We start from the raw sequence: 72,089 nt of genomic DNA, 5'->3' as shown, positions 1-72,089 counted from the left end.
TTTCACCATGTTGGCAGCAACTTTACGAAGAGTAGATGTGTTAATGTTCACAATAGCACTGTGAATGTTCGTTTCCAGGTCTTTTATAGTTCGAGAATTGTTCTTGTATACCTCTTGCTTTATATAGCCCCATAGAAATGAATAGCAGTGATCCCGGGTTATGTAAGTAAAAGTTTTATCATGATAATTTCAAAGTTTCTTTTTCGTTGTTTTCAGGAATTGCATAATGTAGAGAGATCCTTAGCACACCTTTTGAATCACTGAAACTCGCTTGTAGAGGGATAAATTGAGGTCTTTTGAACTTGACTAATGAGAATGCTCCTTTAATCGCGTATATTTGACGATAACCGTTTGGTATCAGATAAAATCTGCTCGCCATGTAATTTTTTAACAAAATGACGAGTGTCTATTTACTTTATTTCATGGTTCTTCCATATTTATTTTCAAATGATCGTCGACAGTTGCCATCTAATAAAGTTGATGCGTTTGTTGCTTTTAGCACATAATCGCTTAGAAAAATAAGCAACAAATGCATCAAATGTGGGAGATGAATTTAGAACACCTAAATGGCGCATGCCTAGAATATCTTGTGCTGTTTGGGTATCTGAAACAGTATGTACTTAAAGGACGTACCTAGAACATGACAGATATATGTCCCAAGTGACAACATAAAAACAAATGACTGTTAGAGTGCAAAACTGAGCCAGGTATATCCTATAAATGCTTGTGGAACATAGGTGCAAATATCAATTAGGTGTAACAAGTACCTAATACTGTAGGTAGCTGAAGTACATACTTAGCACATAAATATCATATATGCCAAGTGTCGGGTACCTAAAACGTAGCTGGGACACCTAAATGGCACATGCCTAACACATCTTGTGCTGTTAGGGTACAGTTCTTTGAAAGCTCTTTGTGCAGAGACTGTAAAGGTTCCATATAGACGATCTTGAAATTTTCACTCAATTATGACACCCAACTCTTTCAAAACTGATTGTATTGTATATGATGACTACCACTCTAGACGATTGCATGACAGCGCACCTTCCACTGGAGAAGACTTCTTTGCTGGTGCACAAAGTATATTTTATTCCACCCTGTTGAAGTGTTTTCCAGAGACCGGAAACTACATGAACGTTACGAAAAAAAAGGCGATGTAAAAAGTCCAAAGGCAAATTAGTGTATTGGCCTTCACTCTTCACTGGAATGTCGGTGAAGGAATTACCACGAATCTCGGTCCTAGCTTTTGTCCATCCCAGGGGTGGTTTCGCTGTGTGACTGAACACCTTGTTGTAATGCAATCGATCGATTGGTGCTCTCTCTATATACTCCATTCAAAGTTATATACTCCATACTATACTATATACTCCACGATGATATCGCTTCCGGTTAACGAAAGAACATGCAACCCTAAAATAAGACATCGTTTATGAAATAACTAAAAATAAGGTATATTTATTTTTTGAAACATTTTACAACATAATCGCGTTCTTTCTAGTTGTCCATTGCAATTTCCTGCAATTATTCACTGCTGCATTGCGTGTAAGTTGTGTTAGCACGCCTTCTGCTAGCCTGCTCACTAAAATGTCAGTTGACAAAGGACAGTTGGACATATTAAAAGGTTGTATTACCTTCAATAGCTTCGGCCCTCATCAGACCTAAATCCAGCTCTGGGTGAAATATATTCCACGCCTCGTCTGTAGTGGTTACAAGCTTCTACCGATCTCTCGTACAATTTTCTGCAGTTGGATTTCAATTCCATGACGAGGCTGGTTTTCAATGCACGAACATTTGTCTCATCTACCACTTAGAGACATAACTTTCTACGAATGGTTTATTAGAACGCACGCAACCGGATGGCGGGAACGCTGTGTCAGTGGATTTTCCATCGTCGTCAATATCTTAATTCCGCGTAATAGCGGTGGTATCATCTTCACTGGAGTCAGTTTAGGATGTGACTTTGTCAATGACGCAGTCTGGAGGCGGTCACTCTGCATTTCGAAGCACTATGGCATTCACAATGGGGTATCCAACAGCAAATCCATGTTCGTGGCACTGTTATTGGAAATGCTGGAACTATTCAAGTGTACATCGGATAGTGCTACACTGTAACCTTCCCAAAATCAATTCACTCTCGGCACCACTAGACTTCGCACAACACAACTACTTTGCTTGCAGACGTATCACACACGACTGCCTACTACTGGTGCAATTTTCAAGCATCTGCTCTGTATTTGTACACACAACTTTGAGAAAATACTTTTTACCGATTAGTTTTAATAACATACATCATTCTTTCTGCTTTTGCCCCTCTTAAGCTCAAAGTATCTTTTATGAACTTTCTTCTCTTTCTTTTTATTTTCTTTTTGCAAAACTTACGTAAAATGATTATCTCGACTGAATTCGTTACTGGATTCCAATCCGCTAACTTCTTCACAAGTGTGATCAATTTAATGTTAGCTACCTCTATCCTATTTCTTGCTATTGGAACAAAGGTAACAGAAGTTTCACCAGTGATACCAATCTAAAAAGTTCAAAAATCACATGTCTAGAGTAAGTACATTCCATTTTCCTTTGGAATTTCCCACGTTATACTACTTACAAGATAATAATAACACAGCCACACACAAAAAATAGACGTTCTGTGCACTGAACTCCACGGCATGAATTCGATGTATTTTGTTACACAGAATTCAAATTTTGAAAGTCCAGGGCGACCGATTGTGTCAACTTTTTTTTGGAGGAGGGGGAGCGAAAAACTTTAGAGATTTTAGATAGAAAGGATACGCGTAAGACAGCCAGGCCGGTAGCCAGCCCAAAAATTTAGGGGAGGGCCCGACTGAAGTTAGGGGGGGGCCGATCCAAGAATATTATAGTTCATCACCATATTATAGTTCATTTGCAAGCCTACCGTGAAAACTTTAGAGGGGGCCAGCAAAAATTTAGGGGGGCCCGGCCCCCTAGAACCCCCTGGATACGGGCCTGAAGACAGCCATACAAAAAAAAGAAGAAGAAGAAGTTCTGTGCAGCGTACCCCAGGGTATGGATTCGATGTATTTTGGTACACCGAATATAAAATTTCGAAACCCCAGAACGATTGACCGTGTCCATTTTGTTTTATGGGCGAAAAACGTATGTGATGTCTTACGTACCAAAATTCGCTGAAATTTTTCGCCAATAAGAAAAAAAAATTGACACGGTCGATCGTCTTGGGGTTTCGAAATTTGAATTCTGCGTACCAAAATACATCGAATCCATACCTTGGAGTCCACTGCACAGAACTTAGTTTTCTTGTATGGCTGTCTTATATGTATTCTCCCTATGCAATATCGCTAGTTTTTTGCCCATAAAAGAAAAATTGACACGGTCGATTGTTTTTGGGTTTCGAAACTTGGATTCTGCGTAAGAAAATACATCAAATCCATATCCTGGGGCTCGGTGCACAGAACTTTTATTTTGTGTGTGTGGCTGTGTAATAATAATAATAATAATAATAATAATAATAATAATAATAATAATAATAATAATAATAATAATAATAATAGTGACAATAATGATAATAAAATGAGAAACGAAATTACTTGATCTTCCACGAACGTAAAATAGTTTGTGTATAAGTATTTCTTAATCGAAAACAAGTATTTTTTGTTGTCAGAAATGCAGTGTGTCCTTCATGCCTTTGTGACACGATAATGAAAAAATTTTCTCCACACATTTTGCACAGGAAAATTTTGGAAGTTGATTGTTTCCCGTTTCATATTTTGCCTTCTTCCATTTGTTTCTCTTCTGATATTTTTCTTCCTTTATTTCATTCGTTTGTTCAGTGTTTTATTTTAGCACAGCTTTTGTTTCTTGGCGATTAATTTTTGACTATCATACATTCCACAAACCTCTCCCACAGTAACATGAACTTTCGAGAAAAAAATGAGAGTAATAGAGTACTAATTTCACGGTCTTTGATCACTCATTATATCTATTTTTCGCTCCTAGAGAATTTGGTTGGCGTGGATTTTACATATAAGAAAAATTCCTTATACATTACCAATTTCCACAAAATTATCTTTATCTTTCTCGGAAAAAATAATAAAATAATTTCGGAAATGTTAAAAAAAAATCCACAAAACGGGATTTTTCCCACGGGCTTGCATCACTCAGTTTCACATTAAGTCGTTAGATGGCAGCAGTCATCCTCCAGTGGTTGACATCTAGCGGATAAAGTTGGAACTTGTAGTGTCTGATACTTTTCACCGTCTACCGGAGATCATTTAAAGTTGTATAAAATAGAAATATACGATATAAGGTTACTGTAATCCTCATATCTTTCTTCATTCTATTTCTTAGCCAATGTTGACTTCCATCTTTTGACCACTTTTTACTTCACGAATTTCATCGAACATTTAGAATGGTTTCCTTCCATTCTTCCATCCACATTCTCATTAAACGCAGTTGGACATACGAACCCATTTTACTTCTAGGTATTTCTTGATTTCTCAAATTTCTTCTAAAACAGAGGTAAAAGTGAGGGGGAACGCGGAAGGACGTCGTCCGCCCAGGTCCATAAAATATTTATGGCGTCCCCCCAATTCCTACAAAATTACAATGGGCAAAGATAGGCAAGGGGGACGGCTTGACATCATTCGTCCCTCTACCTTCTCAGAACCACCTTTACCCCAGTTCTAAAGTACCCTAAAATTCTTTATCCTCCTCCTTTCTTCTTAATTTTTTACATATACAGTACGCTTTCATTCATACTTTCATATGAAGTACTTAACATTGTTAAAAATGTTACGATTGAATTATTAATTTCTTTTGTCTATATTCTGTTTCCATTTCGTGTGTGAAAAACAAGTTTGATAGTTCTCTGTTAACATCTGAACTTTTTTAAACTTTTAGTTCAGCCAGTGTAAGTTTTGTTATTATTTTATGTACTGTGCACCTTATATATTATGCTTATCATTGAAACGCAATATTTTCGGCGGAATAAAAATTAAACATTAGAAAGAAGTATTTCGATTTTTTTTAGGAAACTTCGTAAAATACTATTCATACTGTTTTTTGTATGATGGTTGCATTTAATGTCTATATTTTTCTATCTTCTTAAAACTTAGGGGCCGTCCACATATTACCTAACGCTATTTTGGCCAATTTTTGCCCCCTTCCTCCCCCTTGTCACACTTCGTAACGCAAGGCCGAATCCCTCCTCCTTTGTCACGTAACACTTCTTGATTTTTGTTTCTTAAGCCAGTTTTACTTATTTTGGGAGTTACTTTAATAGTAGAACTTTTTATTACAAAATGCTTGTATTCTGAATATATTTGTAGTGTTTTGTCACCAACAAATCAAAGTATTAAAATATGGAAGTAAGTACCTTAATAATATTTTAACTAGGGATGGGCACTAGTCGAGCTAAAACTCGACTCGACTCGAAACTCAAAGCGAATTCGAGTCGAGTCAAAGGTAATTTTCTCGAGTCGAGTTCCGAGCCGAGTCACTGTTTTGAGGTCGAGTTTCGAGTCGAGTCGAGTTTGAAAAATGGCTCGCTCGTTTAGCTCGTTTTAACTCGTTTTGAAATCATTGCCTGATTAGACTGGAAAGCGAAAGCTATGAGAAATGTAAGCAGTAATGTGGAATATTTTTAGTGTTGCTCACGAGGTGAGACATAGCTCGCATATCGCCTCGTCTCGATTAACAAGACGACAATGGATTTTTATAACAAGACAGCCTCAAATGTCGTGAGCATTAACATAAGTATATACTGTAGTTCTCACCACCAAGGCTGAGACATGCACTGTGAAAGTTTTGAGCCGAAGCAGAAGCCCAATCAACTGAGCGAACAGCTCGAGCCGGCTTGGTTGAGATGAGGCACTGCAATCTTTCGACACCATTCTGCGACATGCTGACGAGACATTACAGTCTCTCCGTAAACCTCTCCCAGCTGACAGTAAATTGCAGCCGCTTTTACATGTTTAGCCCATAGAAGAGTCGCCATTTGCAGGTAGCGGATGGCTGAAACTCTACACAGTTGCCAACTCCATGTATTACAATTACATTATATTACATGTAGAGATGCAAGGGCTCGGAAAAAAACCGGCTTTTTTGGAAAAAAACTCGGTTTTTTCTGCTTTGCTTTTTTGCTTCGGAAATTTTGGGCTTTTTTCAAAATACTGCTTTAAATTGATAAAACAGACTTTGTATCGCTTCTCTATAACACAAAAAATCATTTAATTAGTGGTTGATGCTGATAATAATATAAAACATCGAAAATAAACTATGAATTTCGAAAAAATATTTCAAACAATTTTTCTTCAACATATTTACATTATGAATTCCACAGGATTAACCAATGTATATAATAAGAATTTTTTAACCTCCTATATACAAAAGTAAGCAGAATTGGCAAGAACCGTGGTTGTTTTTGAAAATGCCAGAAACCCGTTTTTTGGGGGATGTTTAAACCAGGCTTTTTTGGTTTAAACCAGGCTTTTTTGACTTAGATTTTTTGCTTTATGTATTTATATTACATATTCACAGAAATAGCCTAAGTTTGTTTCGCCTTGATGTTATTATGCAACAGCGGGGTTATGCCGGAAGAACTCCCATAAGCTTAAAAAGTGCGGTCAGTAAATTTCTTAAGTTGAGAATCTCCCGCCCTAGCCATCGGGAAAATCCCGTCATTACTTGAAATGTAAGACAATAACGGGAAAATCCTGTTATTGCTTTGCATGTAAAATTTAAAGGTCAATGTACCATAATCAGTACGGTAAAACTGAGGTATTAAATTACAAATTTAGTACCGGTACGTAGATATCATTGAAAGTCCAATCCAAGCTAATGTTGGAAGCTACGTAGGCAATCGATAAATTTTGCCAATTTCTATCAATATATTTAAGCAATATTGGCTTCTTTATAAAACAACACGCATTTAGGCATGTAGAAATATACAATTTGGTTTGTTTCGTATATTTAGGCTTAACATCCTTACGAAATACCGAGGTTATCAAGGAGAAGACTTTCGCTTAAACTGACATCCGAACCGCTACTTGGGTTACGCATGAAAGAAGGATTGTGGTTCGACCGAGAATTGAACATGGGACACCTTGATTAAAAGGTGAAAGGGAAATAAAACTATTGCAGGTGGTTTGATATCTGGAAACGTTACCATGAAGTTCACACGATTCGCATTTTTCATTCTTTTTATTTTTGTGGTTTAAACCAGTTATTAAAAAAAAGTTGGTGTAAATCAGCCAACCCTAAAAGTAAACACTTCTTTTTAAAGAATACACAAATAACTAGCAAAATAGTATGTAGTATTTTTACTTCAAAATTTTCCATACCCTCTTTTTGAAACAAAACAAAATTAAAATAAAACATAAGAGAAATACTTAGATTTATATGATACACTTAAAGACTGCACATCTAGAGCTTTTGGTTCTGTATATTCTTGAAATTCTACAGTTAAGTTTTATAGAACCACCATCACAGTTTACCCAATCCTCAAGTTTTCTGAATTTTTAACAAGAGGGATTCAACATATCATTACGGAACTCCCCCCCCCCAAAAAAAAAGACTACGGAATATATTTAAGTTAAGCTAAATACAACTGCACAACAAACATGACTGAGTGATTAGCTTTTGCGCTTCTATCGGGAAGTCCGGGATTCAACCAGCATTCGACCATTCTGACAAAGCTTTTCTTCATTCCATCTGTGAATGTAGAAATAGTGCGTGTACTGTGAGTTGGGCGACTTCCTTTTTTATTGTTTTTAAATCGTTATTATTACTAATTACCAGCAGTGACGGTTTTGCGAAGGTTAGAGGGGCGGTCTTTCGGACCGAAGCCCGTTCCCCAAAGTTACGGAATGTCTGCAACAAACGAAATATCTATTATTTATGCCTTTACTCATAAACTTTAAGCTCCCGTCAAATAAAAATTACGAATGTTTAAAAAAAAACTAAACATTAATAAGAAACCCTTCCCAAAATACTTTTCTAAATCCGAAACTCATTCTCAGTATAAAATGATTTTTAAAGTTGTATCCGGAAGATTATTGCTAAACATATAAACGAAACGAAATATTAGTTATGCCTGTACTCATAAACTTCAAGCACTTCCCAAATAAAATTAGGACTTTTTAGGAAACGAAACAATTAGAGAAAACCCTCCTAAAGTACTTTTCTAAATCCGCTACTGATTATTTGTATAAATTGGTATTCAAGGTTGTGTCCGGAAAATTATTGCTAAATCACTTCACAGCTACAGTATAACAGAAATGTGGAAGTACGGTTTGACGGATATATTGAAAAACGTACGCTTTGACGGATAAATAGAAAAACGGGCAAATTTAACTTTTGCGCTAGAAGCTAGAGTACTAAAAGCTCTTAGAAGTGAAACACGGATGACAAACTAGAGAAGAAAAAAGATGTCGATAACTCAAAAGTTAAAATAAAGTTAAATAGCCTCTAAAATTACCCTCAAATACTACATTCTTCATGTTAGGTTTAATTCGTAAAACATGTGCTCCATCCATCTTGATGGTGAATTTCAGAGCGAAATTACACATTCAGGTCATGGAATTCTTATCTAACTATTAGAGATGCAAGGGCTCGGAAAAAAACCGGCTTTTTTGGAAAAAAACTCGGTTTTTTCTGCTTTGCTTTTTTGCTTGGGAAATTTTGGGCTTTTTTCAAAATTCTGCTTTAAATCGATAAAGCAGACTTTGTTTCGCTTCTCTATAACACAGAAAGTCATTTAATTAGTGGTTGATGCCGATAAGAATATAAAACCTCGAAAGTAAACCATGAATTTCGAAAAGATATTTTAAACAATTTTACTTCAACATTTTTACATTATGAATTCCAAAGGATTAACCAATGTATATAATAAATACATTTTAACCTCCTATATACAAAAGTAAGCAGAGTTGGCAAGAACCATCGTTGTTTCTGAAAATGCCAAAAACCCGTTTTGGGGGGGCAGTTTAAACTAGGCTTTTTTGGGGTTTAAACCAGGTTTTTTTTATTTAGATATTTTGCTTTATGCATTTGTATTACATATTCACAGAAATAAGTTTGTTTCGCCTTGGTGTTATTATTCAACAACGGGGTTATGCTGGAAGAGGTCCCATAAGCTTAAAGAAGTCCGGTCAGTAAATTTCTTAAATTGAGAAACTCCCGCCCTAGCCATCGGGAAAATCCCGTCATTCTTTTAAATGTAAAACAATAACGGGAAAATCCTGTAAAATTTAATTTGCATGTAAAATTTAAAGGTCAACGTATTATAATCAGTACGCTAAAACTGAGTGACACACAATCATAGTCAACGTCTTGCGAATAAAATCAGATAAATAAACACACTGCTGAACAAGACTGCACTTATTTAGTATAAAAACACATTTACACGTGACGTTTCGATCTTCTATCCAAGATCCTCATCAGACGTGAGTGTACGTCTGATGAGGATCTTGGATAGAAGATCGAAACGTCACGTGTAAATGTGTTTTTATATTAAATAAGTGCAGTCTTGTTCAGCAGTGTTTGTTTTTCTAAAACTGAGGTATTAAATTACAAATTTAGTATGTAGGTATCATTGAAAGTCCAATCCAAGCTAATGTTGGAAGCTAAGTAGGCAATCGATAAATTTTACCAATTTTAATCAATATATTTAAGCAACCTTCGCTTCTTTATAAAACAACAGGCATGCAGAAATATATAATTTGGTTTCGTTTTGTATGTTTAGGTTTAACATCCTTACGTAATACCGAGGTTATCAAGGAGAAGACTTTCGCTTAAAGTGACATCCGAAAGAGTACTTGGCTTACACATGAAAGAAGGGTTGTGGTTCGACCGACAATTGAACAAGGGACACCTTGGTTAAAAGGTAAAAAGGAAATAAGACTAATACAGATGGTTTGACATGTGAAACGTCACTATGAAGTTCACACGATTCGCATTTTTGTTCTTTTAATTTTTTTTAGTTTAAACCAGTTATTTAAAAAAAACAGCTGGTGTAAACGAGCCAACCCTAGGAATAAAAACTTCTTTCAAAAGATACACAAATAACTAGCAAAATTGTATGTAGTATTTTTACTTCAAAATATTCCATACCCTCTTTTTGAAACAAAATAAAATTAAAATAAAACAGAGAAATACTTAGATTTGTATGATACAATTAAAGGCTGCACATGGTTCTGTATATTCTTGAAATTCTACAGTCAAGTTTTTTATAACCACCATCAAGGGCGCCCATCAGGGGGGTTAAGGGGGCGCTCGCCCCCCCTAGAGGAAAATGTACTTCAGAATATTGAAAATCCAATAGGATTTTTACATTAGTTACAGCAAAATTTGAAACTATTTTTGAAACGTCGCTTATACTTCCCCTCCTTGGAAACCACAACATGGGCGCCCTTGACCACCATCACGGTTTACCCAGTCCTCAAGTTTTCTGAATTTTTAACAAGAGGGATTCAACATATCATTACGGAACAAAAAAAAAAAAAAAAAAAAGACTACGGAATATATTTAAGTTAAGCTAAATACAACTGCACAACAAACGTGACTGAGTGGTTGGCTTTTGCGCTTCTATCGGGAAGTCCGGGATTCAACCCAGCATTCGACCATTCTGACAAAGCCTTCCTTCATTCCATCTGAGAATGTACAAATAGTGCGTGTACTGGCCGACTAGGAGTGTAGGAGTTGGCCGACTTCCTTTCTTATTGTTTTTAAATCGTTATTATTACTAATTACCAGCAGTGACGGTTTTGCGAAGGTTAGAGGATCGGTCTTTCGGACTGAAGCCTGTTCTCCAAAGTTGTGGAATGTCTAAAACGAACGAAATATCTATTAGTTATGCCTTTACTCATAAACTTTAAGCTCCCGTCAAATAAAAATTACGAATGTTTAGAAAAGCTAAACATTAGTAGTAAGAAAACCCCTCCCAAAACACTTTTTTAAATTCGCCACTGATTCTCAGTATAAAATGATCTTCAAGGTTGTATCCGGAAGATTATTGCTAAACATATAAACGAAACGAAATATTAGTTATGCCTGTACTCATAAACTTCAAGCACCTCCCAAATAAAATTAGGACTTTTTAGAAAATGAAACAATCAGAGAAACCCCTCCCAAAGTACTTTTCTAAATCCGCTATTGATTATTTGTATAAATTGGTATTCAAGGTTGTATCTGGAAAATTATTACTAAATCATTGCACAACTACAGTATAACAGAAATGTGCAAATACGGTTTGACGGACATATTGAAAAACGTATGCTTTGACGGATATATAGAAAAACGTAAGTTTAACTTTCGTGCTAGAAGCTGGAGTACTAAGCTCTTAGAAATGAAACACGGATGACAAACTAAAATGATCTAGAGAAGGAAAAAAAATGTCGATAACTCAAAAGTTAAAATAAAGTTAAATAACCTGTAAAATTGCCCTCAAATACTACATTCTTCATGTTAGCTTTAATTCGTAAAATATGTGCTCCATCCATCTTGATGGTGAATTACAGAGCTAAATATGGCATTCAGGTCGTGGAAATCTTATCTAACTATAGAATATACTATAAGAAAGCTATTTGGATAGAAAAATCATGAAAATGAAAAAAGCCAAAATTTCCAAAATTCTCGGTTTTTTTTCCAAAAAAGCCGGCTTTTTATGTGAAAAAAACCATCGATTCAAAAAAGCCGGCTTTTTTGCATCTCTAATTACATGTATTATATACACTTCTCATTCCTTTATAACAGACGAAACTCCAGAAATGTTGACCTTGTAATCTTTGATTCTGATCCTTCCTCATATATGTGTGTATAGTTTAAATAATTCTTGTGTACGACAATTACAATATTAGATAAATTTTCATCTCTTAGATTGAAGCGATAAATGTTTAATTTTTTACCAATATGACTTCCCTTTGGAGCCGCTATTGATTAACTGAGTCCCTCAATGATCAACGACATCATTGCTTCAGTAAATTTTCTTCTAGTGCGGAAGAGTTTCTTTTCCAGGTTCTGATATGACTACACTGTGTGTTTGTGGGCTTATGTTTTGGATTGTATACATCATCTCTGTGAAAGAAAGCGACAGATATCTCGTTCATGCAGAGGAGCGAAAGACTGGATATTTATGGAACAGTTATTAGAAAGTTTCCGCATGTATACCTGCTCCGTTCTCTCTGTATATATGCATTTTGGAACGGAATGCACACTCTGCCATTTTTAGCGAGGAAGAACTCCGTTATTTTTATGATAAGATGCTTTTAACCTCAATAAACTTGTTGTTTCTTTCCAACTCGCTAGACGATTCTATCATAGTTCAGTCACGTTACACATTTTATCTTTCCTCTTTGTTATTTTATGAAGTGTGAAGTATTTGTTCTGTTTAAAATAAGTACCGTAAACGTACTAATGACTGTCACTCAGAATAAATGCTTTGGATAACACATATCAAAGAAACCTTAATAATAAACACAGTTTGGTATGAGCAGGGTTATAGAAGTAATCCGTGATCCTATTTTACAATTGAAGGTACAGTCATGTTCAAAAAGAAAGCCTGCAAACAGTGGTGGATTTTGAGGGAATTCCTAATAGTACAAATTAATTTTTTATCACTATAAACTAAAGGATTTAGGATTTTTAGATTTCTGGGCTTTCGGCATCTATGGCCATTTAGCCCTTCACGTTTTGAGGGATGACGTCCCTCGGCGAGCACACTATCCGGGGAAAGGGAAGGAAGAAAGGATTGGGAAAGGAAGGAAGCGGCCTGGGATCTATAAGTTAGGTACCACCCCGGCATTTGCCTGGTGTGAATGAGGAAAACCAAGGTAAACCTCATTGGCTGACCTGAAGATGCGTTTTACACTTTTTCGACCGAGTGCCTCCACCGGAAATCCGACCCGGGACCTCTCGCACCACAGGCGAGAGCGATAGCGACTACGCTCGCGGGGCCACTTTAAACTAAGGGAATCAACCATACCTAATAAAGCTGTAACTGTTGTATACATGGGTAAATTTTCTTTCCTTAGTTTGTGGCTATATATATATAAACATATATATAAAGCAATGTTTACCATAGATTAAGAAACTGACCTGTGTTCTTTAATCTGTTATTTCTTATGCAGCTAGTTTCTTAATCTTTGAGAGCTGAGCTTGAGTGTCGGCATTTTCACAACTCTTGCTTTTTTTTTTTTTTTTTTTTTAGCAATTATTGCAACTCAATACTACGAAAATCAGAAAGTAACACTATTATGTTAATCTATTATGTTAATAGTTAACTAAAGAAAACGTGGCGGTCGCGCCATTTTAACCCAGTGCACTGGGATCACCCATGTATTTTTCTGAGAAGGTAATATAAATATCACCCATGCGAGCGCCCAAAGGTTAATCTACAGTTTTTTTTTTTTTTTTTATGTCACCTCCGTCAAGAGCCATTTCCTGAGAATCGATTTCTGTTTAAATATATTCACGGAATGCACTCTTAGACTTATCAATAATGGATTAGTTTTTTTTATTATTATTATTTCTCTTCAAAGATTATTTTTCTTTCTCAAATTCAAAAGGGCAAGCGGGGATATACTCCTCAGACGTCCATCAAATGTACAAAAAATCAATTATAGGCCTATTTGCAATGGAATCTGAGTATTTTTTTTAAAAGACGTTTAAATCATACTTAACGAGAACCTTTAGCCTATTTTGCTAGGCCTCCAAAAAAAATGTGTTTGTAACTTATTTAGGAAGGAATAAGGTGATTTACCTGAATTCATATTACTTACTTTTTGATCTATTATTTAATATTGCAGAGTAGTCCCCGGTCCTATTCCCGGTGAGGACACTCGGTCAAAAAAATGTAAAAGCTTTTTCAGGTCAGCCATCTTTAGTGAGGTTTTCCTGGGTTTTCCTCATTGACATCAGGCAAATGCCGGGATAGTACCTAACATATAGGTCCCAGGAATCTTCCCTATCCTCGAATAGTGTGATCGGCAAGGGTCGTCACCCCTCATGCGTAACGAGCTAATATGGCCATAGCTGCCGAAAGTCCAGAAATCTAATTTCTAAATTCTAAACCCTAGTTAATATTACAAACATAAGATAGAGCTCCTTTACTCTAATGCACATAAAAATATACAGTTATAAATGTATGTTGATTGATTGATCGATTGATAGTTATAGTTTAAATGATTATGTCAACAGCGAGGCTATTTGGCACCGTCACGATTGTAGAATTTAGCGATAAATAATAAGTTCTCTTTTTCAGTTAAAAATAATCTAAATTTTTATTAACTGCACAGTCAACAACTAAGAATTAAGGCCAACTCTGTATATTTCTTTCATATTGAACTTCATGAGATCAATTAAGTTAGCTATATTTTATCAATGACTTTTTAATCTAGCTATATTTTGTCAGTGTCTACTACATTCTACCAAAGACTATTAATTTTAACTATATTCTGTCAATGTCTATTAATTTTAGTTATATTCATATTCTATCAACGTATATTATTTTACCTATATTCTATAGAGATCTAATAAATTTACATATAGTCTATATACTTCTTTTAGTGTCCATCTGTGCGCGTAGTTATCTACGTATGTTTTTCATTCGTAAGTAATTATTTTAAAACAGTAAGTGACATGTCAAGATAAAAACGGAAAGTGAAACGGTAATTTCGGAGAAGGCGAGTAGCTGAAAGAGTGCTATTTTTGAATGTGATTCCGAAATTGACTTAGTTTTCCACTGTGTTCAATGTAGTGTGCTACCTTCAAAGAGAACATTGAAAGCTTTCTCACTTTGTGTCTTTGAAAATCGTTTCTTTCTAATGGTTCAATGAACGCTTTCGTCATTCCCACTCATTAGCCGATGGAATAGAAAGCCTCTATCAGTATCCACAGAGATGTAGAGTGGGAGAAGCAATTAGGAGTAACAGTATAGCACGTGCAGACAACCTTGTGGAACACCAAAGAGTTCTTTCTTGTCCACAAAACGAAATCCACTGATTTTCTGTTCGTTTATTAAATATTCTATCAAAAAGCTAAAGAGGAAAAAGAATAATATTTTAGCTATTTTCATCACTACTACTGGCTACGTATTCTTACTTAGAGATTAAGTTCTAATGTCGAACTTAGGCTAATCAAAAATGTAGTATACAGTTATAAAATAATCTTATTATGTCTAGTGTTTTTCCTTTATCATTTGCAAACTGTTAGAAAACAAGGGGCACGGTGGCTTATTGATACAGTGCTTGCCTCTGGTGTGCGGGGTCCTTGGTTTGATCCCGGCCAAGTAAATTTATGGTGGACAACATCCGGGTTTTCTCGGGGTACTCCCGTTTCCTCCCACTTTCTCATTCCACCAATTCTTCCATCATCATTCACTTGCTTTATGTTTCCCTTTGTCTAACAGGAATAATTGCGGGACGTCAACTCAAAGTTCTTTTTTTTTTTTTTTGTTTGTTTATTAGTAAACATTGATTAATGAGTGAAACCATATATAGCCCAATGATGTTCTTTCTTATGTAATTAACTGTATAACAGCAGTGATATGCTTTCGGAATAAGAATGGTTAAGTACCAACCTCAAGAGCAAAAGTGTGTAGTTGGTCCTTGAGTGAATTATAGAATAATGGTTTGCTTTGCTCAGTAACAATGTGTGCTACATAACGTTACCTCGGTTATTCCCATGTCAATTTGTAATTCTGTAACTCCGAATTTTCATTATTTGCTATTTCTTTTAAAGAAATTATATTTCTATCATTAGTAGAGAGCGAATGTCAGACAAAATACCTATTCTATAATATCACAAATCTGATCAAAAATAACGTTTTAATGTTTATATGAAGGGAGGGGGGTTATGTTTGAATTTAATACAATTTTATTTTAACTATTTCGCCCGTTCCTGCGTGAATAATTACTTTAGTGGCTAATGTTGCCTATTCTATGCACTTTCTTCAAAATATGACTTTATTCAGGAAATATATATAATTTAGTATTTCAAGAAAGGATTCTGCCTCTTCCGAATATTATAGTTTCGTTTATAGTGATAAGCTGTCGTAAAACTTTGGACTGCTATGTGTACTGATAAAGTGCTGTAAAACTTTGGACTGCTGTGTGTACTGATAAGTATATAAAACTTGGGCTGTTATGTGTAGTGATAAAGTGATGTAGAGAATGTATTTATCAAATATACATGGAATACGTGTCAAGCTTCGTTTTTATGTATACACTAAAAGAACATATCAACAAACACCTATGTTTGTATATTCTTTGAACATTATCTATGACTTGAATTCATTTTTTAATTTTGCGAGTATTATCTTCAGTATTTCGAGTTACATTTTAGTGCTTATTTTACTGCCTATTTTTTAAATTTTAAGTGCCTACTTGCCTGTCTATTCTCCAGGTTTCTACTGCCTAAACATCCGGTCTCTAATCATTAGTTTCATAGCTTAAAGTTAGTCGCATTGCAATTGGGCCTCACTCAAGCTAGCGTGGCCTCAAGCTAACTATCCTCAATAACCCTCGTGCTAGCTAATCTCAATCATGCTCAAGATAGCTCAGGCTTTCAAATTCAAGTTCACTATCTTCAATAATGTTCGCACTAGCTCGATCTCGCATTAGCTCGGACTATGGCTCTTGTTTCCTGTCAACTTACAGGGCTTGTGATTAATTAGGTGACTTCATGCTCGATTGACCGAGATCCGGGCCTCCGGGTTTGGATATTCCTGCTACGTACAAATCCTTTATGTCTCCGGAATTAGTAGGAAAGAAATCAAGTAAGTGTGTCCAAAGAAAACTATTTTATACGATGTTGATTATTCTAATTTCAAATTACCTAACTATAAACAACAATTACCCAATATCTGTTCTTCAATATCTTTCCGACAACTTAACTCCTAATAAGATGAAAACTTGGGACAACAAACATTTGAAGTATTTTGGTATTTTTGTATTTTGGTTGCTGTTGCACTCAATATGTTCTTTTTGCCTGTTCAAGTATGTTGGATGCGAAAGAAGCTTGTCTTCCAAACTGTTTTCTCCCTATCCGGCGCTATTTCCTGCGATTCCCTGGCTCTTGTGATTATGCTTATAGGACGCATTACAATCAGTCCTAATATGGGGGATACTGTAGGATGTCACATGCATCCCAGGGTCCAGAGATGTTGCCAAGTAGGAACACAATTTTCGAAGACATCAATGCTTGAATTCAAACTGCTGGAACTGTAGATGTCGGGATAAACTACAACACTTCTTCACCTACCCAACTCCTAGATTTTAACATTATTGAACACCTTTGATCAGTTTTGGAGCTCAGACTCCGGAGCAGATATTCTCTACCATCCTTGATCATGGGGCTGAGTGTTGTATTGCACGAGAAATTATATAGTGTTTCTCAGGATATCATTTATGACTCATATGTCTTCCTTACACGAAGAATCAGAGTTGTTGTTGCAGACGAACAGTGATCCACACCGTATTTACCAGATAAATTGTATTTTCTCCAGATGTTTCCATTATTTTGAGAACCATCTGAATAGTCATTTAAAATGAACTTTAGTGGAAAAGAATTTTTTTTCCTACGGAAAGTAAACGAATTGTGTACTAAAGAAAGCACAAAATAATAAATGAAATTTCATTTCTTGTCCCATTAAAAAATGTATATATAATTATGCTTTGCAACTTATTGTATGAAAACACTGTACAAATCAAGTTTGTTTCAACATTTTTTTTTACATGTCATGTGATGAAAAATACGTAAATCCTTTATGTAGTTTCGCACATTCCATGACGTTTTAAATTCAATCTTAATACTAAAAAGTTCGAGATTTAAGAAACAATTTCACCATGTTACGACTTGGTTGCAGATAGAAGAATAAATGTTACGATCGTGCTTTCCACGAATCGTAACATTCCATTCATTAATTGTTATTAAATGTATGTATTGTTGTTAATCTTTGCTTGTTTACTTTTAAACATTATTCGTTTAAATACGGAATTTATGTACAAGGGTACATGTTTACAATATGTTCGTTTTGTTTAGGCTTATATTGCCATCTCGATTGTGAATAGTAGTGCGTAATAAAAATTCATTTTAATAAGCAAATATTTTGACATAAACACCAGTAATTATTAACAACATTAAAATTTAGGAGGAATATAGCCTTTTCTTTTGTATAAAAACCGAAGTAGAACAATATAGAATTTTGTATAATATGATGACAATTAAATGTGACGGATGTAAACAAACATTACGTATTAGGCCTAAATCCGATATGTTTAATATGTAAAAAAATTTAGTCATGCACGGCAGTAAAGCAGCAAGTCTAAGAAATAACAGGCATAATAAATTTATATTGCATTTTAGATGAATTACGAGAGTAAATTGAATCAGTTTTGTAGTATTTTGAAACTTACCCTTTGGTTTATCGTACATAACTTCAACGAAAACAAGTCATGTTTATAATCAGATAACAGGATGGACTACGTGAGTGGAAAGAATAAATAATTTGACAAAATGAGAATCGTGTAATTAGAAATGAATATAGAGAGGGTAGTTTTCTTTTAATTAGAAAAGAATTTAAGTATTAAAATTAATGGGATTAATGTACTCCAAAATTTGTTTATAGATGTAAACATTAGTCTGCTCCCGAGAGGGCACGATGATTTACGGGCGATTACGATGTGAAGATTTCAAGAAGCTAGGATCTTGCAATTAAGTGTCAACAAAATTAATTAAAATTTTGTAGCAGAAGAAGCTACAATAGAACTATAAAGTGATAAAAAGTAGTTGCAGAAAATATATACTGCATTTTAGACGTACCTAGTAAGGAGAGCACAGGTAATGAGATTGACATTCCAAATAAGTTATTATCTAAATTCGAACATAATAAAGGAGACATTATAATAAATCCTGCTTCACCTGATCGATTATTATTCCCCAAATGAACTTAATTAAATGTTTTTTTTATAAGTGACTGTCAGTATATCCGTTCTGGTTACGTTGAAGTTATAATGTATTATTATGAGTAAGTAATTTGTCTTCGTCCTGTCACACAAACACACGACAAGCTATGAGGGGGACGTGTCCTAACTTGTTTTGCTTCAAATGTTGGATCCATCTTTATTATTGAAATTTATAATTAACCAGACGTGGAATATGACTTCTTTTGGATTATGTAAATATTTGGGTTAAAATGAACTATTTATCCACGCTATTTCGATATGAATTAGCTACTGAAGACTGATACCGTTTAAGCAATTAATAAAAACAATCTTAGGCAGTTGTAATTAGCTGGAAGCTAATAATCATAACACAATCAGTTAAATGAATACGGGAATAAACAAATAAGAATATCTCATTTGCTACCCTGTACTCAATCTGGATGATGCCTATGCTTTGGTCCTTAAATATATGCATAGTTAATTTCCCTATTGTTATCAACACTAATGAATATATCAATTATAGGATTAAGTTAGTTAGATTAGGGTAGGTAACGTTAGATTAGGTTAAGTATTATTATGTTGTTATTGGTCTGTACTATGCTGAATTTTGTGGCTGAGTCCAATACTATAATTATTGGATAAACTTGCATAAGGAAATGAACTATGTAGTATTGATAATAGTGAGATGTAATCCTCATTAAGAAGGGAATATGATTAACCCCGTCGTCAGATAAAGATATGTACTTGGAACAATGACTAGGTCATTGTATAATTCGTAAAAGAATAACAACAATGTTGAATTTACGTTTCAACCCTGTCACTAGGAACTTTGTTAATAATGCTATTACGCACATAGAACACATGTTGTAAGAAAAAAAAAACTTTTCATAAGGGACCAAGCATAGAGTATAATTCATATGCTAGGAATTCAAAGAACACCCAGAGTAAGTAGTGTAGTTACGTATTCCCTATCAATTGTCAACAAATTAATAAGGAGATTAAAAAGAGGATAATAAAACAATATTAGTTTTTTTGTACATAAATTTAAATGTCATGAACTACTTCGTTACAAAATATTGCAAGTTAATTTACAATGATTTACAATATGTATACAGGACATCAAATAAATAGTGAATCTCAATTGTCATGTTATATGATGTTCCAGTTTCAACAATTGTGATTTCAGTAATCCAGTTAACAACAAATAAAATTAATTTTCCAAAAATCAATTTAATTTGTTTATATCATATTCTCTATAATGTTAGAGTCGTCATTGGAAGTGTCACTGCTGCATGTTCCTGGATAATTTAGAATGATACCGTTGCGCTAAGGATTTTTTTTTCAATACATATACTGCTAACATATATACTGCTCTTTATTCAGTAACTAGCATATTTTTATCTTTTAATAATCGATAATGATTTTTTTTCTAACCCAGTGACGAAATCTAGAAATGTACGAGATGCATACATTCAATTAATTATTAAGTGATGTTACAAATTGGCGACCCAGCCAGGATTGATTTAATTTAACTAGAGAAAATTTAAATGTGGAGTGTACACTTCTGGTGAGACTATAGTCGTTAGTAGATGAAGAAGCAAATGACATAAGTGTTTTGTGGACGTTATCCTCTCCCTTTATTGGTTTGTCTGTGGATGTGTGACGGACGAAATTTTTATGAAATATATATGTTTATCGATTTTAGTGCTAGTGATATGGAACCAAAAGTTCATAAATGTTGTGAAAGGAAGAGGATTCCGAACAGTAGCGAATCCGTTGTTTGCGATAAATGTGAGGCAATCTTTCATGTGACATGCATAAAGTTGTCGGAACTAGAAGTTGAGTCAATAAGGCAAAATAATGATAGTTGGGTATGTCAGGAATGTGTACTCGAAATTGATATTGGGGAAAGTTCTAGTGATAGTGTACAAAGTAATGAAGCAGGTTACAAAACTGTTAATGAAACTATTAGTGTCCCAGTTCTTAAGGAAACAGCGGTGAATATTTGTTCAGGAAAAGAAAAATGCGATGCTGGAATCAGTCGACCATCTAGGGAAATAGTTAGAATTCCACCTGAAATTGAAATTGGAGGGGGACCGTTGTTGGAAACTCTTAAATGTTTAATGGAAGGATTCCAGCAGAAATTGTCGAGAGATATTAGTTTGGTGCAGGCTGAAGTAAAAGCGAATATTCGGGAGTTGGACAAATCTATAAAGACGGAAGTAAGAACGGATATCAATTCTATAAAAGCTGATATAAATTCTGTAAAGTCAGATATTTCGAATTTGAATGACAAAGTATCAACCGAGTTGTTAACAGTAAAGTCTGAAATCCAATTGGTTCAGTCACAGTTAACGGAAAATTTAAATGATGTGAAAGCTAAGTGTTTTGAAAATTTTGATATTGTTGTTGAAGATATGGGAAAAATGAAGGAGAATTTGTTAAATATTGAAAAAGAAGTTAATGAGAATATAGTTGCAATATCAGTAAATATGGAAAATAAAGTAGGTGTCTTAGTTAAGGATTTCTCTAAATTAAGTGTAGAAATAAATACTATTAAAGAGAAGTGTGAGATAAATTGTAGTCAAGTAAAAGAGCAATGTAAAAATTTGCAAGAAGCAAATGAAAAGATGTCCGATCAGATAAAAGCTTTAGAATCTGATACGATGAATGCGTTCCAAAAGAGTTTAGAAAAGTGTAGTGAAAAGGAAAAGATGTTGGATAAATTAGTAGATCAAAAGGTACATGAAGTTAATAAGAAATGCGAGAATCTTATTAAAGAAAATATTGGTAAGTTAGGAGAACGAATTGAGAAGCTTTCGTGTTGTTTAGATAAGCAGGTAAAACAGAAAGTAGGACCTATTATTGTTGATCCTCCGTCGGGTAGTAAACCTGAACATCGATGTAATAAGTTAGGGAGATCGAAAGAGAAATACAATGAGTATGAGACTCGGCTGAAAGAAATTGCTATGGATATAAGTAGCAATAGCAGTAGCGCTTCTTCCTCAGTAGCTAATTCAGAACACGAAAATAATGAAGATGAAACTAGAACCTCGTTCTGTAACCGTAGAATTAGAAATCGTAAGCGGCATGGTAGAGTACGCGGAATTAGGTCTGAAGCTCGTAGAGTTAATAGTAATTCAACCTCTAGGAATGGGGAAAGACGAAAGGTTGGAGGAATTTCGGGAAATGAAACTAATAAAGATGATTCATCTGATATTATATCAGGTAGACGATCGGGAGACTACTTAAGAAATCTTCATCATTTCCCCAAGTTTGACGGGAAAACCTCAGGATCTGCTAGAATTTTCCTAGATGATTTATTACAAAGTATGAGTATGTACCGACTTAAGGAAAAGGATAAAAGGTACATAGTATCTTGGTGTCTCGAGAGAGCTGCCAAGACATGGTATAGAAGTGTTGAAACTCGAATCCGAACTTTTGCAGATTTTCTCAAATTGTTTAAGTTACAATATATATCTCCGCAAGTAGAGAGGGCACAAAAGCGCCGTCTCTACTCACTGCGGTATGACAAAGCTAAATTTTCATCATTATCTGACTTCGTATGGTACATTATAGATACTTACCATTCGGTGGTGAGTTCACCCTCTGACCAGGAGCTTAAGGATCTAATTTTAGATTGCCTACCTGCAGAGGAGGCCAAAATATTTAAGTTAGGAACAGTTAACACTGTACAGGACTTAACTTTAAGATTGGAAGACATGGAAGGTCATCCTTCAAATTTGGAAAAACAAAATCTAAATTATCTGAAGTCTCCAATTAAAAGACCGACTATTAGACAGTCTGGAATTGAAAGGGGTAAGAAAGTAAAAACTGATAATGCTGTCCAGACTGAACCTATGAGAATAAACAAAAGATTTGGAAGGAGTAATTTTGGCAAAGATAGTAACAAATGGAAATTTGATCAAAACAAAAATTATAATAACCCTTCCAAACGTCGAAATTGGAGTGATAACAGTAATATATTTGGTCCCAGCTATTCAAACTGGAGTCCTGGTTCGGGAGGTGGACCCATTCCACTGTCGATGGCGAATTATAACCCAGTTCCTCCACCATATTTACCTCCTCATACGTATGGAATAAAGTCATTTGGACATTATCCTGCAATGACTATGTTCAATTCATCACTACCAGTCCCAGTAATGACAACAGTAACTTCGGCGTTAAATCCTCCGTATTCGGCGGTAGGAATTAATTCCAGTAACTCTAGGTATTCATCAGTCGGAAATAACGGTAGATCGGAAAACATACCGAGCAGTCGCTCTTAGGGAAGGATGGCGTCTGCTCACCGGAAATTCCCTCCCCGGAAAAAGAAAATTACAATTGAAACTAGCTAAGCCTAAAGAAATTCGTGTAGGAGATTTGGTAATGACACGAACGCATTTCCTCTCAGATGCATACAAGAAAATTACACATGAATATATGCCACTTTATAGTGGTCCATATGTTGTCACTGACGCCCAAAGAAATTATGTGCATCTAAAAGATGTGAATGGGAGGGAAGTTCCGAAACAAAATTTTTCAAATATAAAGTTTGACTGTTCGGAAGAAAAAAAAAGAAGGAAATATTAAAAAATTTCAGGTAGAAAAAAAATTAATTCTTTTAAGAATTAAATTTTTTTAAGCCGCCAAAGAGGAAAAATGTTACGATCGTGCTTTCCACGAATCGTAACATTCCATTCATTAATTGTTATTAAATGTATGTATTGTTGTTAATCTTTGCTTGTTTACTTTTAAACATTATTCGTTTAAATACGGAATTTATGTACAAGGGTACATGTTTACAATATGTTCGTTTTGTTTAGGCTTATATTGCCATCTCGATTGTGAATAGTAGTGCGTAATAAAAATTCATTTTAATAAGCAAATATTTTGACATAAACACCAGTAATTATTAACAACATTAAAATTTAGGAGGAATATAGCCTTTTCTTTTGTATAAAAACCGAAGTAGAACAATATAGAATTTTGTATAATATGATGACAATTAAATGTGACGGATGTAAACAAACATTACGTATTAGGCCTAAATCCGATATGTTTAATATGTAAAAAAATTTAGTCATGCACGGCAGTAAAGCAGCAAGTCTAAGAAATAACAGGCATAATAAATTTATATTGCATTTTAGATGAATTACGAGAGTAAATTGAATCAGTTTTGTAGTATTTTGAAACTTACCCTTTGGTTTATCGTACATAACTTCAACGAAAACAAGTCATGTTTATAATCAGATAACAGGATGGACTACGTGAGTGGAAAGAATAAATAATTTGACAAAATGAGAATCGTGTAATTAGAAATGAATATAGAGAGGGTAGTTTTCTTTTAATTAGAAAAGAATTTAAGTATTAAAATTAATGGGATTAATGTACTCCAAAATTTGTTTATAGATGTAAACATTAGTCTGCTCCCGAGAGGGCACGATGATTTACGGGCGATTACGATGTGAAGATTTCAAGAAGCTAGGATCTTGCAATTAAGTGTCAACAAAATTAATTAAAATTTTGTAGCAGAAGAAGCTACAATAGAACTATAAAGTGATAAAAAGTAGTTGCAGAAAATATATACTGCATTTTAGACGTACCTAGTAAGGAGAGCACAGGTAATGAGATTGACATTCCAAATAAGTTATTATCTAAATTCGAACATAATAAAGGAGACATTATAATAAATCCTGCTTCACCTGATCGATTATTATTCCCCAAATGAACTTAATTAAATGTTTTTTTTATAAGTGACTGTCAGTATATCCGTTCTGGTTACGTTGAAGTTATAATGTATTATTATGAGTAAGTAATTTGTCTTCGTCCTGTCACACAAACACACGACAAGCTATGAGGGGGACGTGTCCTAACTTGTTTTGCTTCAAATGTTGGATCCATCTTTATTATTGAAATTTATAATTAACCAGACGTGGAATATGACTTCTTTTGGATTATGTAAATATTTGGGTTAAAATGAACTATTTATCCACGCTATTTCGATATGAATTAGCTACTGAAGACTGATACCGTTTAAGCAATTAATAAAAACAATCTTAGGCAGTTGTAATTAGCTGGAAGCTAATAATCATAACACAATCAGTTAAATGAATACGGGAATAAACAAATAAGAATATCTCATTTGCTACCCTGTACTCAATCTGGATGATGCCTATGCTTTGGTCCTTAAATATATGCATAGTTAATTTCCCTATTGTTATCAACACTAATGAATATATCAATTATAGGATTAAGTTAGTTAGATTAGGGTAGGTAACGTTAGATTAGGTTAAGTATTATTATGTTGTTATTGGTCTGTACTATGCTGAATTTTGTGGCTGAGTCCAATACTATAATTATTGGATAAACTTGCATAAGGAAATGAACTATGTAGTATTGATAATAGTGAGATGTAATCCTCATTAAGAAGGGAATATGATTAACCCCGTCGTCAGATAAAGATATGTACTTGGAACAATGACTAGGTCATTGTATAATTCGTAAAAGAATAACAACAATGTTGAATTTACGTTTCAACCCTGTCACTAGGAACTTTGTTAATAATGCTATTACGCACATAGAACACATGTTGTAAGAAAAAAAAACTTTTCATAAGGGACCAAGCATAGAGTATAATTCATATGCTAGGAATTCAAAGAACATCCAGAGTAAGTAGTGTAGTTACGTATTCCCTATCAATTGTCAACAAATTAATAAGGAGATTAAAAAGAGGATAATAAAACAATATTAGTTTTTTTGTACATAAATTTAAATGTCATGAACTACTTCGTTACAAAATATTGCAAGTTAATTTACAATGATTTACAATATGTATACAGGACATCAAATAAATAGTGAATCTCAATTGTCATGTTATATGATGTTCCAGTTTCAACAATTGTGATTTCAGTAATCCAGTTAACAACAAATAAAATTAATTTTCCAAAAATCAATTTAATTTGTTTATATCATATTCTCTATAATGTTAGAGTCGTCATTGGAAGTGTCACTGCTGCATGTTCCTGGATAATTTAGAATGATACCGTTGCGCTAAGGATTTTTTTTCAATACATATACTGCTAACGTATATACTGCTCTTTATTCAGTAACTAGCATATTTTTATCTTTTAATAATCGATAATGATTTTTTTTTCTAACCCAGTGACGAAATCTAGAAATGTACGAGATGCATACATTCAATTAATTATTAAGTGATGTTACATAAACTTCATAAATAATATAACTCATATACGTTTTGTCACTATCTTAACTGATTTTAATATCCACTCATGAGAAGCGTACATAACAAGATGTCTAATTCTACACACACTTATTTATTATGTATCATAGCAACAACTCTTTTTTTTTCTAATTTACGATTAAAAAGAATAATCTCTTGATATCTCTATGTATCTTTCTTTTCTTTTCACATAATACTGTTCACTAATTCGCCTCTGATCGCCTTTTATAAGCTGGCACAGATTGCCAATACTATATACAACAACATAACAACGTTATCGTTGTAGAATGTCGTCCGAACGGGACTTCTGTAATAGTTTCACTATGAAGGAAAAGAACCCTGGGTTAAAGTTCATGAAACACCTACCTTCTGAATAGCCCTCGTATATACTCAATGTTATCTGTCATTATCTTGATGCGTTTACATTAAAATTATGATCTTTTATTCTTAAATATTATAATATTCGCATGAAATTCGAATAGAATAAAAAACACGAAACAAGAGTAGCGTCTTACAATAAAGCTTTTAGATAATTTCTTAGCATGAAACACAAATTAACATTTCCTCAGTTAATACTATAAAAGGAAATTGCAACAAAACTATAAGGAACAAATTCAATAATATTTTCAGTTAACTGCAAAAATTAACTTCGTCAATATTCCGTAAATGATTTGCTTTTTACATATTTAACAAGATATTTCATAATTACATGCTTTCAAGGTACATTTTAATAATAAATCGACTGAAGAACATATTAACCATAGACGTAAGCAAAGGTCAATTTAATACAAATCCATCGGACGCCTTTTTGAAAGTTCAAGTTATACGTTCGAAGGGTTCATTTAAGCAACATTGTATAGCACAATCTCGTGTACATTCTTGCCTATCATAGGATGATACCATATTTTGAGTCCTATTTACAGAATTACTGCCATCTGCAAATTGATTTTGTGAAAATCGGTGATAATTATTATTCCTATTGAAATTTCTATTGCTGTTCCTAAAATTCCTAACACCATTTCTGTGATTGGGTTGTGTTTGATTACCGGTACGATTATAAGTATTCATTCTATTATTAAAACTAGGCACATTGGAATTATTTTCAGGTTGTACATTTGCATTACGAACAGAAGCATATTGTGTCTGATTACGTCCAGAATTACCTTGATCTCTATCTTGTATTCTATTATTCTGTATTGCTGACTGACTTTCATAACTTTGAATAAGCATAATTAAATGGTTAAAGTTGATGCATTGTGCCGACATTAACAGTTGTTGTAATCGGAATGGCAATAAGATTCTAATGGAAGCTATAATACGAGATTCCGGATGATTTGGATTTAGTGATCTCAACTCATTATATGTAGATACTACAAATTCCGTAATACTCCTATGCAATTTTGGATTAAAATGTTTTGTTCTTAAGATGGCATCTCTATTCGCTGTCATGAAATCATTTTCGTAATTATTTAATAAAGCATTCTTAAAATCAGAATATGTATGAAGACTACCCCTGATAGCCTTGAACCATGTTAAACAGGGTGGTAACAATATATGCGGCAATAATTTTAAATACTGCGATTCATCTACACCTATAAGCTCGCACTCATCCTCAAATTTTTCAAGAAACTCCCTAGCGGGTACATCTTCCGGTATGCCACTGAATTTGGTAAGTGATTTAACTTCACTGAATCGTATGGATTTACCTGTTATAGTCTTCATATACCTGTTGGAGCTTCGCCGGGATGACTGTCTCACTCTTCTTTCCCTATCGATACTTTCCTCTCCATAACTTGAAGGTTCATTAGCTTCCAACATCGTCCTAGGATGGCGACTAGGTTCACGAGTATTAAATGCAGGATCCACCATGTTCTTATATCCACCGTCTTGCGTTGCACTCTCGGAAACACAATTTTCTTTTATAAGATTAACCTCCTCCTGTAATAGCTTGATGTGGGTATCATGGGCGTTTAATGTTGCCTCTATGAGATCTACAGAGTTTTGAAATTCCGTGACTCTCTGTGATACTCTCTCCATCTTTTCGTCATATTGCTCAAATTTGACTACAATATGCTGGTTCATCTGTGAAAGTTGACGTTGAATAGCTTCCCACTTGTTTTCGTTGCATTGTTCTAACTGTTCTAGCTTTTTTTAAAAATCCTTCGTTTGTTGGCTTATTTTCCGGTCTAGTTTTTCTTCAAGATTCCTAATTTGTTGTGCTATTTCTTCATTTTTTCGAGCTCCTTTTTCGTCAAGATTCCTAATTTGTTGTGCGATTTCTTCACTTTTTTGAGCTTGATCTTGAGTCTTTTCGTCAAGATTCCTAATTTGTTGTGCGATTTCTTCACTTTTAAGAGCTTCTCTTTCGTCAAGATTCCTAATTTGTTGAGCTATATCTTTTAAAATGTCAGTAAGATTTTCGTTGGGATTAATCTCTAGATGAGTATTTCGCTCTCCAGTTGTATTTCTATCCGTGACACTCATGATACTATTTCGGCGTATCACATTTCCGCTTCTTAGAGTGGTCACACTAAGGTCATTTATAATGTTGGCCGTTTTTACTGAACTTCAAAACGACAAACTTATTTTCCGGGTTTAAGGCACCAATTTTAGAATAATAAACTTCATAAATAATGTAACTCATATACGTTTTGTCACTATCTTAATTGATTTTAATATCCACTCATGAGAAGCGTACATAACAAGATGTCTATCTCTACACACACTTATTTATTATGTATCCATAGCAACAACTCTTTTTTTTTTCTAATTTACGATTACAAAAGAACAATCTCTTGATATCTCTATGTATCTTTCTTTTCTTTTCACATAATACTGTTCCACTAATTCGCCTCTGATCGCCTTTTTATAAGCTGGCACAGATTGCCAATACTATATACAACAACATAACAACGTTATCGTTGTACAGACACCTCATCCGTATGATAATTGAACTTGTTTCACGTTTCAGATGTACGAAAGATTGCTTCACAAAATGTTCTTTAATGTCCTACATGTCCTATAATCACAGGAATGATAACGTTCTGTTAAAGTGTTTCAATAATATTTTATTTTTATAAGTGTTTCCAACAATAAAAACGGGATATATATATATATATATATATATATATATATATATATATATATATATATATATATATATATTAGCTACTAAAAACATTGATTCTGATTTTGATTATACTACTATACTTTTTGTAGTATAATTTACAACTGACAGATTTCAGTTGTAGGTAGAGAGAGTAGATACTTCTATTGTGTTAGATGGGAAGGATGTTTACTATAGTGAAATTTAGAAGTATGACGGAGGTAAATTATTACGATAAGGTTGATCCATGTCAAATTAGGCTAAATGGAATAATCAGACAAAGAGTGGCCTGAAAGAAGCACCAGTTTCTCTCATACTCAATTTCAGGAAATCACAGTCATTGATAGAGTAGCTTTATAGCAATTGAGTATGTGTTAAGAGTCGAATCCTGTGAATAAAATGTTCTCTTTCTTCAGGTAAAACTTGGACTCAAGATTAGAAATGCAATCCCACAAAAAGAAATCGTCAAGAAGAAGATAACAAATTGCGTTTTATGGCTCCTTCTTCCGTATCAGAGGTAAATTAGTCTTCCTGTCCCATTTCCAAGAGAAGATACAGAAGAGAGACCATAATAGAAGGAAAATTAAAAAAGAAATTAGGTTAGGAAATGGAAAATTAGGAATCTGTGTATCAAAGCATAGTAAGAGCATATAAGTAGAAAACTTCAGCGCATATATATTGGCAAAGTTTTGTGGACCAGGTAGCCTTTCGATGGAACCGTTCATATTTTTGTACGGAGAAAGAGACATAATTTTGGAACGGCGTTCTCTCTTATGAACAGAACCTTACTAGCATGTTGTAAAGTCCAAACATAAATAACAAAATACCTCACATCGAACTGCGATATTGATTAATAGTATAATACCTGTTTCATAAATATATATATATATATATATATATATATATATATATATATATATATATATATATATATATATATATATATATATATATACGTACAGAAGAAATAAAATTTTGCATAGAAGGTGTTTCTACGAAAAACTGAGCGGTATTTTCGACCAGTTTTTAAAGTATATCTTGAAAATAAAATCTGTCAGTTTAACGCCAAACGATTTTGCCCTTGAGACTAAGGGAGGCAATAATTAAGGCAACTGAATAATGATGGAATAATTGGTGGAATGGGAATGTGGGAGGAAAGGGAGTATCCTCAGAAAACCCATGGATACATCTTAAAAGTTATTACGCTAGTGTTTCTCAAACTGCGGACGTGAACCATAAGTGGTCCTTGAGGTCTGCTCTTGTGGTCTTCTTAAATTCAAAATTAGCCTCCCAGACAGACAGAACAAATAAAATTAAAATGACTTGTGTATCTATCACATACTATAGTTAAGAAAGCGTGGGAGACCCGGGTTCGAATCCGAAAGCTCATGTGGTTTGGATTCTACGTTAATCAGTAGGTCCATGTCTCATATAGCCTCGCTGTTGAAAGAGACGTTAAACTAAAAACAGGAATTTTTTTTATAAATAACATATTATATATAATTTAAAAATATAAAGATTTTATATATTCTAATAGCCTTCTATAGATATATCATTGTAAAATTTCCTTAATTATTTTTTAAAAAAGCTGATACATTTTCTTCTATTAACATCAACATAAAATAACGGGAAAACGAATATTAATAATAATATTTTAAAAACACAACAACACTAGTACACCGGCATGTACACAGGAATTTATTTTCGCTGGGGCCCAAAGCTTTGAGCTGGTAAATTATATTTAAATTTATAGAATCACCTTTAAAATTAGAGTACAGAAAAGTCGGGATTTCGAAAGAAGGCCCATTCCTGCTTTAAAGTTATTACCTTGCCTTGACGGTGCAGTTCTTAACTATTTGACCGACACGGAACAGTATGGGACCGACACGATGTTAGATAGGTGTGCTTAATTCAGTGGTAGGTCATTGTATAGCAATCAATAGATGACATTGAAGTGAAGAAAATGACGTGCTTAAAGCAGAAGTCTTATGTGTAGTTATCAAGATAATTGAGACAAACCAATTTTTAGGGCATTTCTTTCGTTGTCAACCTGATGCAGTTCATAGTTCTGCTGGGATAGCTTCTTTTATTGTTAACTTATGTACTGTATAAAAATATATGAACCATTTTAATATCCAATTGTATCTATTCTCATCAGATATCTCCTATACTTGTAAATAGAAAGGAAACATCCACGGTCGCCGAAATAGCTAATAGATGTGCTAATCCTTAAATTAAGAAATCCTTTATTTACCTTAAAGTATCCTTCTGTATTAAGAGTCTAAATCCATCTCTTTATTTGTATGCTGTATTTTTCCTTCGCAATTTCTCCATCTGGATGTCGAAAAGTTCCAACAAGCTAGTTGATTGATGAACAGTGTCTTTAGTTGCAGCTGTCACTGCCTTTCGGTGATTGAGTACCCTGAGATTGCAAATCTCAGAACTTTATAAAACTGGCAGCTCTTTGATTTTTCTAGGCCAATGCTGGTTTACTGACCTAGTGAATTGAAAGGTAGCATTTCTCTACTTACTAAATAGTCATATAATGTATTCAAGTAAATGAATTTTTTAAAAAAATTTTGGCTTTTCATCTATACAATTAAATTTTCAATAGTTTCTGAATAATTAAACTTTTTTCTTTCTTTGTTCGTGGGATTCAATACGTGTTATTATATAAGAAATAAGAATACTCGTTTGATTTATCTTTGAATGCTGTCAAGTTACGAACTAATTTCCTTGTTTACAAGTGATATCAGACATATGGCAGGGCTGCCAGAAGTACTAAAATACATTAAACAGTTTTTTTTAAACTAATTTAATACCTACGTCTACAGTAGTGATGTAGTCAGGAAAAAATCACGGGCCTAGTAAACTGGCCGATGCACTGATCATGCGTCACCGGCTGAAATGTTCGCCACGTGACTAGAAAGACTTCCATGTGGTCTTGTGATATCACGTTAAGTATTTTATTTTAGTATACAGATGTGAAATTAATCGCAGACGAGACGGATAACAAATAAGCCACTCTTTTCGGGTTTCGTGTGAATCATACAAGTTTGAAATACTGATGAAATAAGGTAGCAGATAGAAAGAAATACTGAACTCCCTGCCAGTGTAATCTATGAAGGACTATGACTACTCAGATGCAGCACGTTCAACTAGTATAGCATCGTCAGTACATCAGCTCTCAGATGTCATTTTTTCTAACTTTCTGGTCCTAAGTTCGCTACTTCTTAATTCACGTAGTTCCTTGTATGTCCTTATATGAAAAAATGAAGTGAAATCTTTCAGTTTTACGTCCCAGGATTATGTCTTGGAGGTTAAGGGAAGCGAAATGGTGGAATGAAGAAAGTGGGCGGAAATAGAAGAACCCGACAAAACCGTTGCAATAGTGGTTGTGCACAATAAAGACTTTTGGCGCGAACTGAGATCGAACCAGAAACCCACGCGTCTAAGGTGAGCGCTCTATCACTTAGACATTGCAGCCCTGCATGGTAATAGGTTAATACCGGAAAATGTTAGTGATCCAATCGAGAGTAGAACCAGAGAAACGCACTAAGAACAGTACCGTCATTTGGGGAGGTCAGGGGAATAATTGACCTCCTTGGTTTTAGAACATTCTACAAAAATGAGAAATCGTTGAAATTTAGTACTACTTCCGGTTTTAATATTGATTTCCGTTGGACTAAAACAGTAAGAAATGTGGAGGTAAAGCTTTTGCAATCGATTCAGCTTTTATCTCCTTCCTTAACCCTCAATTGAATTCGGAAATGCTTAAATTAATAATTTCCGGTCTCTGAAACTTTATAGCCAGAGAACAAAACCAGTAAGGCATAGTTAATAATGCTTTTTGATATGGATTCAGAGTCCGAGAAACAGGTTCAATCTTTGATGTTATTAATTTATTGTAAACAGCAGTTGTAGATTACTATTTCAAGGGTGAGTATTGAATTTCCATTAGTTCGGAAGTCTAATGTACAGTAGTTTCACACCGTGAAACAAAATTCATTTGTGCAAGGTGCACTTCACTTCCATGCTAATTAACTAAATACTTATGGGTGGTATATTTAATATTAAATAATATGTATTTAAGTTGTGTTTATTATTATTGAGTATAAATCAGGCTTGGCTATTTATTTACTCTAGTATAGCGTAACATATATTTTATTATGTTTTATTATATCTAAATGTATGCATATATCATTGGAGAATTATCCCAATCATTTATATATACTAAAAATCTCATATTACTATTACAGTTAGCTAGATTAGAAATTTCACTCGCTTTTTTTTTTTTTTTTTTTTTTTTTTTTTTTTTTTTGCTTATAGACTTGAGTAGAGGCTAGTTTTTTGAAGGTTTTTCTTTGTTGCTTGCATTTTCCAATAATTTTCCATTACTGCTGAAGTTGAATATTTTCTTATATATTTTTTGTCCTCGAAAAAAAATACGAAAAGGCGGATTTTTTAAATGTCTTTTGGCTGTTTCAGTTCAGGAGGCCTGTAGGGTAGAGGTCTCTAACTGGTGGCTGTCAGTCCGAAGGAAATTAGCAAGAAAACTTTCTTTTTTCGTGGAGATTTGTCCTTTAGAATTGTTGCTGGATGTTCTGTGAATATGTTGGTCCAAGGCTTCCGGTCCCGCTATGGAAACTGGTCTGTGGCCGCAACTTAGGAAAATTCCCGAGATAGGAGCAGGAATTAAAGTATCGGTTAGGGAGTCCCACGTCAGAATAATGACAAAAATGGGCTCTAGTTTTAAAGTTTAGAAAGAATGAAGAAAAATTCATTCTTGAGTGATCCTAGGAAGAGTGTGAATCCAGGACGCTTAGGTTATTGAAATCTTCAGGTGCTGGAGGCTTTTCCCCTTCTATTTGCATGAACAATCAGGCAATAGTGAGTCTTGACTGGCGTATTTTTTATTAACACTACGACTTTCGTGTTCGAAAGTATAAGAGTATGTTGTTTACCTTTTACCTAGAGTCTTGAATGCAAGATGTAATATGATAGCTGGGCCATGTATGACGGCTATTACTCCTAATCCCTAAGTTTAACCATCCTTGAATATTTAGATAGTTTCCTTAATGGAATTTCTCTGAGTGTAGAGAGTCCAACCAGATGTAGGCCGGACTGTTACTAGAGTCAAGTTTAACACTCTTTGAAAGAAAGGAATATGAGGCTAGAATGAGGGTGAGTACTAGGTCCTATATTGCCGCAAACCCAAAGAGAATTAGAGAAATTGCACTAATTATTAGAATAATTTATATTAAATGTTGAGCTCCTTATCCTCTCCAATGAGTACTTGGGGGAAGAAGATCACAACATTAAGTTAACTTTAAGAGCACAGTAACGTCCTTTTCAATCTAAATTACTAGTCGCGTACCCTACCCTAATTAGAGAGATATTAATTATAATAAACTAGTAATCCACCTTAAATTCCCTCTCATTTCATTTAACTCAATCGTATTTTGAACATGTTATGTAGACAACAGCGAGTGGATGATTTATCTTGTGGAGAAAAATTTTGAGTGTAAGGTAAAATAGCAGAATCAATCAATTGAGTGGTGAAATATTTAAATATTATTTTTATTGAACACCTTGATAATTATTAAGGGGGATTACTGCTTTACATAAATTGGGGCCAAATTAGTTTTCTTTAACTTACACTTGTTTTGCTTTTATCTACCTTTTTATCATATATCGTATTATTTTCTGTATGCCAGTTGTGTATTTACTTGGCAGCAATGTCCAAATGGTCTATTTTTATTAAAGAATACGCATATTGCTCGGTAACAGAAGGAAGGGAAAATGTAAGCAGGATCAAGAGACGTAAGGATACAAGTTCAACATTCTTAACTTGGTCTCTGGAAGGCAGTGTAGATTTCTGTGAGCAACAGTGTACCAACACAATGAAGAGCGTTTATCAACGTTTAGAGATAAGCAAGTCATTACACAAGGATGGAGCACCAGCGAACTTAGCGATTCACGTGCACAATTACCTGAATCAGATGTTTCCTGGCCGCTGAATTGGAAGAGGTTGTGCATCTTCACCAGTTCCCTTTGCCTGGCCTCCAAGAAGTCCCGATCTGACGATACCAGACAATGCTCTTTGCGGTTTCATAAAGCAATAAGTAAGAAACACTCGATATCACAAAACGCAAGAATTACGAGCAGCTGTGGAATACGCCTTTACCCTCGTAGTATCTCCGGAGTATCTCCGCAAAACATCTGCGAGAACTTGGCGCAGAATACAGCTGTGTTACGACATGGATGGTGATAATACCAATGTTTATGACTCTTAAGACTTCAAGGTAACTGTGTACAGACATTCTACCATAATTAACACTATACTGTTGAAACTAAAGGGGGGGGGGAATACGCCCACTTTCGGACAACCCTATATATCAGATGGTTCATAGACCTCACTTGATTCAGAAGGCTTTTAGTGACTTCTAGATAGAAAGAGGAAATAAAAAAAAAACCCAAATTTACAAAACTTGATAAGAACATTTCCGAGGTCAGACGAGACTTCTACAAACTTTACGGGATGAGTCGAGAAAAGCGTCTCGTTTCCTGGGCAACATAATTTCGACGGTAAAGAAGAATACGTTTACTACTAGATTCATGCAAATAACAGATCTGTGGAATACAAAATATTTTTAAATTCTGCCCATTATTATTTTTTATACAGTTGATGCCACTTTCTTTTCTTAAATATCAAACTTCAGTAAATACATGATTTTAACCCCACAATAAAATCATGTGATTTAATTATATTATTATTAAGTGTTTCCTATTCGACATATTTTTTATGTGTTTACGTAGCAATTTCCCGTTTTATTTTATATTGCTCGCTGTTTCTAACGAGGTAAGTTTACACTGTGTAAAATAGTAAGGATCCGTTTTGCTTGTTCTGTCATAACACTTCATCATTGTTTTACGAATATCATACTTTGTAGATTACTGATCACTCTATGCTATGCTGTAGGTATATTTGCACATAAGCCTATAATAAAGAATTCTAGCGTATGGCTACCAAGAACACAAAATCTACTAGAATACCTTTAGTTGACGTATAGTCAACATACGGGGAAGGATCAAAACTAAAGTTACAAGGCTGGTAGAGAAAACGTCACAACGTTGTTGAAACCCACAGGACCACCAAAGCTGTTGATGCAGTTTCACTGGAACATCATCGACCACCCTCCTTACAGCCTTTCTCCAAACGACTTTCATCTGTTCCCGCACTTGAAGTAGTATCTAGGAGACCGTCTCTTCTCTTTAGACGAGAAGGTGAAACACTGCGTGACAACGTAGTTGAACACGCAAGGATAGGGTTTTTACCAGGAGGGAATCTTCAAACTCATCCCACTATGCGACAAGTGCGTTTATCGATATGGAAACTATGTCGAAAAATGACTCCCGGCGAAATTAAAATACCGCTAATTTTACAGTAATTATGTGATATCTTCAAGTAGATAAAAGATAATCAAAATGTGGTACAAGAGCGCCCTAGACAATATTATTTTACATGAGAAACCGTTATTACGACTCATTTATCTGTTTTCGATTTCGAGCCATTTTGAAAATCGGCATTTATTTTCGCGTTTCTAAACAGCTGAAAACGGAAAGCCACTAGGTGACTCCTGATAATGGTATCTCACGTAAAATAATATTGTCTAGGGCGCTCTTGTTCCATATTTCAATTATCTTTTATCCATTTGAAGATATCACATAATTACTGTAATATTAGCGGTATTTTAATTTCGTCGGGATGAAGGCTCTTAATGTACGTATGTATCATCTGTTGGCTGTATTGGTTGCGTAAAATAATACTGTACACTGAGAAAAATCCATTATCCGGACAGCGGTATATTGTACAAATACAAGGAATCGTTATGTTTACTAAGGAAATCTGTACGGAGCGTACTTTATCCATATGCTACACAGCTACTGCCTTTAACGCGCTTGGATGTTATATCATGTCGCTGCAGGATGTCTGACATCTAACAATCTTCCGTATTTTATATACTTATACGTATGTTAAATACTTCAGCTATATGTTATATACGTCCATCTGTGTGTGAGGTCCTGACCGCCTATAGACACCTCTTTCTTGCACCATAGATGACGTCATGAAACAACTGTCGTATGCTTGCGAGCTGGTTTATAAACGAGGTTGTTTACAAACGGAAAAGAAGAGCGGAAGGAAACAAAAGCCTGGGTAAGTGCAATAGTAAATTATCACTTTAGTTAAATATTCCATTAATTATATATTCCTTTAGTATAACTTGCTTTAATATAGTACTAAACAAGTAATGTGATTTATGACTACAATTCTTACTATTGTAACTCGTTAATGGTTGAGGAGAAAGAAATGGGTTAATCTGAATTTTGAGAAATCTTTGAATATTAATGTTTTGTAACTTTTTACATTTGAAGGTACGCAAAATGAATGTTATGTGTTTATTCTTTCCTTTTTATATGTGACGGTTTATTACTTGATGGAGATTTACTACAGGACTGCTTAACATAATTGCTAAGAAACCGTTTTCAGCGCGAACATTTTCTTGTGTAGTGAAGATTTAGGATTTAGATTTCTGGGCTTTCGGCATCAATGACCTTGTTAGCCCGTCACATGTGAGTTATGACGTCCCTCGGTGAGCACACTATCCGGGGAAAGGGAAGGAAGCAAACGGCCTGGGACCTATATGTTGGGTACTACCCGGCATTTGCCTGGTGTGAAATGAGGAAAACCCAAGAAAGCCTCATTCAGGATGTCTGAACTTAAAAGCTTTTGATGCTCTTTCGACCGAGTGCCCCTACCGGAATCGAACCTGGGTCCGCTCGTACCGAAGGCGAGAGCGTTAGCAACGACGCTACGCGGAGCCACTTGTGTCTAGGAAACCTATTTTTACTAGGATATTTGCAACAAAATTTATTTCCTTTCTTTCTTTATTTTTCTTTTTCTTTTTGTTTTTCAGTCAGGGAGAGCTCACGTTTAAGGTTCTTTTTGTTTTGTTTTGTTTTGCTTTGCTTGTTATGTTCTCTAGTTAACTAATGTTTGAGTTTCTGGGAATTACATTATTATTATTATTGTTTCATAATTTTCGAAACAAAAATTAGATGTTTTTCTTTTTTTCCTTGTGTTGACGTCATTGTGGCAAGTTGGGGTGTTTGTATCGTACCTTGGCATTAATTTGGTTACTAGCACATAGTTTCAAGGTCATAAGTTGTAGGCCGCTTGAAACAGCTATTACACAGTTATTTGAAGAGTTTCAGGCAGGCGGAGTGTCAGGCGTTTGACTTGCAGCTTTCGTTACAGCGTCTAAATTGCAGTATTGGATTGCGTCCAGCTTCTATGGCTGGTAAAAAAGTTATATCGCTTTCGTAATATGGTAAGAAATACAATGTAACAGTTAGATATAGTATATATGACTAGTTTAATTAGTCGGAAATTACTCTGTTTCCTTGTCTTATTCTTTCGATTATGTTTAAGTACTGTGTCTTCATAGTATTGTTTCACTATTTCTAGAAGGAATTAAGTATTAACGAAGTAAAGAATAAGCAGAAGCCCACTTTGATTGACGTTTACTATTTCTCATACTTCATTGAGAATGTTTTGATCCCCAATTGCGCAAACTTCTAGTATGTGTGTGTGTTTCTTTTTGTTGTTGTTGTTGTTGCTTACACTGCTTTAGATATGAGCTCCTTCATGGCTAAGCGGTTAGCGTACGCGCCTTTTGTGTGGGAGACCCGCGTTCGATTCCCGGCGGGAGTGGTTCGGAGTCCATGCTAATCAGTAAGTCCACGTCTCATACAGCCTCGTTGCAGAAAAGGATATTAAAATCAACTCAGCACTGCTTTACAGATGGAGTTGTTTGATTCAGGGTTCGAATGAAGCTTTTTACTGGAAGCAGGCACGTAGCCAAGGGGTGGGTCCAGACCCCCCCCTTCGGATCCAGAAATGAAAAATATTAAGGAAAGATGAAACAGAAAGAAACAGATGAATCAGCCTCAAAAATATAAAGCTACAATAAGCGTTTTGGTTACTCTTTCTTACGAGGAGCTTTGTGTGGAGGAAACGGGAGAAGGGGGGGCGGATCAAGTTGAAATTGGATATTATTGTAATGGAACATTCCAAATTCCATCTAGCTCCATGTTAACCGTATGCAGCGGCGCAAATCTGTCTTTAACATTGGGAGGGACGGGTAAGACAGTTCTCATAATTTTTTTTTAAGAATGTTCAAAATATTTATGAAGTTGAAAAACAATGCTGCGGAGGATCAGAGTTGTCTTCAAAATTGTGAGGCGGGCAGATTTAAGGCTTATTCTGGGGTGGGGACATCAATTTCATCTTACTTTCCTTTGTGGCAATCGGACACAAATCATCACATTTCTCTCCAAAAAACGCATTTCAAATCGGATTATTGAGGGGAAAGTCCCCCCACTTCTAAGATTGGAGGGGACATGTCCTCATCCCCCCGGGATTTGCGCCAGTAACCCTATGGACTACAAATGACGATCGATAAACCGGTTCTTTCAGATAGCCTGTCAGAACTTAAGCAATGCCCAGAATTGCCAATAATATGAACCATTTTGAATTTCGCGGCAACACTAATCCATTTTATAGGATGTCTTTACTCCCGAAAGAGATCTCATTGCTATTCTTGACGGCATTGAACTAAGATAAGAGAAATAGAAAGAAGACGAGAAGAACCGAGTTCGAATGACCTCGGAAGACTATGTCTTTGTCAATACTTTTTTCTATTCTTTTACGCAAGATTTCTTCATAATTCTTTAATTAAAATACTTACTAACATATCCTCATTTTATTGTCCTAACAAATCAATATGGATATGTTGTCAGTAAAATAGTTTAGATTGATCGAACCCCTGGTGTGATAACCACAGTATTTCGTCACGGACCTCCCGTATTGCGAAATCGTGGCTACGTGCCTGCGGGGAGGGGGCGACTTTTCAGATATACAATCCAAGCATTTTATTTCTCAGTGATGCAAGATGTAATATATAGTATATAATATGTAAAATATGAAATGAGGGAAAATATTTTCCCGACAAGGGAGAAATTCTTTGGCGAGTTGGGGAAATTACTTGACGAGAGGGAAAATCTTCATCCTCCCGTTGATTCAAATCTTGATCGAAGATCATGCGAGTAGGATTCCATATTATGCTGTAGGTGTAGGTAGTACACAGTCTTGGCGCTGAATAGGACGCTAAGCTTCAAGCCAACCACATGTCTGTAATAACCTATTGCGATTGAATGGTAATGTAACGTAATGTACGATATGTGCATTTTCTAGATGCCATAAAATTATAATTTTAATTAAACATTCCACGATTATGTACTTCAGGTTAAAGGAGTTTGATAATTAATTGAAGTGAATAATCGAGGCAGTGATTCTCAATCTTCTTGACTTACGATACACTTTACTAAACCCCAGTGACATCGATATATTTGTTTAGATTTTGGATTGCTTTCCAACAAGTCGAGCCGCGCCAAAGCTGTGTAGGCTTACTAAGTTAAGTGAACTAATCCTAATCTAAATCCATTGTTTTCGGGGGCGCAGAAATGGACAGTGACACTTCCGATACTATTTAAATCAAAATTCAGCCAAGCAACTTGGGGAGGGAAAGAGGGGAGACGGATCTTACAAATGATCGAAAATAACCGATATGAGAGAGCGTTTCGTAATAGTAAAAAAAGTGACTGACTAACGTAACATATTACTGATTTTCTTATTTTCACCCAACGAAGCAGGTAATAACGCTAGTACCGTATGTGTAGACAGGCCCGTAGCCAGCCTCTGAATTTAGGGGGGGCTAAATGTAAATTAGGGCGGGCACACATACAGAGACAGAAAGACATTATACCGTATATATATATATATATATATATATATATATATATATATATATATATATATATATATATATATATATATATAATGTCTGTCTCTGTGTTTGATTATGAATAATTTCTTATGCTCTTAAAACTAAACTACAGCCTGAAGCAATTATTATTAAAATTTTCCCCTATAGCGCTAGTACAACTGCACCTCAAAGCTAGAATACTATGTGTTTCCTTTTTATTTATTTATGACAACAAAATATTTCTCTCGTTTTCTCTTCTTCAAATAAATAAAAAGAATATTTTTTAAAAAAATATAGTTCGCCGAACGAACCAATCAATAAAATTTCCAAAGAATTAGTACAGGATATTCGTTTTTTTAGTTTTTGATCGAATGAAAAAGTAATCACTGAATTATCGTATTCACAAAAGACGTTGTGGAACGTACGAAATACACGTATTGTTGAAATTCTTAACCAAATCATGTTAGCTGAAACATGTTACCTAAGGCAACAAAAACATCACTTTTATTTTGTCAAATTTGGTTCTATCTGTTAATATCCCGCCAAACAGCAACCAGCTTAGTCTTCTAGACCAGTGGTTCTCAAACTTTCCGATAACGCGGACCACCTGGCAATGTTATCGGAAATTTCACATGGTATTAAAAAATATATATACTGATTAGAATTACCACTGACAAGAAAAAGATCAAGAAAATAATGCAATAAGTATTTTATTATAGGTGGAGGTGTGTGTGGTAACACTTAAATCCTTGAAAATAAAAACTTGAAAATGTGAAGGGCAGTTAAACCGTGCTTTTATGATCTAATCACATGATTTTGATATTGAAGAAAAAGAACAACATCCAGTGTAGTTTCTCTTTGTTGCTTAACAATACAGCAAGTCTTAAGTTTTTTTTTTTTAATTGATCACTCATGGAAAATTAAAGGAGGAAAAAAAAACTTGCTTCAACAATAAGACCACAGTTCTATATTATTGTTTCAGAGTTGTTCTTATCTTTGCTGGAAAGAAAGAGGTTATAAACCAATGTTGTGTGTTTGTTGACTGAAAGTGATTGAATCAAAGAGCAACGTTCTTGTTTCTCTGTTGCGATCTATCTTCCAATATAATTTAAAAGAAACCTGAAATTGGTGGTAGTGGTGGGAGCTTTCCGCCACTGGAAGATGAAATCCAGGAAATTTCGTGGCGTCGTGCAATTAATGTAAACTATTTTGAAAAAATAATGCCCTAACAAAGAAAGTATTCCTCTCACCTGAAGTAATCCTATATAACGGTTGAGCGGCCAGGGCATTAATTTAGTAAAGAAAATATTCAAATATACAAACGTAGGTATAATTTCTAATTGCTTTCTTTTTAGTAACTGAAAAAATACTTTTTGCATAACAGCTGTGAGTTCCATTTTATCACAACACATTTCAATTTTTAGACTTCGTGGATCCCGTAGCCGGGTAACGCGGATCCCCGGGGTCCGCGGACTCCAGTTTGAGAACCACTGCTCTAGACGCTTTGGAACATACTATTAACAATCATTTAAGACGATTGCTACTAAAGTCATGTTTAAATAAAAATCATCTGTTATGTTTTGGTACTCGAGTATTCAAATAAGAAATAACTCCAAAAAAGTTCCCTGTTCTAGCTCAGTTACCTTCTTTCTCGAAACGAAATTGATAAGAGAAGTAACAGTTCATTAAATTTTCTTTGTATAGCACAATTCATATCAAAGTATACATGAAATTCTTCTTTACATTGTACAAATAAGAATTTGTGATCAGTTGCTTTCGTAAGTACTAAAAAAGTTTAAGTTAAGAACTAATGATTTAAACAGCTATTTACTTATTTCTATTGAAGATATCTCTTCTTCAAAATGAAACTACATTAACAAATTGTTACTTTTGTGGGCTACCCCGTAGCCTCATGGGTACAGAGCTCGCCTTCGGCGCGTCTGGTTTCGGGCTCAAACCTACTGGGATTCCTCGGATTCAAACCGATAGTGATTTGGATGTTACTTTAAGCTATAGATCCCGTGTTTATATATCCTCTCTGGTGAAGAGGGACGCTAAACTCCCCAACACACCGTTTTAAGTCAAAGGTCAAATTTCAAATTTATAAAGCATTATACATATCATCCAATAAGGTTCAATTTTTAATTGAAAATCCTGTTTTTCCTATAAGTGCAACCACTACCTCCGTTTAGTCCGCTGCATTTTTTGTTTACATACTAGAAGATTGCAAGGTATTCTTTTACAAAATAGTAACTTTGGATGATTAGGCTTACGGCTGATGATCTGCATGAACATTTGATTCTGGCACCAAAGATTGGCAACAATTATTAAATTATTTTAATATAAGTATCTAATAATTCATCCCCGATAAAGATTAAGTGAATCGAACTTATCTTTAGTTTAAAGATATATTAAAAATATTACTTACCTATTCCAAGTTATTTAACAAATAGTCAAGTTGCTGCTACACTAGAATTCTCATTCTTCAAGTCAACTTCGGTGCATCTTCAGAAACCAGCATCGATCAACTTTCAATTATAACTATGTTCAACTCACAATACAACAAGAGTAAATAGAATTCAGAAAATGAAACTTTTCTTACTCCGTTATCACGTGACATAAAACGTAGTCAAAATCCCCCCCCCCTTCCTCTCTCCATGTCCAATATACACAAAACAAACCCATACACCTGTGTGGTTATTAGAGCGAAGCAGTTGCGACCCCCTGTTGATGGATGCTGTCTTTTCAATCTCTCGCATATTGACCGAAACCCAATGACTCACAGCAAAAGGATGTTTTCAGTTGTAAATTCCAAAAAGGACAGGAAGAAGTAAACTCTTCGTCCGCAGATTAAGGTAAAAGTATGATGTTTCTGAACACAAATGCATGTTTGCCGATAGAATAACCATAAATTATTTTTCTCCTGCAGCGAGGGTCATTTGCACATGAAGCATTAAAAAAAAAAGTCTCACGCTCAAAGAAATATTAGTAATTCAAAGAAGCGTAGCGCATAAATAGGCCAATACTTTAAATGAGGATAATAAAAGTAAATTTTAATTTAGCACTGTAAAGTACATTTGGAAATACAATTTCTTCCAACATTACAGTCAGTGTTCGAATTAAACTTTCGAACGAGAGGGTGATACTTATGTATTGTTACTGTAAATGTAGAAGGCGAAAATTTATCCCAGACAGGGATGTTATGTTACTTCTGTGATACGAGCCGGACATAAATTTTTACCGAAGGGGAGTTTCCCCGGCATCCCCTGTTAATTCAAACTATGATTTTAGTTAGGGGGCTACAAAAAATTTAGGGGGGCTGAGCCCGCCCTATCCCCCCCTTGACTACGGGCCTGTGTGTAGACTAAATGAGGTGATTTGTTTCGTGACCCTTCGAACAATGTACGAAGCGGATGCAAGCAGTTAATACATGGAGTTAGCTTACCTAAATTTAGATTTCGCTTTCCGAAATCTTAATGGATGTATTAAGTGATTTCGTTACTTACACTCTCAATCTCTAAATACAAGGATTCAAAACACATTTTCGATTCCAAACTATGACTCTGCTAGACAAAGAAAGCATAGGCCAATGTATGTTTTACTTCATTTTCATATACGTGCTCGTAGGTTTTCTCGGGGACTTGGTTTCCTCCCACTTTCTCATTTCACCAAATATTCCATAATCATTAACTTGCTTTAATCACCGACTCCCTTAGCCTAACAGCATAATCGTGGGACATTAAACTCAAAGACTTTATTTTTATTTTCAAGTAATTACTTTTCTCTCCCTTATTTATTTTTAATTTAATTTCTCTTTCAATTTCCCTCTTTTAGGAACATGAACATAATTTGCAATTCTTTCTCATTATAATAACACTATTAAAAGTCCCATATGCAGCTCACCACGTTGGAACCCAGCGGAAACAGATGAACAACGAATATTGTCGAAAATATGTATTGCTTACAGCGGCGTAGCGAGCATTATAAGATTGGGAAGGGGATGAAACTTGAAATTGCCAAGTCTTGATTTTTTTCTTAAAAAAATGTCAAGTCTTGATAAAAAAAAATTGCCAAGTGTTTCGAAAATCTTACAAACCCTATGAAAAACTATTACAGCAACCTTATTTTCATATTCGTTCCATTCCATGCCCCGTCTGAGACCGAATAAGATCAGCCCTTGTTCCGCTCTCGAGTACAATTTAACATCTAACCTCAGGATCATTATCATCACCCACGAAGCACAACTGTTAATTTGATAACTCATGGCTATGTTAGGTAACCTCCGCCAGCTAATCTTCACGAGAACCTTTAAAGTTACAATCAGTTATAGAAATGCATTTAAAAACGTAGAATAAGGTAGATTATATCTACTGTTTGTGATGTAGAAGTGTCTAATTTACATATTAAACATTCAATTGAGGGGTTCAGTGAGAGACCAGGCTAACTTACATCCAGGTCAAGATTGAGATTTTGACGGAACAGCATACTAATGTCATTAATTGACCTTTGCCTCAACCACTTGTCTGTGTGGCTTGTCCTGAGACAGGGGCGGATCCAGGGAGGGTCTATCTCCCCCAAGAAGAGGAAACTTTGTGTATTTTAATATAAAATAAAACCCACCCAGAGTTGAATCTCTTAAAGGTAGCTCTATCTTGTAAGTAGTGGCATTACAACCCACCGCCCCCCAGTAGTCCATCCTGGATCCACCCCTGTTGTATACTAAGCCAAACTATGAATATCAGACGTATCCTTTGTAACGTGCTGTTTTCATTTGTTTCCTTTTCTTTCAGAAAGTTAAAATTGTCAGTTAGCCTAGTCTCTCGCTAAACTGTCAATTGTGACAAAACACACCAATAATTGTTGATGCCAACTAAAACATACATATCCAAAGCCTACAAAATATATCACATTATTTAAGTTTTCTTTCTTTCTTTCTTTCTTTTTTTTTTTCAAAATCGCTTGCAATGTTTTTCTTCGTGCCAAGCATCCGAATGTCATCTTGAATTCTGACCTTCTCATTTCACTACAATTCTTTGAAGTGTAAGACTGCCCAGCTTTCCCCCCCCCCCTCTCTCTCTCGCTCTCTTCAGTCCTTCAGTCTCCCCTACTTTGATTTCATGATTTCGCACTCTGATGAAAAGTATTAAACACCAAAATGGAAAAGTACTAATATATAACCTCTCTTTTAGTAGCCCCTCCAACCACACGCCCGGGGCACGTGCCTTGCTTGCTCGCCCATAGCTCTGTGAGCTATATAAGTAAAATACAATGCGCGCGCATATGTAAACTTGGTGCCAGCTTTGATTCTCGCTGAGAGAGTATACATATAATGTTGGTTCGAATTCCATCAAAACCATAGGCTCATTTTTGTGTAACCTTGGTACTGAAGAAGACAGTAGACTTCAACAAATATTCCTGTCGGGCCTCGATGGCTCAGTGGTAGAGCGTTCACCTCTGGTGTTTGGGGTCATTGGTTTGATCCCAGCTCGCGCCAAGTAAACTTTGTGGTGGACAAACACCGTGTGAGTGGGTTTTCTCGGGGTTCTCCCGTTTCCTCCCACTTTCTTCATTCCACCATTTCATTCATTATATCATCATCAGCGTCTCCTTTAGCCTAGCCGGTATACCCGTCATTATTGATACAACTATTATATACAGGATGCATCAGAAGTCCCTTGTCATCCTTTCTGAAAACTACAGGGATGTAGTTTCATTGATTGCGAGATAAGAGATACACATTAGGCCCAGAGGGATACTTTCGGATTACATCACGCGGACGGTCGCCATCTTAGATTCGAAATTGTAATACGGACGATAAGTGGGTAGTGTGATACATGGCCATGCACTAAAATGTTCTGAGGATGTCAAATATGCAATCAGATATCATGTAACTTATTCTGGTGAAATGATATTGGCAGTGAACCAAGTGAGACTATATGTAGTGGTATGTCATACCCTTCTGTTTTTTTTTTTTTTTTTTTTTTCCAGTGATAGAGACATACCGTTTCTGGTTTTTTTAGTGATCAAGATATACCTTCACGGAAGAATAAATGCTAAATACCATTAATAAATCCATTTTTTATACGTATTGACGAATAGCTTTGCACATAAAAAGATTTTATTTCTTATGTAGATTCTAAGTTGACAATACTGACATTTTTACCTTTTTCTACCTTTTGTTTGTAAAATGAGGTGTTTTCAAAGAAGTTCATCTAGTTTATATTTTGATGTGCCGTATTGAATTGTTTCTTTCGTATGTATGTATGTGTATTCTTATCTGAATTCTTATAAGCGTCGTGTTTTGAGCATGGGCGGATTTAGGGGATTGCTGTGGGGGCAGATCTTACGTTAGTTTGAAATACCCCTCATTCGAGTGTGTGGTCCAGGAGTTTTCCCGCTGGAAATTGTTAATATTAAAAGTCGGTTTTTGAGCACTTTCGTGTATAATTCTCTGATACAAGGTAAGGGCTATTTTTATTTATTTTTTTCCAGAAAATTGTTCACGATGGATGGATCAGTCTCTCCGTTTTTCCTCCGTAACTAAAAGAAGCTTTCCAGTGGTTTTCAGACATTATGTAAATAGAAATGCAATCTTGTAGGCTTCACACCTCACTGCATTTGAACATTTAGATAGCCGATATGTCGAGTCAAAATCGTAATAAAACACACCGCCTCTGATTTTTCCCACTTCGAACACATTTTCCTGTTATAGTCAGGGGTAAAAGCGAGGGGGAACGCGGGGGACGCAGTTCCCCACCTCGAAAAATATGTAGGGCGTCCCCCAGATCCTAAAATGGTACAATGGGCAGAGATAGGCAGGAGGAACGGCGTGGAATGATGCCGCTACCTACCGTCCCCCCACCTTTTCAGGTCCACTTTTACCCCTGGTTATAGTATATGTTCCACATGTTCCTACTGAGCAATAAACATTTGCAGAAGCTTCTTCCAATTGCTGTGGACACAAAGTAGGATATAGGGTCAAATTTGTGCACATATGATGGCGATACTTTGTTCTAGATGATAAAAATTATGAATATTTACTGCACAAACCATAGCCTTAACTTTTCCACTTAGCTAGAAATTGAACAGCGTTAGGTCCGGTGATCGAGCAGCCATTCAACTGCCTCTCGTCGATCAACCCATGTTCTAGAGAATTGTTCAAGTAGTGACGCAATACGAATCCATAATGAAGAAAGCGCCATGGTGTTGAAAAAACTGCGAGAATGTACCATCCTCGGGCATCGCAGCTCGCAATATCTATCCCTGTACGAGCGTGAGGTATTATTCCGCAGTTAATTTTATGGAATGAAAAAGTGACTGATTAGACGTATTCCTCATTTGTCTGCCAACACCATAATTAATTTTCTTTGCGCTGGTCATATTGGAGGGGTCTTGCACGCGGGGTTGTCAGGTGACCGATTGTGCATGTTCTGCCTATTAACCTTCCCATTTACGTAGAGGTCAGCTTCATCTGAAAAGAGTATTTGCATAAAAATGTTAACCATAATTACTCACTGCACTTGGCGATCAACATCGTTCTCGTGGAGATGCTGCTTCATTTGCACCTTGTACGGATGCACTTATACACGCGCAGACCCTATGACTCAACCCACATTGCATTAATAAATGACGTGTGCTCCTCTGGGGCCACATCGAGAAAGAAGTCAGCACTGCCGTAGGCGTTGCTTCATCTGTAGCTGTCTACGATCGTCCGCTACGACGTATGTCCACGAATGTGCCCGTCTCCTCAAATTTAGTTAATTACTGTGACACTGCAACATGTAACACAGTCATATTGTGGATGATTCTGTTTGCAATCGGTAACCACTGTACAGGCACTCCTCCCGCTCCACAGTTTGAATATTTCGATGCATTCCTCACGTGCTAACGGTATGGTTCTACATCTAGAAAAAAGAGGTAAATACAACATTCAATTGGCAATAACTTTTCACCAAATTAAGCTCCATGGAATCTGATTGCATATTTGACATACTGAGAAAATTCTAGCCCGTGGCCATATATATATCACATTACCCACCAGTTTATAACAAACAAATTTAATCCAAAATGGCGGCCGTCTGTGAGAGTATTCCCAAACGGCCTAATGTGTATCACCCATCTCACATTCAATTAAACTACACCCGTGTAGAATTTAGAAAGGAACTTCGTATGATGTATACAGGGTGTTTCGAAAGTCCTCTGACAGTTAGAGTTACAACAAAACGTAAGAGGAAAAACCATTTCTAAATATGTTGTTTTCAATCAAAAGTGAACACTTTTTAAATCGGAGGAGCCGTTTGGGCTGTACTCTTTATGCGCCCAATGTGGAATGAAAATGCAATGTTACCATTTACCTGGACCCACAACATATGTGAATAAAGTTACTGTTTGAAATGGGGGCTAGCCATCGACATGTTAGCATAAAAATCAGTAACTTCATTCACTTATGTTGTGGGTCCAGGTAAATGGCAACGTTGCATTTTCATTTAACATTGGACGCATAAAGAGTGTACAGGCAAACGGCTCATCCGATTTTGAAAATTCCTTCAACTTACATTGGAAACAACATATTTGGAGACGGTTTCCCAATTACATTTTGTTGTAACTCTGATAATAATCGAGTTACTTTATGTCAGGGGACTTTTGAGACACCTTATATATCTTATGGAATATATGTTTGATGTCCCTATAACTGTGGTATAATTTAGTTTGTTTAAATTTACAAGTTATTACAAGTAGATTCTGACTTAAATGCGTAAGAGTTTGTATGTAACTAACTAATGAATTCTATTTCATGAAATTTACATTGAAATATTTAACACAAAATCTTTTATATTCATGCTTAACTTAGTGACTTTGCTTTGGACTGCAACTGATTATTGTACCCCATTATTGCTTGAGAAGAAACAAGATATCCGAATCTTCATTTGGAGAAATCAAAGGTCTATTGGAATGCTGAGGATTACAATCATTACTTTCTACACTTTAAGGTGCGTAAATTATATCTAGGTATATTCTGTGTTTATTGTTATAATTACTATTACTATTATTGGGTTTAGAATCAATCAAGTACTTCATGATATTTTAGAGGGATCAAGATGGCTGCCAGATAGATAAATATTTGAGCGTCAGGCCCTTATTTCTTTTCAATTTTATATTTAATCAATGTCTATTCCCCCCCCCCCTCATTATTCCACCAAATCGTATTCCAAGATCATCAATTTTCAATACTCATTTGTGACTGTCAGCATACATAGCATAACCGTAGGACGCAAAACAAAGATTTCTTTTTATTTTTCGTTTTCATGTCTTTTCTCCATAGCTGTGAAAAATAACTCCTTCAACATCATAAATTTGTATGCTACTTGCCTGCTTTCGAGCACAGTAATCAACTATTTGGACATTACGAAGCAAAGCAGGTCTACGTTGCAGTTAGCATAGTTTTGAAAGGATGTGACATAATGATATTGGTGTTGCGATGTTCAGCCTAAATAGTGCAAGTAAATAAATCTGTAACAATTGTATTGGTGTTTAGCTTACATGTCCTCCAGACGGGCCATTTTTTTTTTTTTTTTTTACATCTTGTTACTTCTACTCTATATGAGGGGTCGCGGTGGCTCAGTGGTGGAGCGTTCACCTCTGGTGCTTGGGGTCCTGGGTTCGATCCCAGTCCCCGCCAAGTGAACTTTGTGGTGGACAAACACCGTGTGCGTGGGTTTTCTCGGGGTTGTCCCGTTTCCTCCCACTTTCTTCATTCCACCATTTCATTCATTACTCATCATAACCGTCTCCTTTAGCCTAACCGGCATAATCGTGGGACGTAAAACTCAAAGATTTCATTTCATTTCTACTCTATATGAAGTATATTCTGAGGTTGTGTTTTTGGGGACGTGGTAGCTCAGTGATGGAGCGTTCACCTCTCCTGTGTGGAGTTCCTGGATCGATCCCAGCACGTGCCAAATGGGCTTTGTGTTGGACAAACACTGTGTGTGGTTTTCTCGGGGTTTTCCCGTTTTCTGTCACAGTTTTCATTCTACTATTTCATTCATTCTCATGATTATAGTCTCCTTTAGCATACCCGGCAAAAGCGTGGAACGTAAAACTCAAAGATTTCATTCCATATAAACTTTGGTGCAAAGTAACCCCATAGATGAAGATGTTTTGCACCACATACAAAAAAGTATGTTCAACATACTAACATAATGTTTGTTTGCAATGTTTTCTCTCCTGTATTTATACATTTCACTTTTTACACAAAACTGCATGTGTAACGAATTTTTGTTACGAAATTCGAGACGAGACATAGCTCTTCCAATAGAAACAGATACAGTTTTCGAGACGAGACAACTTTCGCGACACCTTTGCGAGAGGTGACAGTCTCAAATCATTTCTCGTGCGTACCCCTAGCCCATATCGTGCGTTATCAAAAAGCATGTTAATGAGAAATAACAACATGTAAATACAATATAGGTAGTTAAAAACATTTTTGTTTTCATTCTTAGGTAATGCATTATTATTAACCTCAGTATTTTATAGTCCATTCTTAATCTTAAGGTGATATATAATTAAGTTTTGAATTCGGTTAACTTATTTTGTTTCTCAAATTGTATTAAAAATGTATGTACAAACATGTTTATTTTCATTCTTGAGTGCTTAAAGTCACTATAGTTATTAAACATAGTAATTAATATTGTACTCTTAACGTTAAAATAATATACAGTTAACTTTTGAATTCAGTTAACATTTTTCTTACTGAAATTGCTTTAAAAAGTATGTAAAAACTTTTTTATTTTCTTGAGTGCCAAAAGTGATGCACAGTTATTAAGATTAGTACTTTATACTCTATTCTTAATTTTAAACACTGGTAAACAGTGCGTTTCTGAATAAATTATGTCAAGTTATTTGAGTGACGAACACTGGTACAAAACCCTAACTACCACTGGAACATTTCGATTTTGAGATGACTACTACCGGTGCAATACAAGGGATTTTAAAATATTGTTTTTCCTTCAACGGCTATTCGATTTTGAATTCTGACTACATGGTCATATATAGGAAGGATTAGTGTCTCTTTCCAACTATGGTACAGCTCCGACCGATTCACGGTGCTCACAGAAGAGACAAAAGAGTATGTTTTCAACCTTAAAGTAACGACCACTGGTGTTTTTGCCCTGGTATGCAAAAGTAAGTGGGTACCCCAATGGGGTAGAGGGGTACTATGCGGTACCTAATTTCTGCATTTTAGATATATGGAAATGCATGTGTCTAAAATGTAAAGAACTGATATTTGTTTACCGAAAACTGCAACTCGGTAAGCCTTACGGATACCGAGATATGGGAAAATAAAGAGCGACACGATATGTATGTGGGGCTTGCATACTTGAAGATACAATTTGGAAAATGAATTCAAATATGCTAACGGCTATCAAGATATTGTCAAATAAAGAGAGGACCAATACAGGTATGGGATTTTCGTATTAGATGATAAAATTTCCGAAACCGGTCATGGAAAGTTAATAAACACCAGTAGCAATTCCATCTTCAAGTAATTAGATATTTCCATGGGGTGTTAGAACATCTTACAGTCTACCAAGATTAAATTTAAAAGCTTTTGAAAATATAACTTAACATTTGTAAAGAGTATTAGAAATATGTATTTACCTAAAACTTGCAGCTAGTACATCTAACATATAGAGAAACACCGTGAAATAAAAGAGTATGAGATGTTGAAACTTCGGAAAAATTATTGGTCCCAACAAAATTAAATAAGATGGTATTTCTATGGGTTAAGTGAGTACCTCAGTACAATTTCGATGGAAAGATTAGTTCTAGTTTTTCTTCAGGCAGTTCCAAAGGTTCATCGAGCTGTGTAAAAGAGTGAAAATTCCCTGTGAATATCTAATATAGTAACCAAAATATAACGAGTAATTTATTTTATGACGTAAAAATAGAGATCTTTAAGGATTTGTACTTCTGGGTCTTTGCTATAAGAAAGAAATTCAAAAACCTACTGTATATACCTTAATATACAATTAAATCACTTAGTGGTGGGGTGTGTACCTAGTATGTTTTGCAGAAACTACACTGGAGTATTCTCTTAATCCACAGAGATACGATCACACTTAACTGCCCATTTAATTTTAAAATGAAATTAAGGCAAGTGAATGTTGATGATAGAATTGATGGAGTGTAAAGGTGGGAGGAAACGGGAGTACCCCGAGAATACCCACGAATACAATGTGGACTACAAACTGACTTGGACACGGATCAAACCAGGGACCCAATACACCAAAGGTACGCACTCTACCACTAAGCCACCGTGCCTGCACCCATTTAATTGTCTATTAAGGTATATACGGTAGTTTTCTGAAATTTCTTCTTCTTACAGCAAAGACTCAACAGTACAAACAAAGACTCAACAGCAATGTGGGTCTCCATTTTTACGACGTCGTAAAATACATAATTACTTATATCTCGGTTGCTATATTAGATATTGACAAAGAATTTTCATTCTTTTTGTACGCTAGGAATTATCACGCTTGGATTTACCCGAAGAAAACTTCGAGCTGAATTAATCTTTCGATCGGAATTGCCCTGACGAGTGTGAGGTACTCACTTAACCCATGTAAGTACCATCTTATTTAACTTTTATTAAGATCAAAAGTTGTTTTATGAAATTTCAAGATCTAATACTCTTTTATTTCACGGTGTCTCTCTAGCTGTAAGATGTACTGGCTGAAAGTTTTGGGTAACTCTATTCTCTTTTCTAATACTCTTTACAAATGTCAAATTATATTTTCCAAAGCTTTTAAAACTTAATCTTTTTAGACAAATGATGTTCTAAAACCCCATGGAAATACCCAGTTACTTTAGGATGAAATTGCTACTGGTGCTTATTCAGATTTCATGATCGGTTTCGGAAATTTTACCAGCTAACACGAAAACCCCATAACTGTGTGGGTCCTCCCTTTATTTGACAATATCTTGATAGCCATTAGTCATATTTTCATTAATTTTCTAAACTACTGTCAAGTATGGAAGCCCCACATACCTATGGTGTTCCTATTTATGTCACCGTATTTCGGTAACTGTTAAACGTACCGACTTGCGGTTTCGGTAAACACACACCTGTAACGTTCTTTATAAGTGTATTAAGATATATTTTAGAATGTTTAGAAATGGGAGGTCTGCGAATGCCATAGTATCCGAAAACCCCCATAAGGACGTGTGTGTAGTGTATTGAATTGAAACTACTTTTGAGGTTGTTGTTAGCCCTCAGTAATTACGTATTCGAAACTGCACAATCTAGTACGCAAAACTCACACTTCTATGGTGTTGTCCTTTATTTTCCCATACCTCGGTATCCATAAGGCTTACCGAGTTGCGGTTTTCTGTACTAAACAGATATCAGTTCTTTACATTTTAGAGACATATATTTCCACATATCTAAAAATGCAGACATATTAGGTACCCCATGGTACCTCGAACGCCAGTGGGTACCCACTTACTTTTGCATAGTAATACGTTTCGAGTTGTTCAGCATCAACAAACACTTTTTTTTAATTCATCATTTTTCTACCAGAAACCCAAAAGTCCATACCTGACCGAACAGATTTTGTCCATTTAATCTAAAAAATGTTAAATATTTTAAAATGTAACATTTTAAATATTTTTGGATTTTTGTTTCAGGTATTTCATGCATCAAAACAAAACCAGGATTCTTCATGAAAGACAGCGAAAAGAAGCAGTGTAATTTGTGGCTAAAAGCACGTCCTTTCTGAAGACAGACCCGATTGTATTTACATTCTTTTGTACAAATATGTAACCTTAATAAATATACTGCTCCGCAAATTATTTCTTTCTTCCATAAATTAGAATAAATGTATGTCTGTTTAAAGAAAATGTTTGTTAGCGTTAAGTCCTTTCAACTCTTTTTCTCTGTAAATAAGAACATTATACCTTGCAATTTTTTTTTATCATTGTGCAATTCCGATTGGATAAAGTAAATCTGCACGAAGCACTATTATTTCAGTCATACATTAATAACTAATGTATTGTTCTGTGAATAAGGCAATGGTATAGTGAATATGTTTTAACATAAAATCTGTAACTCAGCTTTTCAGTAGTCAACTTTATTGAGAATCCGAAGAAAGAAAAAAAATGTTGGACTTAACGAATTTCAAAATTATTTTTGTTCGAATTCTGGACTAATCCAAATTATCCAGAGAAATCATTTATGTTGCTCTCTACAGATGTATCCTTTCTCCAAATCGTATGAAAAGGAGACTTCATACATCGCTATATTTTGTATGTACTATGTTTCGTATTTATTTAATCACTTTGTACCTTTCTCTAGTGTTGACAAGGCCGCAAGTGTCAATCGAATAATTTAGTGCTTCACTCATGTAACCTTGTGACTAACGTACGTCCTGTCGGTATATATATGTTACTGGGTTCGATTAGCGACAAACAATTTTTAGTGTTAAACAAATACAAAAATCTACCCGCAATGAGATACGATGATCTTTGCCTCATAGACAATACCAAGCAACTAACGGTACTGAGTGTGGTTGAGTTTACTAGTGGTATTATCTGGCTAAAATCAATGTTCCGAGAGCTATACTTCTTTTTGTGCTCTGAATGCAAACTTTGATATAACCGTTTTAAATTATTGTACATCTATCTATCTATATAGCTATATCTATATCTATCTATCTATATATATATATATATGTATATAATTGTAAACTAGAAAGTTCCGAGTAATTCTGAGAATCATCGCTCTTTCTTTAAATAATGTATGAGACTATTACACTGCTCGTTACTTAAAATGTTGAACTAAGAAGGATACATCCAGAAAAGTCCAAATTTGCAGAATGTGTAGAGCAGGGAAGGATAAATATGTTTGGTCGATGGCTGCACAGCTTCTCATACCTGTGAACTCCGCCAGCTACAGTTGATGAGCTGTGGCATTGGATCGTAAGACGCATGGCTTACCATACCAGAAGAGAACATCCTCTCGATGTCTCGCTGTGTTACAGTCGTTCTGGTTGTCAATGTTGGGTCAGTTCTGCTCTGCTATCACCACGTTGTCACACAGCGAATACAGCGGTAAGTTTAACCCTTAACGTACCAAGCCTAAGTCGTCAAAGTTGTTTACCAAGCTGGAGTCTTCTGGAGACCCCAAGTATTATTTTAATTTCTCAACATAGTATTGCAGAGGGTTACTCCAACTATTATTTTTTGGATGTCTAGAAGCATACTTAAGTTAAATGAACATTGTTGACGTCAAATATTATGTATATTTGAACACTATTCAGTTCTTCATACAATTTCATACTTTTGTGTTCGTAAATCTGAAAAACAGGTTTAACAATGGAGTTTTTACATTTTGAAGTGTGTTTTTATTTTTTGTATTTTTTAAAGAAACGCATCGTTGATCTAATCATGTAATTGATATCTCAAAGGGTTGCAGGATACATATAAAAATCGAGAATAAATTGATTCTTATAATTGCGGCAGTATCACCAAATATCACTCTCTGGGGTCCCTAGAGTACCCCTCTTGGTATGTTAAGGGTTAAGCATATTCGACACTTACTATTAGATATCGGCTTGGGAACTTTGGCGTAGCTACCCTGTCTCCTTGAAGTTGCATTTTTAATGGCGAGTACTGTTTAGGAATCATCTTGTGAGGGAAAACGTTTTCAGCTGACACCATGTTTTTAATTATAGTGTCATTTAAAAAATAACTTATCTGTTAATTAAAATGTGCAGAGAAGTTATTTCTGGAAAATCCTATTCACGCCTCTTGTGGTAACAACTTCTGCATTTTGGAAGAGGATATTATTAAGGAAAAGAATGAGGTAAAGTCGTCTTTATATAGTACACACGGAAAAGAAAGTATTTGACAGTTGACAAATTTTCTTTTGCCAATAGCTCGGCAACAAATTAATTAATTTGGATCTTTTTGTTGTTATTCTTCGAATAGTTTTAACTTGACAACCTGCCAAAGTCGGTACTCTGATAGGTTAATTTATTGCTGAGTTTTTAGGAAAACAAATTTTGTCAACTGAAGAATATTTTCTTTCGTGACTGTACAAGCAATGGATGATAACGGCTTAATAAATGACTGTACGTAAGTCTTTTTTGAGTTTGAACACAGGATTGTACATGGCTGTGCATTTTGCATTATTATTGAAGTGCTGCAACTAAGTTATTGCAAAAGGTATGATAAATTCTTACAGTAATATTGTCACATATTGATTTACTCTGTATGAAAACTAAAATAGTTTAACATATGGTTACAGTAGTAGGCCCCCCCGTATATCTCGCCGAGTCAGCAAAAATTTTAGTGACGTCATAGGTCAAAGGTCAATGACCTTGCCCCGGGGTCAATGACCTAGGGGTACATAGGACCACCCCCTCTAAATTTTGGCAGGGGTACCTTGGCCCACCCCCTAAATTTTGGCAGGGGTACGTAGGACCATCCCCCTTAAATTTTGGAAATTGCCAAATCTAAAAATTTGGTGTGGTAGCCTAGGACCATAGTATGTACCTCTATCAGTATTGGGTGTCTATGTCGTTCCCTTTCATGGGTAAAAAATTGCCAAAAAGTCAAATTTCGGGGGTTTTTGACCTAATTTATCCCCTTTGATGAGGTATTATTACCTTATATAGTTAAATGGGCGTATACAGGGGTCCATTACCTTTCATAAGACATGGGTATATTAATGCCCCCTTGAAAAATTCGGGAGGGGTACCTTGGCCCACCCCTTAAATTTTGGAAATTGACCAATTTAAACATTGGGTATTATAGTACAAGACCTTAATATGTATTATGATAAATTTGGGTGGTTCACCTCGTTCCCTTCTAGGGGTACAAAATTGCCAAAAATATAAACGTAAGCAATACGTAGTACCACGTGTTTGGTTTTTGGTCGATTTTATCCCCTTTGATGTGGTCCTATTACCTTATATAGTTATATGGTCATGTATAGGGGTCCATTACCTTTCATAAGATATGGGTATATTGGTGCACCCCTTAAAATTTTGGGAGGAGTACCTTGGCCCACCCCTTAAATTTTGGAAATTGCCCAATTTAAACATTTGGTATTATAGTACCGGACCCTAACATGTATTATGATAAATTTGGATGGCCCACCTCGATCCCTTTCATGAGTACAAAATTGTCAAAATATAAATGTAAGAAATATGTTGTACCACGTGTTTGGTCTTTTGGCCCATTTTATCCCCTTGGATGAGATCCTATTACCTTATATGGTTATATGGTTATGTATAGGGGTCTATTCCCTATCATAAGACATAGGTACATTTGTGCACTCCTTTAAAAATTTGGGAGGGGTACTTTGGCCCACCCCTTAAATTTTAGAAATTGCTCATTTTATATATTTGGTATTATAGTACCGGACCCTAACATGTATTATGATAAATTTGGGTGGACCACCTCGTTCCCTTCTAGGGGTACAAAATTGCCAAAATATAAACGTAAGCAATACGTTGTACCACGTGTTTGATTTTGACCTAAGTTAACCCCTTGGATGAGGTCCTATTACCTTATATGGTTATATGGTTATGTATAGGGGTTTATTCCCTATCATAAGACATAGGTACATTTGTGCACTCTGGGAGGGGTACCTTGGCCCACCCCTTAAATTTTAGAAATTGCTCATTTTATATATTTGGTATTATAGTACTGGACCCTAACATGTATTATGATAAATTTGGGTGGTTCACCTCGTTCCCTTTTAGGGGTACGAAATAGCCAAATTTTAGTATAACCACGTGTTTGTTTTCGCTCAATTTATCCCCTTGGATGAGGTCCTATTACCTTATATGATTATATGGTTATGTATATTGGTCCATTCCCTATTATAAGACATGGGTATATTGATGCACCCCGGGAGGTGTACCTTGGCCCACCTCTTTATTTTGGAAATTGCCCAATTTAAACATTTGGTATAATAGTATAAGACCCTAATATACTATAAATTTGGGTGGTCCATCTCGTTCCCTTTCATGGGTACGAAATTGCCAAATTTTAGTACAACCAAGTGTTTTGTTTTTTACCTAACTTATTCACTTGGATGAGGTCCTATTACCTAATATGATTATATGGTCATGTATAGGGGTCCATTTTCTATCATAAGACATAGGTACATTGATGCACCCCGGAATGGGTACCATAGCCAATCCCGTAAATTTTGGAAATTTTTCAATTTAAGCATTCGCTATCATAGTACATGACCTCAATATGTATCATGATAAATTTGGGTGGTCCACCTTGTTCCCTTTCATGAGTAAAAAAAAATGCCAAAATATAAACATAAGCAATATGTTGTATCACGTGTTTGGTTTTTGGCAAAATTTATCCCGTTTGATGCGGTCTTATACCGTATATGGTCATATGGTCATGCATATAGGTTCATTTCCTATCATAAGACATGAGTACATTGATGCACCCTTTAAAAATTTGGGAGGGGTATCTTGACTCATCCACTCAGTTTTAGAAATTGTTTAATATAAGCATTTGGTATCTTCGTACAGGTCTTCAATATGTACCACTATAAACTTGGATGGTCCACATCGTTCCCTTTCATGGGTAAAGAACTACCAAAAATCAAATTTCGGAAGTTATTGACCCCTATTTAGCACGTTATATGGTTTATTACCTTTATATGTTTATGTTCTCTTTTAAATTTGGGAATTATAAAATAACACAATTTGGTAAACGTTTTCTAGGACCCATTGGTGTTCCTCTTATGACCAAATATTCAAAATTTAAAGGTTATTAACCGGCTTTATTATTGAATAACTACAGGATTTATTACTTTTTCATAAGACACAGGTGTATTTGTGTACCAATCTTAAATTTTGGGAGGGGTACATTTCTTATTGTCATATCTATAATTGGTAATTGGATAGTATCTCATTCATTGGGTAAATCATTATGATCACGTGATCAGTTATTAACCTATGATGGGATTAGGAGTCCAGAACATTGGTACATTGAAACTTTGTAGGATAATTTGAGAATGCGTCATTGGTATTGATTATTACAGCCAAATATAAACGTAAGCAAGACGATGTACCACGTGATTGACCTTGATGAGGTAGTGTACAGGGATACATAGCTAACCTTATTGAATCTTATGACTCATAGTCTTAAGGGAATACATGCTACAACACTGGCAAAGTTATTGTTGATGCAATTTGATTGGTTGATCACTATCTTTCGTGCAATCTGATTGGCTGATCACTATCTTTCGTGCAATCTGATTGGTTGCTGATTTTCAAATCTTTGCTGCATTCAGTTTTAAGTTTTATTTAACATTTAAAAAGTTTGAAACTTTGGTTTGACATTTTTTCGTTTGATATTTTTAGTTTAAAAATGTTTGTTTCAGAATTTTGTTTGAAATTTATGTTTCAAAATTTTTTGTTTGAAAATTTTTTTGTTTGAAAATTTTTTGTTTAAAATTTTTTCGTTTGAAATTTTTCGTTTCCAAATTTTTTTGTTTAAATTTTTTTGTTTAAATTTTTTTCGTTTGAAATTTTTCGTTTCCAAAAAATTTTTTCGTTTTAAAATTTTGTTTCAATTTTTCGTTTCCAAATTTTTTTCGTTTCAAAAATTTTGTTTCAAAGTTTGGTTTGACATTTTTAAAAGTTTGTGCACTCATTAGTAAAGAACCGGAACTGTTTAGAGCAAAAACCTCTGGCAACATTGTGGTGCAATAGTACACGTCAGAATATGATAATGCAACGTCATCAGTTTTTCATCATATAAGTATCGTTCGAGTTAGTATTCATGATAACATCATCATGGCTACTTGTCTGCAGTTTCTAAACACGCGTGATGTGATGAAATCATTTACCAAGATTACTAATTTACAACAGAATGTACCTTATAGAATCTTAGCTAGCCAAAAAATCCCTACAAAGTTTGGATTAAGAATCGTAGTGAAGCTTGAAAATGATAAGAATATAATTTTACCAGCAAGATATTTACCCATGGAAGCATCAAAACAAGAAGAACTGTTACGTTTCTTAAATAATGGATCTGTATCTTTATGTTACAAAGGATTCTTGGGTCGAAGTCATCAATTTGAATTTAGTACACAGCCAGATTCGTCAGCAATTGTGATGAAATCATGAATCAGCACATTCCTTTGACGTCAGACATAGTTGTATGAATTTGGTTGGTCAGCATGACGTCAGCAACTGTGATGAAACTATAAATTCAAACGTCAGCACATTCCTTTCCAATGACATCAGCCGTAGTTCTATAAATCAACCAATACACTGTCATCCCACGAAATCATTTGAGCAAGTGCTTTTCAGGTGGAAAGATGTGTACTTCTAACGATAAAGAGTTCATCTTCGCAAGCTATTATCCAATAAATATATTTCAAACAAAACATGTGATGATTGGTATCAGTGCTAGAACATTTGAACCAGTAATTCGATTGGGCAAAGCAGAACAATTTGGTGTACAACTGACCTGTGAAGAATGGCAAATATTATGTTCACGAATCGACCAAATGAACGATTATTTTCATGATGAGCTAAATGTGACCATAGTCAAATCATTAGGCTCAAATCATAAGTGGTGCTGCGTACAGTCCTCGAAGAGAAGATGGTGCTGTTACGTAAAAAGAGTACATTCCATGTCCCTCGCAACATGGTGTATCTAACGCAAACGGAATGGAACAAATTCATCAGCGTATTTCAGTGTGTTAAACATGCAGTGGAAGTGTGCATCAAAACAAGTATATTCCTGAAAAAGTACTATTTTGAAAAATGTGTTATGCATATTGTACAACATGTATTTAGATGCTGTGATGGTTGTCAACATCGTTCGTGGGTGCATAACTGTATTGATAAACAGTTTATTTGTGATCAAATGGACATTGAGTTTCCACCAATTGATATCGCAATAGACCTTAAAAGACTTCAATTGGAATTAAAATTATATGCTAAAGACAAACTAGTGCACGAAGTTCAAAATACATTGTATCGACAATATCCAGAACCACTATCTGGTATGGATGTATGTGGAGTGTAATAAAATGATCCATTTCAATGAATTGTGTTTTTTCATTTCAAGTACAACCCCATATTCTGATGTGTACTATTGCACCACAATGTTGTCAAAGGTTTTTGTTCTAAACAGTTCCAGTTCTTTACTAATAAGTGCACAAACTTTTAAAAATGTCAAAACCAAACTTTGAAACAAAAAATTAGAACAAAAATCTTTGAAACAAAATTTTGAAACGAAAAAAAATTCAAACAAAAAATTTCAAACGAAAAAAATTAAAACAAAATTTTGAAGCGAAAAAAATTTCAAACAAAATTTTGAAACAAAAAATTTCAAACAAAAGATTTGGAAACGAAAAATTTCAAACAAAAAATTTTAAACAAAATTTTCGAACAAAAATTTTCAAACAAAAAATTTCAAACAAAAAATTTGGAAACGAAAAATTTCAAACAAAAATTTTAAACAAAATTTTGAAACGAAAAAATTTTAAAAAATTTCAAACGAAAAATTTTTAAACAAACAATTTTTGAAACAAAAGTTGTCAAAAAAATGTCAAACAAAATTTTGAAACAAAAATTTGAAAGCAAGAATTTTCAAACAAAAAGTTTCAAACAAAAAAATTTCAAACTAAAAATTTTACGTTTCACGGTTAACCGTCAAACTTTATCCGGTTTTTAACTATTCGGTTAACAAATAAACGGTTTTGATCATATTTATCAGTGAGTGCAAAATGTTGAACGAAACCAAGATTTTTAAATGTTAAACAAAACTTAAAACTGAATACAGCAAAGATTTGAAAATCATCAACCAATCAGATTGCACGAAAGATAGTGATCAACCAATCAGATTGCAGGAAAGATAGTGATCATCCAATCAAATTGCATTAACAATAACTTTGCTAGTGTCAGATTACATCACCTTATGATTAAATTTTAAACTGTTGTAGCATGTATTGCCTTTCGTCTATGAGTCATAAGATTCAATAAGGTTAGCTATCAGATTTCTAAAGCTCAAGGTCAAATCAATCACCACCAATGATCTTAGACTATCAGCTGTGACTAAAGTTCAATGTATTGTTTCAAATTTTGCACCTTATGTTAAAATTCTGTTTATCACCATTCCCAAATTTAAAGAATACTTCTCTTGATATACCTAAGTCTTAGAGTTAATCATATCATTATATGTTCAATAAGGTCAATAATGTCCGTCAATTGTTTACCTGAGTAGAACCAACTGTTTTCTAGAAGTGTGTGTGTACTCAAACTTAAGAAGTACCACAACAAAGGAAATGAATCCCTGTACACTACCTCATCAAGGACAATCACGTGGTACAACGTCTTGCTTACGTTTATATTTGGCGGGAATAATCAAAACCAATGACGCATTATCAAATTATCCTACAAAGTTTCAATGTACCAATGTCCTGGACTCCTAATCCCATCATAGGTCAATAACCGATCACGTGATCATAATGATTTACCCAATGAAAGAGATACTATCCAATTTTAAGAACAATTACCAATTATTGATACGACAATAAGAAAGGTACCCCTTCCAAAATTTAAGATTGGTACACAAATACACCTGTGTCTTATGAAAAAAGTAATAAATCCTGTACTTATTCAATAATAAAGCCGGTCAATAACATTTAAATTTTGAATATTTGGCCATAAGAGGAACATCAACATCTACAATGGGTCCTAGAAAACGTTTACCGAATTTTGTTATTTGATAATTCCCAAATTTAAAAGGGAACATAAACATATAAAGGTAATAAACCTCTGTACATACCCATATAACATGCTAAATAGGGGTCAATAACCTCCGAAATTTGATTTTTGGTAGTTCTTTACCTATGAAAAGGGAACGATGTGGACCATCCAAATTTATAGTGGTACATATTGGAGACCTGTACGAAGATACCAAATGCTTATATTAAACAATTTCTAAAACCGCGTGGATGAGCCAAAATACCCCTCCCAAATTTTTAAAGGATGCATCAATGTACCCATATCTTATGATAGGAAATGAACCTATATACATGACCATATAACCATATAAGGTAATAAAACCTCATCAAAGGGGAGAAATTGGGCCAAAAACCAAACACATGGTACAACATATTGCTTATGTTTATATTTTAGCAATTTTGTACCCCTAAAAGAGAACGATGTGGACCACCCAAATTTATCATAATACATGTTGAGTCATGTACTATGATACCGAACCCCCTCCCGGGGTGCATCAATGTACCTATGTCTTATGATAGGGAATGAACACCTATACATTACCATATAAGGTAATAGGACCTCATCCAAAGGAATAAATTAGGTCAAAAATCAAACACGTGGTACAACGTAATGCTTACGTTTATATTTTGTCAATTTTGTACCCCTAAAATGGAACGAGGTGGACCACCCAAATTTATCATAATACATATTAGGGTCTTGTACTATAATACCAAATGTTTAAATTGGGCAATTTCCAAAATTTAAGGGGTGGGCCAAAGTACCCCTCCCAAATTTTTAAAGGAGTGCACAAATATACCCACATCTTATGAAAGGTAATGGACCCCTATACATGACCATATAACTAAATAGGATAATAACACCTGATCGAAGGGGATAAAATCGACCAAAAGCCAAACACACGGTATAACGTATTGCTTACGTTTATATTTTGGCAATTTTGTACCCCTAGAAGGAAACGAGGTGGACCACCCAAATTTATCATAATACATGTTAGGGTCCAGTACTATAATACCACATATATAAAATGAGCAATTTCTAAAATTTAAGGGGTGGGCCAAAGTACCCCTCCCAAATTTTTAAAGGAGTGCACAAATGTACCTATGTCTTATGATAGGGAATAGACCCCTATACATAACCATATAAGGTAATAGGACTTCATCCAAGGAAATAAATTGGGCCAAAATACCAAACACGTGGTTGTACTAAAATTTTGGCAAATTTGTACCCCTAGAAGGGAACAAGGTGGACCACCCAAATTTATCATAATACATGTTAGGGTGCGGTACTATAATACGAAATGTTTAAATTGGTCAATTTCCAAAATTTAAGGGGTGGGCCAAGGTGCCCCTCCCAAATTTTTCAAGGGGTGCACAAATATACCCATATCTTATGAAAGGGAATGGACCCCTATACATGACCATATAACCATATAAGGTAATAACACCTCATCAAAGGGGATAAATTGAGCCAAAAACCAAACACGTGGTATAACGTATTGCTTACGTTTATATTTTTGGCAATTTTGTACCCCTAGAAGGAAATGAGGTGGACCACCCAAATTTATCATAATAGATATTAGGGTCCTGTACTATAATACCCAATGTTTAAATTGGTCAATTTCCAAAATTTAAGTGGTGGGACAAGGTACCCCTCCCAAATTTTTCAAGGGGTGCATTAATATACCCATGTCTTATGAAAGGTAATGGACCCCTGTATACGTCCATATAACTATATAGGGTAATAACACCTCATCAAAGAGGATAAATTAGGTCAAAAACCCCCGAAATTTGAATTTTTGGCAATTTTTTACCCATAAAAGGGAACGACATAGACACCCAATACTGATAGAGGTACATACTATGGTCTTAGGCTACCACACCAAATTTTTAGATTTGGTTATTTCCAAAATTTAAGGGGGGTGGTCCTAGGTACCCCTGCCAAAATTTAGAGGGTGGGCCAAGGTACCCCTGCCAAAATTTAGAGGGGGTGGTCCTAGGTACCCCTAGGTCATTGACTCCGGGGCAAGGTCATTGACCTTTGACCTATGACGTCACTAAAATTTTTGCTGACTCGGCGAGATATACGGGGGGGCCTACTACTGTTACCCTCCTTTGTGCCAATAATTTTAAAATTAACTCTTGTGCCACTTTTCAACACTTGGCTTTGCAGTAGCTTTCCAAAGAATTAGCAGGAAGTCCAAACTTACACCCTGCAGATAAATACATTTCTTTGGACAGTTTCACTGCTCCAAACTAAGATTGAAAAGTGTAGTATTTTTAATTTTATTATTATTGGCACAAAGGAGATCAACCATATTTTAAGCTATTTTTGTTTCCATACAGAGAAAAACAATATGTGGCAACATTACAGTAAGAATGTATCATGCATTTCTCAGTATGTTGCAGCACTTCAATAATGGTGCACTATACGTACAATCTAGATCCTGAATATGTCCAATTCATATATTACAACAAGGCAATACGTATGCGATACAGGTAAAATCCGTATATTTCATATGGACAATCTATAAGCTACATACATCCAATCCATACATTACATATGGCCAGCCTGTACGCGACATACGTGTAATCTATATGCCGCATGCAGACAGTCTGTAAGCTGCATATGTGCACTCTGTATGGTGCATACGGATATTCTGTATGCTGTATCGGGACAAGCTGTGTGCGACATAAGGAAAATCTGTATAATACATAGGTACAATACGTACACTGTATCTAGTCGTACGTACGGGGCACAAGTACAATATAGATGCTGTCTCGGGGTTGAACGCAAGAAACACACGTACAGAACGTATATTGCATACTTCTTGAAATTATGCTCCGTCCTGATAGTCAGTGAGTGTCGTCATTATTAACCCACATGCTACATACGATCCTGACGTCACAAAGCTAGATATTACCTCCGTATATACTTGTTACTGTAGATAACGTCACACGAATGAAGTCATTGCACTTATGTAGACAGTACGTATAATACATACTTTTTCAGCTATACGTTTGCTGCAGGATGCTATATACGGTTGTACGTTAAGTCCAGAAACTACAGGAATTACGAATGTAACCTACGTTTTTAAGTATGCCACCTACATTTTTTTTTCTCAGTGTATATAAACATTTTACTGCAGGCTTTGTAACCTCACTTTCTGATGACCCTTGTATTACCTTCAAATCAATTTGTTTCTTCTTTGTTGAAATTAAGTATCTCATTTTATCATCGAGGCTATATAAGATGCGGTTATACAGTTTAAAGTTGAATCTAAGCCATTGCAATGCATTCACTATATTAACACTGGTAGTCGAATTCGGGACAATCCAAGTTGTAGTTGTTAGACCAAAGGTGAAGGTTATTTCTTGTTTCCAAAACCTAAGGTCTCTACTTCGCAATTCAATACTTCTAGTTCTTGATCACGCTACACTTTATTAAGTATTTGCCCTACAGTAAATCGAATTCAAGTAACCATTCGGCTACAAACTGTGGTTGTGTAACACTGAGACAAGTTATAAATACATCTATGTTCTTCTCTACAATATACATGAATTTTATCATAAAACAGTATGTATGTTTTGTCCTGCCTTGCGAAAATTCGACGGGATTACATTAAGAAGAAAAAGAAAAAGGAGGAAAGAAGAACTTTTCGTTTCCGTGAAACTTAAAACGTGGAGAAAACTTTCAGGTTTAAGAGGCCTCCTTCATCCGGCTTAACTTCTGCTTCTCCTTTATTACTTCTAATAAGAGGAACGTAGATCTAGTGGTCTGTCTATCTGCATTCTGCACTCAGCGTATGCTTAAAGTTCTCTTGAGTGAATCAAATGAATTATTGAGCCGAGGAGATTGGAGTAAGAAAGAAAAAAAGGTACTGAAGATGAACTCCAAACTTCTTGCAATGAAACGTCTTCGAAGAAATGCCCAAGTGTTCTGTTCTGTTATATCATCAAGTCAATGGGGCGCATTAATACTCCAAGATGGACGAAGAAGCCATGGTCTATGCTACTTGAATAATTAACTCTGATGATGATAACACACACTAAAGATTACCGGTATTGATTTGCAGTATATACAGGGTGTTTCGAAATAACACCGACGACGACAAAACGCAACAATTTTTATAGAGGCAGTTTGGCTACGGGCATTTAATTGGAAATACTCACCAACTACCTCTATAAAAATTGTTGCGTTAGTACCACAGTATTCTGAAACTTGAATATTTGGATAGGAAACATACTAATTCCTAAGTGAAGTCTTGACTTGACCACGGTAGGTCCCATAGTTTTGGAGGTATGGACCTTTAAAGTTCAGTTTTTCATGTTTTCGGCAGCGTATCACTCCGAAAGGAAGCATTTGTGCACACAGGTTGGTCTATACTTTTTGTCTTATCTTGGTGAGAGGAATCATTTCCCAAAGGTTGTCAGTGTTGTTTTGAAATATATATATATAACCCTGTATATATATAAATGTAAGTACACATAAGTCACATTAAATGAAATATTGATATTTCAAACTCATGTGTCTAGCTTTTTAGTTCTATTTTCATTGTTTATTTAAGGTCTTTTCTCAAAACCATTATGTTAAACCATTGGAAGATGAAAATCTCAATATAAACTCCTCATTATAAGTAAACGCACACGTGACACAGCGTTTTAAGGAAGAGAATTTGCTTTCTTCGCATTGAAATAGGCATTTATCTGTTGTTTCTGATTGCATCATGATAAATGGCTTACCCATTTGAAATATAGATATCTTGAAACATAGTTTTTGTTTTAAGGTTTTTATCATGTCACTGATTACAGGTACATGACATATTCTAAGACATAGAGAAGTTCAAACTTTATGAAGAAATAGAGTATCTTGTGCTTTTCGTAATTACACTTTTATTAAAATTCTCATCAAAAGGAGGAAGGGATTCAAATATTTTCCATAAACATATTTTCCCCGTGCGAAGAACGGGCATTTTAGCTAGTAGTTATAATATTGGTGTAATAACAGTGCGGGATCATACCCTGTCTTCATTATGAGTAAACATACGAAAACATGGTAAAAGTGGAGTTATTGAAAATAGATTGGTTTTAATGTAAAATTGGTATTTTTTTTTTTTTTTTCAATTGCACCAACAGTTTGCCCTCCACATTGGTAATGCGCCCAATGTTAGTTGAAAATTCAACATCGCCAGTTCAGCAGGCTGGTCGAACGGAACTTAAGACCACACAAGAATGTCATGGGGAACGAGCACATAATTGCGTGAGGAGATCTAAAACATCTCTAATCAATTCCCCCAAGGTTCCAAGGGAACAATCTGCTGAACTAGGTGCGATTAATTTCATTTAATATTGGGTGCATTAGCAGTGTGGAGCTCAAACGGCCGCTGCAATTGTAAAAATTCTACGACTTCAGATCAAAAACCAACTATTCGCAGCAACTTCTCTTCCTTCCTTTCTCCTCGTATCTGTAATCATAAGGGAATAACCTATGGTCCCAGATTATTTTATTCGGTATATGTCGAGTGTTCTAAAAAATGGCACCCATAGGCAAATGAGTGCTGTTCTTCAGATCAAAATGAAGCGAAAATACTATATAATGATATATCAGGGGTCTGCTTCAGCCGTTATAGGAACTCAAGCATTTTACTATGTGGCAACATCGTAAATTAACTTGGAACATTGACTCTACGAATCCACCAAGCAGGTACATCGATAGTTATTCTAATAGGTGGTGCTAGTGTCAACGTATATCGACTTTAATTGTCATTTGGAAATAACCAATGTAACTATTTGATTGACTGGTAGATCCAATCTATAGTACTTTAACTGCGACATTCCCACATAGTGCAATTAGCGCCTCTAGGCAAAGAAAACTCGAAAGTTATACAATTATATATACAAGGTGTCTCAAAAGTCCCCTGACATAGGGTAACTCTTTTATTATCAGAGTTACAACAAAATGTAAGAGGGGAAACCGTCTCCAAATATGATGTTTTCAATCTGAAGTGAAGCAAATTTTAAAATCGGACCAACCGTTTGGTCTGTACGCTCTTCATGCGCCCAATGTTAAATGAAATGCAACGTTGCCATTAATAGAGAGGCTGGGGAAGGGGAGAACAGGGTGAGAGGTAAGTAAATTTAGTAAGAGTATAGTAAATAGGGGCATATTTGAAATGGGGGCTGGGTATCGAGAGGTTAGTGTGAAAGACAGTAACTTCATTACGGGTCCAGGTAAATGGCAACGTTGCCTTTTCATTTAACATTGGGCCCAAATGGCTCGTCCGATTAAAAAAATTCCATCACTTTAGATAAAACATCATATTTGGAGACAATTTACTCTTTAATATTTTGTTGTATCTCTCAGGAGGGGACTTTTCAGACACAATGTGTATATATATTTCATCAAATATCAATAGATGTAGAGGGTATTCCCTACAGGCTGTAATTCTCAAATATGCTCTTAATAACATTTTCAGATATACCCTGATTTCAAGAAGGGTCCAAAAAGCAGGAGGTAAGCTTGACAACAATGGGCATCCAATGCTTCAGAGGGAACTCGGAAGTGTTAGGAACCGGCAGCTCCATGTTTCTTTGTGTTCGGAAAAACGTGTGATGCGATGTATTTCAACAAAGTATATTTCACGTTTTCTTCACTTACCTATAGGCGTGAAAGAAAACATCCCAGCATGCTTTTTTCCGAGTACGAGAGAGTGTGGTGCTGACGATCCTTAACACTTCCGACATAGCGTCAAAGGATTCCGTGTTTACTGATGTCAAGGGTTATCGTTTGCCTACCTTGAACCAATCATCAAGTCAGAACATATCTCAAAATTCGGTTGATGGCATATTTGAGAATTTCACCGTTCAGCGAATATACGGTGTAGTCTGTACACACATTGAACATTAATGAAATATGCGTTTTTGGAGAGCGTATGCGTGACTTCCTTTACGCTGATAAGAACCACCATCGAATTCGAATTAGGGTCTCCTGAAATTTGGCTTTTTTCCGATTTTGGACAGCCCTAGCTCTGAAACTATGCACTTTTCGCCATAGATCTATATGAACTTTTTCTCTTATTTTTATGTGAGGAAATCACCTCTTACAGTTTGCCGGAATAGCTCATTAACACCCTGTATACAGGGTGTCATAAAAAGATCGGGACGGTGAAATATCTCGAGAAATACACATCGCATCATGAAATACAAAAACACGTGGCTAATATATTTTTAAATTCTATTTCAGGGTGGAACAATGAATTCACCCGGGTGCCCCCTAAGGGGGGCAGACGGGGGCAACTTGAAAAGTTTAAATGGGACCCCCCAGCTTTTAGTGTAGATTCAGATGCTATATACAAAAATACGTAACTTTTACTGGAAACATTTTTGTGTATTCTTGACAGATGGTACTGTAATCGCGAAAAATCTGTTTTATTGAGTAACGCAGCAGAAAGATCGGGACAGGAAAATATCTCGAGAAATATACGTCCGAGTATGACAAAACAAAATACGTGTCAAATATATGTTCGATTTCTATTTAACTGTGTGCAAATCAATGCTCCTTGGTACCCCCTAAGGGGGAAACTTGAAAATTTTGAATGGGCCCCTACAGTTGGTAGTGCAGATTCAGATGCTACATACAAAAATACGTAACTTTTATCTGCAACATATTTGTTTGTTTGCTCGATAGATGGCACTGTAATCGCAAAATCTCTGTTTTATCGAGCAACGCAAAAGAAATGTCAGGCCAGTGGAATATCTCAAGAAATACGCATCTGGGCATGAAATTAAACAAAAATATATGGGTATAATAGTTTTGATCCCTAAAGTGTGTGTGTGCAAATGAATGAACTTGGTCAACCCCTAGAGGAGGTGGGTGGAGGGGGCACTTGAAAATGTGACATGGGAACCTCCAATTGTTACTGTAGATTAAGATGTTGTACACAAAATCGACGTAACTTTTATCGGGAAAGTTGTTTTGGGTTTTTTGACAGATGACAATGTAATATCAAAAAGCTATTTGATCGAGCAACGCATGAAATGTACTTTGGAGCAAGAGATACAAATACTGTATACCTAGGGATGGGCACGAGTCGAGCTGAAACTCGACTCGACTCGAATT

At 35.2% G+C, this 72,089-nt stretch overlaps 1 long non-coding RNA gene across 1 annotated transcript; it reads left to right on the top strand.

Annotated features, from left to right (window-relative positions):
* The first annotated feature begins 38,422 nt into the window (after positions 1-38,422).
* Positions 38,423-55,005, top strand: LOC145667092 (uncharacterized). The gene is made up of 3 exons (XR_014127865.1): positions 38,423-38,673; positions 50,021-50,159; positions 54,859-55,005. It is a non-coding gene; the product is annotated as an uncharacterized LOC145667092 (long non-coding RNA).
* The last annotated feature ends 17,084 nt before the right edge of the window (positions 55,006-72,089 follow it).

The sequence above is a fragment of the Thermobia domestica genome, chromosome 1, assembly GCF_964235325.1.
Source record: "Thermobia domestica chromosome 1, izTheDome1.hap1.1, whole genome shotgun sequence".
In the NCBI taxonomy this organism is placed as follows: Eukaryota; Metazoa; Arthropoda; class Insecta; order Zygentoma; family Lepismatidae; genus Thermobia; species Thermobia domestica.
This window is presented reverse-complemented; position numbering and strand designations above follow the sequence as displayed.